The sequence below is a fragment of the Brassica napus genome, chromosome A8, assembly GCF_020379485.1.
Source record: "Brassica napus cultivar Da-Ae chromosome A8, Da-Ae, whole genome shotgun sequence".
Classification (NCBI taxonomy): domain Eukaryota; kingdom Viridiplantae; phylum Streptophyta; class Magnoliopsida; order Brassicales; family Brassicaceae; genus Brassica; species Brassica napus.
In genome coordinates this window covers 13,271,786-13,333,806 of record NC_063441.1, presented here as the reverse complement: position 1 = coordinate 13,333,806, position 62,021 = coordinate 13,271,786, and the positions used below count along the sequence as shown (strand labels likewise).

At 33.2% G+C, this 62,021-nt stretch overlaps 11 protein-coding genes and 1 non-coding gene across 15 annotated transcripts; 7 read left to right on the top strand and 5 right to left on the bottom strand.

Moving 5' to 3' along the window:
• The first annotated feature begins 1,975 nt into the window (after positions 1 to 1,975).
• On the top strand, positions 1,976 to 3,109 carry BNAA08G11070D (protein CASPARIAN STRIP INTEGRITY FACTOR 2). The gene is made up of 3 exons (XM_013799401.3): positions 1,976 to 2,262; positions 2,501 to 2,547; positions 2,706 to 3,109. Exons 1-3 carry the CDS (start codon positions 2,187 to 2,189, stop codon positions 2,823 to 2,825), a joined length of 243 nt encoding a protein of 80 aa, XP_013654855.2. The 5' UTR covers positions 1,976 to 2,186; the 3' UTR covers positions 2,826 to 3,109.
• Positions 3,110 to 4,883: 1,774 nt separating this feature from the next.
• On the top strand, positions 4,884 to 8,455 carry LOC106361022 (squalene synthase 1). 2 transcript variants are annotated; one of them, XM_013800719.3, is made up of 13 exons: positions 4,884 to 5,456; positions 5,874 to 5,916; positions 6,060 to 6,149; positions 6,243 to 6,318; positions 6,483 to 6,552; positions 6,692 to 6,841; positions 6,925 to 7,029; positions 7,139 to 7,285; positions 7,393 to 7,468; positions 7,608 to 7,696; positions 7,788 to 7,879; positions 8,026 to 8,068; positions 8,178 to 8,455. In XM_013800719.3, the coding sequence occupies exons 1-13, from the start codon at positions 5,262 to 5,264 to the stop codon at positions 8,232 to 8,234; spliced, it is 1,233 nt and encodes a 410-aa protein (XP_013656173.2). In that variant the 5' UTR covers positions 4,884 to 5,261; the 3' UTR covers positions 8,235 to 8,455. The 2 variants fall into 2 exon arrangements, with proteins under 2 accessions (XP_013656173.2, XP_022545699.2); XM_022689978.2 differs by lacking the exons at positions 4,884 to 5,456; positions 5,874 to 5,916 and having other exon boundaries at positions 6,054 to 6,153.
• Positions 8,456 to 8,578: 123 nt separating this feature from the next.
• On the bottom strand, positions 8,579 to 11,306 carry LOC106361023 (SH3 domain-containing protein 2). Its single transcript, XM_013800720.3, has 10 exons — positions 11,172 to 11,306; positions 10,791 to 10,913; positions 10,648 to 10,717; positions 10,405 to 10,556; positions 10,187 to 10,288; positions 9,858 to 10,058; positions 9,695 to 9,757; positions 9,412 to 9,567; positions 9,101 to 9,175; positions 8,579 to 9,015 (listed from the first exon to the last, which is right to left on the bottom strand). Exons 1-10 carry the CDS (start codon positions 11,223 to 11,225, stop codon positions 8,899 to 8,901), a joined length of 1,113 nt encoding a protein of 370 aa, XP_013656174.2. The 5' UTR covers positions 11,226 to 11,306; the 3' UTR covers positions 8,579 to 8,898.
• Positions 11,307 to 11,782: 476 nt separating this feature from the next.
• Positions 11,783 to 13,403, top strand: LOC106361021 (40S ribosomal protein S3a-2). The gene is made up of 7 exons (XM_013800718.3): positions 11,783 to 11,873; positions 11,954 to 12,001; positions 12,101 to 12,206; positions 12,401 to 12,538; positions 12,629 to 12,814; positions 12,896 to 13,096; positions 13,189 to 13,403. Exons 1-7 carry the CDS (start codon positions 11,863 to 11,865, stop codon positions 13,282 to 13,284), a joined length of 786 nt encoding a protein of 261 aa, XP_013656172.2. The 5' UTR covers positions 11,783 to 11,862; the 3' UTR covers positions 13,285 to 13,403.
• A 3,473-nt stretch (positions 13,404 to 16,876) lies between these two features.
• LOC106361020 (GATA transcription factor 3) lies at positions 16,877 to 18,336 on the top strand. 2 transcript variants are annotated; one of them, XM_013800717.3, is made up of 3 exons: positions 16,877 to 17,087; positions 17,294 to 17,565; positions 17,643 to 18,336. In XM_013800717.3, exons 2-3 carry the CDS (start codon positions 17,299 to 17,301, stop codon positions 18,162 to 18,164), a joined length of 789 nt encoding a protein of 262 aa, XP_013656171.2. In that variant the 5' UTR covers positions 16,877 to 17,087; positions 17,294 to 17,298; the 3' UTR covers positions 18,165 to 18,336. The 2 variants fall into 2 exon arrangements, with proteins under 2 accessions (XP_013656171.2, XP_013656170.2); XM_013800716.3 differs by having other exon boundaries at positions 16,894 to 17,087; positions 17,290 to 17,565.
• Positions 18,337 to 19,216: 880 nt separating this feature from the next.
• TRNAE-CUC lies at positions 19,217 to 19,289 on the top strand. The gene has a single exon. It is a non-coding gene; the product is annotated as a tRNA-Glu (tRNA).
• Positions 19,290 to 19,521: 232 nt separating this feature from the next.
• Positions 19,522 to 21,092, top strand: LOC106361019 (NADH dehydrogenase [ubiquinone] 1 beta subcomplex subunit 9). The gene is made up of 6 exons (XM_013800715.3): positions 19,522 to 19,751; positions 19,866 to 19,907; positions 20,361 to 20,442; positions 20,540 to 20,595; positions 20,681 to 20,750; positions 20,867 to 21,092. The coding sequence occupies exons 1-5, from the start codon at positions 19,620 to 19,622 to the stop codon at positions 20,720 to 20,722; spliced, it is 354 nt and encodes a 117-aa protein (XP_013656169.2). The 5' UTR covers positions 19,522 to 19,619; the 3' UTR covers positions 20,723 to 20,750; positions 20,867 to 21,092.
• Positions 21,093 to 22,477: 1,385 nt separating this feature from the next.
• On the bottom strand, positions 22,478 to 23,061 carry LOC111200077. Its single transcript, XM_022690749.2, has 2 exons — positions 22,812 to 23,061; positions 22,478 to 22,710 (listed from the first exon to the last, which is right to left on the bottom strand). Exons 1-2 carry the CDS (start codon positions 23,059 to 23,061, stop codon positions 22,478 to 22,480), a joined length of 483 nt encoding a protein of 160 aa, XP_022546470.2.
• Positions 23,062 to 23,791: 730 nt separating this feature from the next.
• Positions 23,792 to 26,222, top strand: LOC106358930 (putative F-box protein At1g30925). The gene has a single exon (XM_022690748.2). It carries the CDS (start codon positions 23,825 to 23,827, stop codon positions 24,716 to 24,718), a length of 894 nt encoding a protein of 297 aa, XP_022546469.2. The 5' UTR covers positions 23,792 to 23,824; the 3' UTR covers positions 24,719 to 26,222.
• A 238-nt stretch (positions 26,223 to 26,460) lies between these two features.
• LOC106371271 (arginine decarboxylase 2) lies at positions 26,461 to 29,111 on the bottom strand. The gene is made up of 2 exons (XM_048738838.1): positions 26,681 to 29,111; positions 26,461 to 26,560 (listed from the first exon to the last, which is right to left on the bottom strand). Exon 1 carries the CDS (start codon positions 28,759 to 28,761, stop codon positions 26,686 to 26,688), a length of 2,076 nt encoding a protein of 691 aa, XP_048594795.1. The 5' UTR covers positions 28,762 to 29,111; the 3' UTR covers positions 26,461 to 26,560; positions 26,681 to 26,685.
• A 10,286-nt stretch (positions 29,112 to 39,397) lies between these two features.
• LOC106361016 (V-type proton ATPase subunit c1) lies at positions 39,398 to 40,813 on the bottom strand. Of its 2 annotated transcripts, XM_013800712.3 has the most exons (4): positions 40,571 to 40,794; positions 39,872 to 40,157; positions 39,646 to 39,793; positions 39,398 to 39,559 (listed from the first exon to the last, which is right to left on the bottom strand). In XM_013800712.3, exons 1-3 carry the CDS (start codon positions 40,644 to 40,646, stop codon positions 39,661 to 39,663), a joined length of 495 nt encoding a protein of 164 aa, XP_013656166.2. In that variant the 5' UTR covers positions 40,647 to 40,794; the 3' UTR covers positions 39,398 to 39,559; positions 39,646 to 39,660. The 2 variants fall into 2 exon arrangements, with proteins under 2 accessions (XP_013656166.2, XP_013656165.2); XM_013800711.3 differs by having other exon boundaries at positions 39,398 to 39,793; positions 40,571 to 40,813.
• A 12,020-nt stretch (positions 40,814 to 52,833) lies between these two features.
• Positions 52,834 to 53,768, bottom strand: LOC106370226 (auxin-responsive protein SAUR50). Its single transcript, XM_013810276.3, has one exon. The coding sequence runs from the start codon at positions 53,640 to 53,642 to the stop codon at positions 53,319 to 53,321; it is 324 nt and encodes a 107-aa protein (XP_013665730.2). The 5' UTR covers positions 53,643 to 53,768; the 3' UTR covers positions 52,834 to 53,318.
• Positions 53,769 to 62,021: the final 8,253 nt, after the last annotated feature.

Here is a 62,021-nt window from a genome sequence, read left to right as displayed (position 1 = left end):
CGTGTATATATAGGAAATTATGAAATGTCGTAAATTCCTCGTAAAGTTACGAGGAACTCGTGAGGCCCGTGTTTTTATTTACGAGGAACTCGCGAGACCTGTGTTTCGTTTCCTCGTAACATCGTCGTTAATTTACGAGGAATTAGCAAGGCCCACTTTTATTTTTACGAGGAATGAACGAGGTCCGCGTTTTTTTATTACGAGGTCTTTACGACGATTTCTGCTTACGTGGAATTAACGAGTGCCACGTTCTTTATTTTTAAGAATCGTCGTAAGTTCCTCGTTAATTTACGAGGAAATAACTACGTTTATGTTTAAATCCCTAAAATCCGAAACCCCAAACCCCTTCTTCCTTATCTTCCTTATCTTCTACTTCATATATTCCAAACCCCAACCCCATCCTCCCTTTAACCTCAATCTCTTCTATCCATTCCAAACCCCAAATTCTGAAACCACAATTCCTTAACTAATAATCTCAATCTCTTCTTTCTAATTCAAACCCCATTACAAAAATTAAATTATATAAATAGATTTCCATGATTAAATCCATCAAATCACATGCATTAAATCTGAAAATCAATCATATTAAAACACAAATACATCAATCAGATACATCGACATTCTCGTCATTACTAGAAACATCATCATTTTCATTAAACTCGTCTTCAACAGCTTCGTCCGTGGCATCGTCGGTAATATCTTCGTACTCATGATTATGCGGATCAATGAGAAGAATGTCATCAATTTGTTGTTCAGGTAACTCAACTTCATCTATATGTTCTTCTTGCAATGGTGGTTCTTCTCCACTGATGATTTATCCACGAGGTGTAACTTTGACCACGGCAAACCAATTTATTCCCGTTTCGTTTCCTCGTTACATCGTCGTTAATTTACGAGGAATTAGCGAGGCCCGCTTTTATTTTTACGAGGATTGAACGAGGCTAGCGTTTTTTTATTATGAGGTCTTTACGACGATTTCTGCTTACGTGGAATTAACGAGTGCCGCGTTCTTTATTTTTAAGAATCGTCGTAAGTTCCTCGTTAATTTACGAGGAAATAACTATGTTTACGTTTAAATCCCTAAAATCCGAAACCCCAAACCCCAACCCCATCCTCCCTTAAACCTCAATCTCTTCTATCCATTCTAAACCCCAAATTCTAAAACCACAATTCCTTAACTAATAATCTCAATCTCTTCTTTCTAATTCAAACCCCATTACATAAAATTAAATTATATAAATAGATTTTCATGATTAAATCCATCAAATCACATGGATTAAATCTGAAAATCAGTCATATTAAAACAAAAATACATCAGTCAGATACATCGACATTTTCGTCATTACCAGAAACATCATCATTTTCATTACTCATGATTATGTGGAATTTAGTAAGGTAGCCGAAACAAAAAACGTGTTACAATTACAAAGTGGGTGGACTCGAAAATTCTTCGTTAAGTAAACGTAAACTATTTCCTCGTAAAGAAGATGCTACTTTTACGTCGAGCTTACGAGGAAACAGTTTTTCCTCGTAAAAACGAAGTTACCTTGCGTGGTTTTTACGAAGAAATCGTTTCCTCGTTATTTTACGACGAACTAACGTTGATTGTAAATTTCCTTGTAAGATTCTCGTAAAGTCAACGTAAATTTACGAGGACCAGTTTTCCTCGTTAATTTTCATCGTTAATCTTGTGTTTTCTTGTAGTGTATGAGTGTTGTTTTCTACAAATTAGACCACGAATCCACTCGTATTAAACATATAAATAAATAATCAAGCTACTAACTTCTTTAGACTTATTGTGACCAACAACAGGAAAGTGGTCTCCTTTCAACTTTTTCCCCAATCCCACCATTTTCATGAAATATAAAACCAAAAGCATTAAGAGACATTTGCATTAATTAAATGGTGGATAAATCAAATTTGTAGTGCTATTTTTTGTTTTTTTTTTAATAATTGGTGCAGCCTCATTATAAACACACAGAATAATCTCTAAAGGTATGTAAAGCCATTGTTTATTTAAAGCAGAGTTAACCTGTGGTGGTGTTATTTTCTTATAGATTATATATAGTGATAAACAAAACGCATGAGGTTCTTTTTTGATATTGTGCATCTAATTCAACAAGATATAGCTCAAGAGCACATAAAAACTTTCATTAACTTGCTTTTCGTAAGAAGAGGAGAAGACGATGGGTTTATTGCCACTGGTGAAGAAACTAGGTTTCGTCTTTCTTCTTGTTTCAGCGTTTGCTCTCTCTTTTGCAGGTTTGTTTCTTACCTCTCTCTCTATATATACAACCTTTATTTGCAGCTTTTCTCAGCAAGTTCATGTGCCTATTACGTGCTGAGTCTTTTAGAGAGTAAGATTATTATTACTTGTGCTGCACATGTGCGTTTCTAAACACTAGTGGTTAATTTTTAGACATAATACATGTTAGCATTATTTGGAGTAGTTAATCTTGAATATGAAGAACAAACGAATCTTTCCATTTTCGTTTTGTAGGCCGACCATCCATTCTAATTTATATCCAAGACGATACACATCAAGAGGTTAGTCGTTTTAACCAAAAAAGTTGCCAACTAAACGCCGACATTTATAGTTATTATTTTTAAAACCAAAATAGTCTGATTTTCAAGAACTAATTAGATGAATTCTAGAATAACAAGAATGATAAGTTGGTGAATAAATATGCTATATATGTGGACAGTTGGTGGAAAGAAGGATACATGAACATGAGAGGATTCTAAGGATGAATTCCAGAGACTATGGTCACTTCAGCCCTAAACATAAGCTCCACAGGCCTCCTTCCAAGCTTATTCCCAACTGATCACAGGACTCATATTAGGGTTCGATTATATATAAATTCCGACTTTATGAGATGTATGATATATATACCATGGCATTGCAATAAGTTTGAATGATGATCCAGTTATCATCATAGTTTCAAGATATGTTATATAGGTAAGCGATTATATATATAGTCTTTGCTCATAGGAGTGAGTAATTTATGGAAATGCATGGCACCTTCATCAGTTCAATATATGGATTTGTTACCATGCAATATTGCAATTTATAAGGCATTTATGGTATTCATTTACATCTAAAACAAATCAATATGTATTTGACTATTTTCAACTGTTTTTTGGAAGCTTCCATTAGAGTTCAGTTTCAGTCTCATGCATGATTGTAATGTCAAAACAATAATTAAGGAGTATCTTCACATAAATAGACGTCTTGATATAGCCATATACCTATCATCAACTTATTTTTAAAAAAAACTATATTTTATAAAATTAGAGATAAAGCTAATCTAAGCTGATTTTGTTTGACGAAATAATTTTAGATGCATATTGCAATGTATTTATTGATTTTTGGTCGAAAATCACTATTTTAATAGAAATTCAACAGATTCTAAAATGGACAAACTGTATATGTGCATCCCTTCCGAGCAAAAAAACAAAAGAAGTTGGATTCAGATATTGCTCGTGTCTATCTTTAAACGAACATTAATGCGCGTTGATTACAGGAAACCAGGATTAATGTTCATCTCTTGCAGATTTCAAAATTCAAATCCCATGTTGTGTTTGGTCCCAGTGACCTAAACCTCACTCTATATTTTCTTACACAAAAGAATGTTTTCATTATAAAAAGTTATTTCTAAATCTTTTTCTCTGACCGACTTTCCTCCACTAGAGAATTCAGACCGATCATAACATCACTCACACCTACTCTTTACTCCTCTCCATTGCTTTCTTCTTCTTCAAGCTACAAAATCATGCACCGGTTGTGTGAAGCGCTTATCCGGTTCCAGCGGCTCATAGGGTTTACATACTTAGAGGTTGATTGTTTGTGGTTTTTGAATTGGTTTTTGGTTTTAGTTTTTCTAAAAACTATTTTTTAGACAATCAAGTTTTTAGATAAATAGATTCCCTAGGGAAACTAGTTTTTTCAAATAACTGTTTTTTCTAAAGAAAAACCAAAATCCAAGTTTTTGTGGTTTTTTCAAAACCTCCCGACAGTTTTCAATTTTTTTCTTTTTAATTAATGTTTTGCTATATTTATTTATTAATATATGATAAACAAATAAAACAATAACTAATACAAGCAAATCAGATTTAGTAAAACATTTGTTTAATAATATATAATACAAAAATAATATCTACTAAGAACATTTCAAAAACTTTTCCATAAAATAAAATTAATTTATTAATTTATTTTTATGTAAAGGTTACCTGTTTTGTTAATAAATATATTGCTGTTACTTATTAAAAATTTCTGATATATTAAAAATCTAAAGTCATATATAAAAATCGAGAATAAACATTTTATTTTTCAAAATAAATATTTTTTTTTTCAGAATAAACATTTTGTTTTTCAGAATAAACATTTTGTTTTTCAGAATAAACATTTTAATTTTAATAAAAAATTATTTTATTAATTTTAAAATCAAAAACCAAAAACTAAAAACCAAAATCTAAAACAACCATTCATGTTTTTCGAAAAACTAAAATCTACTGCAAAATCAAAAACCAAAAACTAAAAACCAAAAACTAAAAACCAAAAACCAAAAACTAGAAACCAAAAACTAATAAAACAATCATCACCTTAAGTTCACTTCTGGGGATGACATTTCCATATTAAATATCCACCACGGGAAGGCTATTGTACGCCTCACTATTCATGTGAACAACATTATCATCATGTTCATGTGAAGTCCTAGAGTTTAAGACACACCACCACTAGCAAATCTTGACATCTCCAACATTTTAAACTTTTTTCTCAATGCCCTATGCTCGTTTCAAATTTTATGCCATTATCATTCATATGAAAACTCTTGAGCTCTATTTTCATATTCATCAACAGCATGACTGACCTATCTTGGTGATAACCCTAGATTGTTCCCTTTTATTTCAAAATTTCAAAACTGTTTGTTGTTAACCGGTGGAAGTTCCCATTTACAGAATAAGCAAAACCGGAGATAACCACCGCGTGGCGATTAATTGTTTAACTATGGAGGTTACGTTATTAAACCCAGTAATATTTCGCCACGTAATATTTCATTTGCCACGTCAGGGTATGGACCCAGTAAAATAAAAAAAAATTACAACTGTAAAACGATCTGGTCCCTTAGTTTAGGATCTTCTCTGAATCTCAGATGGGGTCTGGTAGCAGAGAAGACAAGTTTAGTTTTGTCTTTTGCATTGTTTGTCACCGTGGAGACGACGCCGAGCTCTGTTTCTGATTTGGAATCGAGAAAGCAGCAATGGGGAGCTTGGGGACGTTTCTGAGATATCCTGATGACGTATATCCTCTCTTGAAGATGAAGCGAGCGATCGAGAAAGCGGAGAAGCAGATCCCTCCCGAGCCACACTGGGGTTTCTGCTATTCAATGCTCCACAAGGTTTCTCGAAGCTTCTCTCTCGTTATTCAGCAGCTAGGTACCGACCTCCGTAACGCTGTACGTTCCTCCTTTTCTCTCTCAAAAACCATATTCGATACAAGTGTGTTATTGGCATTTTGTGAAGGAATCTAAATATCTGAACTTTACATTTATTGTAGGGTTATATAACAATTTATTATTTATGTAGAATCGGTGACATTAAATGTATCCTTGTGTGGGGATTATTATATGTTTCATGTTTGTGTTCCGCTTAGTTCTGCCGATTGTTGTAACTTGGTTTTGTCGGATTACAGCCTGTTGTTTCTTAAAATTTCGTTTATACTTTGGTTATTACCTCTTGTGCTATCATGAGTATTTCTTGGATCATGTAACGCATAAAAGGAGGTTTAGATTTTTTCTTAAATTGGTTCCACATTTGTTACTTCCTTCACATTGCTTGATCTTGCACTATCTCTTTTGTTGTTGTTGTTGTAGGTGTGTGTGTTCTACTTGGTTCTCCGAGCTCTGGATACTGTCGGTTAGTGTCTCTTTAACTATATCTTCCAACATTACTATTGATTTAATGGTGCTTCTCTAATATCTGCAAGACTGTCATTTGAGATACATCTTCCTTTGTCATGCTCCTACGGCTAATGTCATTTTTTTTTGTTGGTACTATAGAGGATGACACAAGCATACCAACTGATGAGAAGCTGCCCATCTTGATTGCCTTCCACCGTCACATCTACGATACTGACTGGCACTATTCATGCAAGTCTGAAGAGTCTTTTAATCTTTTTGAGCTTTCACATCCCTTTGGTATCTTACTGTGTGACTTACAGATTTTAATCAATCCAACTTTAGGTGGCACGAAGGAGTACAAGGTTCTGATGGACCAATTTCACCATGTTGCTGCAGCTTTTCTGGAACTTGAAAAAGGGTTAGTCCTATTATATGCTCATATGCACTTCTGTTGTGTTTTAGATTTTTTCTGCTCACGCCGTCTCACGTTTATTGACTGTGTTAATTTGTTGAAATTCTCTAATCCGCTTACTGGCAGTACTAATAATTGTTATGTTCAACTTATAACTTTGGTATGTGAAGGTATCAAGAGGCTATCGAGGAAATTACTAAAAGAATGGGTGCAGGGATGGCCAAGTTTATCTGCCAAGAGGTCTGTGATTAAAAAAAAATAACGTTTTTTTTTGGTCTCGGTTTCATTTAGAATCTTGAAATTTTCTAAACCCATTAGGCTGTTTGATGAAGAACTGAAATGATTTGTGTACTAATCTAGTAATCCCTGCAATATGCAGGTAGAAACTGTTGATGACTACGATGAGTACTGCCACTATGTTGCTGGACTTGTGGGTTTAGGTCTCTCTAAACTCTTCCTCGCTTCCGGATCAGAAGTTTTGTTGCCAGATTGGGAGCATATTTCCAATTCAATGGGCTTATTTCTTCAGGTACAACAACATTGTATTATGAACTGTAGAATGTTTGCTCCTCAAATCTTTGCAACCTTTGACAATTTACATGTATATCTCAGAAAACAAACATAATCAGAGATTATCTTGAGGACATTAATGAAATACCAAAGTCCCGCATGTTTTGGCCTCGCAAGATTTGGGGCAAATATGCTGACAAGCTAGAGGTGAATAACATACCATTCTCAATCTCTCATCTTAGTACTGATGTTATCCAAATTGACTCTTTGCTAACAATGCTGTTCCTTTGTTTGGTGAACTATAAATCCAATGTAGGACTTAAAATACGAGGAGAATTCAACAAAAGCAGTGCATTGCTTGAATGAAATGGTCACCAATGCATTGACGCATATTGAAGATTGCCTGAACTACATGGCTGCCTTGCGTGATCCTTCTATATTTCGGTTCTGTGCTATCCCTCAGGTCAGAGAAATTAATATAAGATAATTACACATTCTCCTTTTTAACTGCGCCTGCATAGATCTTGGAAGCTAATATTGATTTTTGCTTGGATGTGTTTCTTTGAGCAGATCATGGCGATTGGAACACTTGCATTGTGCTATAACAATGTACAAGTATTTAGAGGCGTGGTGAAACTGAGGCGAGGTAAGATGTTTATCTTGAGTTTGGTTTCCACTCCTTCTAACACCATCTTACCATTTAGATCCCAAGCTTTAAGTTTTTATCAACAACAATCTTGAGAACGTGTTACAAGCATTTTCTTATATAAGTTTCTATTGTTCAGGTCTAACTGCCAAAGTCATTGACCGCACAAAGACAATGGCTGATGTGTATGGTGCTTTCTATGATTTTTCTTGCATGCTAAAAACAAAGGTATGCCATCACATCCTCTTTTGTTATTTGATTGTTCACTCGGTTATGTTTTTTAGAAGATGATGATTGAACGTGTATTATATGTACATAGGTTGACAAGAACGATCCGAATGCCAGTATGACGCTAAACCGGCTTGAAGCAGTTCAGAAAGTCTGCAGAGACACTGGAGTCCTTCAGAAGAGGTACAAAATATTTGTCTTTTTTTCTTCTGCTTTTGCGTTTGAAATTCAAAAGATGTCTCACTAAGAAACTAGTCCAGAAGAGGATAGAATTATCTTAATTCTTTGGTTTTGGGTTTCTGATGAATCTTTGCCTTTCTTCCTCACAGAAAATCTTATATTAATGACAAAGGACAATCATACAATGTCTATGTAAGTCTTACATATTCCTCTTTTTCCATAGAAGTATATCTCTCTCTCTCTGTTTAAGTAGATACATTACTTATCATCATCCTCTTTTTCTCTATCCGGAAAATTGCAGATTGTAATGCTTGTGATTCTACTTGCCATAGTCTTTGCATATCTCAGAGCAAACTGAGTGACCACTGATGGACAGTGCGATTCCTAGGTTCATTCTTGTTGGTGCCTCTCTCTTTTCTTAGCACTAAGTTCCTATTCAAGATTATTTCCAGAACAAAGAGAGTTTTATACTTGGTTTGGTCTAAACCCATGTACTTTGAATAATCATACCTTACCTTTCTCCATGTCATGTATCTCCCTTGTTTATGTTCAGGTAAAAAGTATATATACTGCCAATGATTTTTTTGTTTTCCGGAATTCATAGTGTAAACTAAACTTTGGTTTTGAGTTGCACGTAGATAAATGTACAAACACCAGATTCCAACATGAACATTTGCGTAAGACTGAACAAACTCTGCCATGTACACGCACATTTGTAAGACCAAAGTCTTAATAAATGAATCAATATGTGAAAGTAATTCGACAAAAGTCTACAGTTAAAACTCAAAAAGGAAGTCTATTCACATAAGAAGATGATAGATACAGAAAGGATTCAAATACAATATTGATATGATACCCAAAGATTGAACAACCTCTTATTCAAGGAATCCGCATCAACGCTTAACCTCATGAACATGGACTTCTGTTTAGCCGGCGAATCTTTTCTCTCTCCAGTACTGAACACACACAAACCATAACCAACAAAGAGAACCACAATGTTACCTTCAATTTTTTTTTAAGTCTCAAAAGACTTCAGAGACTTTGCTAGCAAGAACTCGTTCCCGTCTTTCAATGTACTCATAAGGGAACCAGCCCGCTTTGCCTTTGCATTCACCTTCTGCCCATCCGCTGCCTGTTACCTGACAGTGACACCAACAGACAAATGTGTTATCACACAATTACATGTGAAAATAAAAGAGACATTGTTGGTTTATACTATCAAACCTTTCTAACAACAACGTATTCACCAGTTGATAAGCTTAGCTCGACATTTGTCACACCGTGATATGGGAACAAGACCTGAAAATGTTAATAATATGTTACAATATAAATCTAGATGTAGTTTCTCTTTCGCTTCTCCAATCAGAAACAGTTTATAACATTTGATTAATAAACTTCTAATCCTAATATTTATTTGAAACTTTTACTATCAGTAAGTATACAAAGTTTTAACTCGCAAAGGAAGGTATCGGACATTTGTGAGAGAAAAAAAACAAAAGCCGTAGATGACATTAAAGGCTGAGTAGCATACATACCTCTCCTAAGAAGTACCTCATGCTATCTGTTGGCGTGTCATGCATGTGAGACGATGCAAACACTCCATTCGCTTCCTCATATGATGGAGGCGGCGGCATATTGTCTGTACTTGAGGGAGTAGTGGGGGCTTCAATACGTTGCCTCTCAGATACCATCTGTACATTCAAAGAATGTTCAATTATTTTTCCCTTAGTTGACTCATATAATGATGAATCGACTGTTCAACAATAATACTATCACTGTGACAGGAAGTTGAAAACTGTAAGACTAATGCACACCAACCTCTCCTTCAAGCTGATCAAGTATTTGGAGGACTCTTTGATGGTAGCCACGTTCGGATTCAACCTTGAGATAAGAAAATGAACAATATAATTGTTTAAGAAGTACATATGGGTAAGTAAATCAAAATAGAGCTAAAACGGAGCTTATAAACTAATCATGGTACCATTGAAATAAGTCGTTCAAGAGTCAGTTTTTGTTGTTGATCTTCAACGGAAGATAAAGCAGAGGCGGCTTCGTTCCCCAATATACTCATATTTGACTTCAGGTCTTGAAGTTTTGCTTCAGCAGATTCAAGTTTCATGAATATGTCAGGATTGCCTTGAGACTCTCTCGCCTTTGCTTGGCGTCTGGCAACTTCTGTAGCCTGTTTAGATTTAAAACGGGCAGATGATGCTAGTGATAACAAATGTCAAGTTCTAGAAAGAGGAAAACAATCACATTTCTTCTATGGAAGATAGTCAAATTGCTTCATGGTATTATCTTTGGTAGTACCTGAGCTTCAGCTTCTTGGCGCATTCTGTCATAACGTTGAGCAAGATGTCTAGCATCTTCCAGTGGAGCTCCCAAGACCATTGCCCGTAATGGCTCAGCAACCTAACAGTTTCAAGGTTAAATATTACAGATTGACATGTGAATGTGATCGTAGTAGCTAATGATGGCAAGAAGTTCTTTGTGTACTAATGCTTAGCACTTTGATGAGAAAGACAAACCTGTGTACCAAGAGCCTTCAACATATTTCCACGCTCCTTCTCCATTTGCGCCCGAGCACGTCCGTAGTTCAGTGCAGCCCTTGTTAATACGTTACCATTCGTACATGTGTTCTCTGAACCATACTTCCTGCTATCCTCAGACAGTTTCGTCCCTAAGGAACAATGAAAGCCAGGTCTGTGAGAAAATTGACGTCTACAACAGACAGACATAAAAAAAAAAACACTAAAGGTACGAGAAATCACCAATTTCAACTTGTTTTGACCCGGTGACTATATAACCTTCCACGCCACGAACAATATCTCTTTGGTAATGCTGGAAATGCAGAATGTACATAAGTCCAAATCGATATAGTATACAAAACCTCAAAAAGTCAAAAGCTAAGAACCTTGGCAGCACGGGTGGAAATGTAAAGCTTTTCTAGTTTCTGATGGTGATGGAGTTCGGCATCATCCGATAAACCAGAGCCATGTCCTCCTCCTCCTCCTCCTCCAAATTGCTTGAAGACAGCCTTAACCATTTTCCACAACAAAACTTAAGTCAGCTAACTAGTTAAACCTCAAACACCCTATCTCATGGTCATTTGTAACAAGCAAACAAGACATGAGCAACCCTAATTGCCAAATCAGAATATTCAGATCCACCAAAGTACACAGTAAGTCGAAAGTCATGGATCTTAAAAAAGGTGTCCCCTTTTATTTATTGATTGATTCACCAGAAACCCAACAAATCAAACCAAAATCACAAACAAAGTAGGAAGCTTTTTCACCTGTCTTGCGACTTGTTCCCTGATCCTGCTGGCTTGTTTTCTTATTGCATCCATTTTCTCAACCTCTTCCTTTTTGTATAAGAGCGAGCTCCGCAAAGAAGAGATTCAAAATCGTCAATTGTCGTTTGAACAACACGATGAGATCAAAAGGTAGAAAAAGTTTCCAAAAGTTAGTGTATTTGGGCTCTTAAGGCCCATTGGGCTCTAAATAGCATATCCAGTATTTTATCAAGCAGCCGAAAAGGGTCGGATATTTATTTTGGATCCGAACGTATTCGATATTTTACTTATTTGGATTTGAAAACTCATTTTGGGCTTATTGGCCCATTGCGCTCTAAAGATCGGTGTCCAAAATGCTCAATTAAGGATTGGTTATCTAAATTTTATTTACTTTTGATTTTATTAAATCAGTTATTTTCTTTAGAAACCCCATTAAGGATCAGCAATAATCATGGTCTAATTCAAATTCTTCGGATTGGTTTTTCAGCTTTTGAGATATCTGTTCTGGTGCTATAAAATCTTCAAATTTTTCGCAGAAAGATTTTCTTTAAAATGTTAGTGAAATGGGCCGATAAGGCCCATTGGGCTTGATATTAAACCCTAGAGATATTATATAAATAAGAAGCCACAAATATCATTAGGTCTTCCTTCCTCACAGTTGTTGAAGCCGCTTCGTCACACTCTCTAAACCATGGCTGTCGGGTAAACTCTTTACATCTCTCATGGCGATAGCATACATTATTATCATCTTCTTATCTACGAGTATTCTGATTTTTGTACAGGAAGAACAAGAGGATCTCCAAGGGTCGTAAAGGAGGCAAGAAGAAGATGTAAGTAGCGTCATTTTACCAAGATTTGAGTTTCAGATTTCGATTATTCAATCTGTATACTGAGTACAAAGTCTTTGTTGTTTTTTTTTTTAAATTCAGAGTTGATCCTTTCTCCAAGAAGGATTGGTATGATATCAAGGCTCCCTCTAACTTCACTCACAGAAATGTCGGAAAGACACTTGTTTCCAGAACTCAGGGTACCAAGGTAATAATGTCTACCTCTGTTACTACACTTTCTTGAGAGAGATTAGGTTTCTTGTTCTAGGTTTTAGAGGTAGAGCTTTTGATTGGTTTCATTACAGGAACTGCTTTGTGTCGGAATATTCTATTGTTTTGTTTTGTTTTGTTTTGTCAAAATCTTAACTTTTACTTCTGGGTTGGCTCAAAATGTATGAACAGATTGCCTCTGAGGGGTTGAAACACAGGGTGTTTGAGGTTTCTCTTGCTGATCTTCAAAGCGACGAGGATCATTCTTACAGGAAGATCCGTCTCAGAGCTGAAGATGTTCAGGGCAGGAATGTGTTGACACAGTTCTGGGTAAAGTTTAAATCTTTTAAACTTTTATATGCCTAATCTTTCAGAACTTTGCTTTTAGAAATTAGTTAAGACAATGAACTGTTCTGTCAGGGTATGAACTTCACAACCGACAAGCTGAGGTCGTTGGTGAAGAAGTGGCAGACTTTGATTGAAGCCCATGTCGATGTGAAGACCACAGACAGCTACACCTTGAGGATGTTCTGCATTGGTTTCACCAAGAGGCGTGCTAACCAGGTGAAGCGTACTTGCTATGCTCAGTCCAGCCAAGTCCGCCAGGTAATAGCCACCACAACATAGCATGTGTGTGTCTTCTTTTAGATTGACATTGCGTTTTAATGTTTTGTTGGATCATTGTAGATTCGCAGAAAGATGAGTGAGATTATGGTGAAGGAGGCTTCATCATGTGACCTTAAGGAGCTTGTGGCCAAGTTCATCCCGGAGGCCATTGGAAAGGAGATTGAGAAGGCGACGCAGAACATCTACCCATTGCAGAATGTGTTCATCCGTAAAGTCAAGATCCTCAAGGCTCCTAAGTTTGACCTTGGAAAGCTCATGGAGGTGAGTTGAGAACCAAGTGTTGTCATCATCATCTTATCTTGGTTTGGAGCCATTAGTCGAATCTAACTTTGTTATGCTTTTTTTCTCGTTAGGTTCATGGTGACTACACAGCAGAGGATGTTGGTGTGAGGGTAGACAGGCCAGCGGATGAGACAGCTGAGGAACCAACTGAAATCATCGGAGCTTAGAAAACTAGTGTTAGGTCGCCATTGTTGTGGAGTTTTTGTTAAGAGAGCTTCTACTTCTTTTTGTACTTCTTTTTGATGGATTATTACTCTTGTTTATCGTAATTTTTATATTGTTTTCATTCCTGGATTTTCTTTAAATATTAAGAAGAAAGTTTATATTTAAATAATAGAAGTATAATTGATTTTACAATATACATTTGAAATTCATAATTTTCTATTGTATTACAATTAGGTAGTTTGTGATGCTAAACTTGTATTTTTTTTTGTTTCTTCCTCCTTGAATTAGTGAGACGGAGTCGAATCTCTTTCACGATTCTTATATCTTTCTTTACCTTTGTCTTTGATTTGAGGAATGATATTATGTCTCCTTTGCTAAGATATCTTTTTGACTATAGTTTCCGACGAATGATTACATTGTTTGTCGACATTCAGTTATTCAAATGAATTGTGTTTAGTTAAAACTCAAATGATTATGTTTTGTGACTTTTGTATTGGCTTTCTTTTCCGGTTTGGTCTTGTGTTTTGTCTGATAATTGTTTTCTCTCATTTTTGGGTGTAAAAAGGAAGACCCAAATGTTTTAGTTACAGGGCTGTTCGTTTGGTTGCCGCAGGTACCGGCGGCAGCGGCAGCGTCAACATTCTGCGTCAACTCTTGTTCGTTTCGTTGACGCAGGAACCGGCGGCAGCGGCAGCGTCCGAACGCTGCGTCCTGCGGCTGACGCCGATAAAACCTGCGGTCGCGATATGATATACGGCAGCGGCAGCGGCAGCGTCAGCGTCTGCGAAACGAACAACAACTGTTTACATTGACGCTGCCGCCGCCGCTGACGCTGCCGCTGCCGCTGCCGCCGAAACCTGCGGCAACCAAACGAACAGGGCTTACATCACTTGCATGGGCGACTGTTTCTTTTTTTCTATCTCTACTTTGCGATTTACTGTCGTTGTATTTATTAAAAACTTATAATTAAGTAGAATTTTATATTCAAAACAAAAAAAGAGTAGAATTTACGTAGGTCAGACAGACAGACTTAGGTAGATTGGGTACCGTGTAGCAAAATTTCTCCATGTTACTGATGTCGACCGGTATTGTGTGAACACAAGAATACAAGGATCATTAACTCAAGAAACAAGTTGCATTGCTTACATCATTTGAAGCTAGCTGTTCCATCTCCTTGACGTTAAAAAAAAAATAACAAATTGAAAAAGGAGCAAGAGTGATGAGAGCTAATGGTATCGAGCAGTAAGGGAAAATGCGACACGTTCTCCTGTTGCCCCCATCCCACTCTCGTCACTCCTCACCTTACTAGCCTACTCCCTTCTTTTATTAATCTTTTCACAGAAAAGGAGAATATATCTACACCAAAATACCAAATAAGGTTGGCCTGAAAAAATCACTACCAAACTAAGTGATCGTAGCGACTCCTTCAAAAATAAAACACAAGCCCTACTTTTTCCTCAAGATGGTTTCACCTTTCTACAGGGACCCAATCAATGTAATTTATGTAAATAGCTATTCCTAACGAAAATTGAATCGGAGTAGCGGAACGCCTACCAGATACTCATTTACCACTCTTGTTGGTACCCCCAAGATCAGTTATTTATCATAGCAAACTATGTGTATTGATTTTATCAAGGTTTGAAGTAGTATGTCAATCCATCCCCTATCATTCCACGATTTTCGAAACACTTTTTATTATAACTGGTTGGGCTATGGTATGGTTTATTGCCTAACCTCAGAAATGATTTTGGATATTAAATAACAACTTTTTGCACAATATCAAGTTTAAGTTTGCATTCCAAGATTTATAATCCAATTTCACAATAATTGGTAGCACATTTACATCTGGCAAAGGAAGTTTCCTGATCAGGTGAGAGCCGAGTAGTAGTTGTTGATTTTAATTTGAATCAAACTATAAAAGGAAACATGGCATAACTAAAAATTAAAATAATTTATTTTGATACTGATCTTTTTATTATTATTTTTTTAATTTTTTAGAGGATTTGGCCATATATAGTGGTTGCTTTGGTGAACTCCACTCCAACGGTGGTTTGCATGCATCGTATCCATTTCCATCACTACCAAAACCCACGCTTCTCTTTTTGTTTGGCAGTGATAGGTAAATTGCTTTTTAGGTTTCGTATTGTGAACTTTATTTATGCTGCTTTGTGTATAGATATTAAGTCTTTGAATCGAATTTGAATTTGTTTATTTTATTTGAATTTATATCTTTTTAAGTATGTAGCAATAAATCGAGGATGGGTTGGATAGTATATCGCCTTTAACCCTTTAGGGACTGCATGGGAGTGTTCTTCATAGTAACGTAAACTTAATTTGTCACTACAAATTGTAAAATACTATTTTTCTACGTCTTAGAGTAAAATGTAATTAGCATAATAACTTACTTGGAATGAATGCATGTAGATAACTTAAAAATGTAACCAAGGGCTATATACAGTAGATGGAGAGCCACCATGACCTTCCCATATTGATCTCGGGCACAAAAGACTGAGAGAGCACGGTAAACATAACCAGTATGTATCGCTAATAGCCTAATACTAGTAGGGAATAGCAAAATTCACCATTGTAAAAAATTGTTTAGCATTTTGTAAGAAGAAAATGGTCAACCCTTTTGGCAAGGCAAGCTAATTAGGCATCGACAAGAAGCATGATTAACCCCTTCACAACAATTAAAAAAAACAAAAAAAAATATTATAAAAATCAATCAAATTACATTGAATAATGTGAAATAGACCTAACTTATCAATTTGCGACCAAGGATAAGCACCAGACATACACGTAGCGAACTCTTTGATTAGGCCCAAAGAAAAAAAATGAAGGCACCAAAGAGAAAAATCTTGACGTATGGACTTTTTAAAAAGTACAATGCTTTTTGTTTGGCTTTACAAAAAAAATTGATAACTAAATTTAACAATTTGCCTGTGCGAGTGAGTTGTAGATGATAAAAGAAAAGTTAAGAAGCCACAAAAACCAAAGCACAAACGATCGTGAGGTCACACATAACAACATAGCATGATTTGAGCCTCGTGAGGTCCCACAAAGTCACAAGATTTCTTCTATACTCAACAGTCTAAATCCATACAAGAATAGAAAAAACAGTTTTCAAAGAAGAAAAAATAAACTAAATGCATTGGGAATAGCTAGATTAGCAAAACCAACGGACGACTTTTGGGCACTAACGTATTGCGATGATCAGTCCAGTCTGGTTCGTACTGATTCTGGAATTTATTTGTAGGTTTGGTACTAGTTTTGTCTACAACTATATATAAGATAATCTGCGAAATGATTCTGCAAGCTTTTTTGTTTCACTGCCTAAAACCACCGATTACCACTTACTGGACACGGTGATTCCAGTCACCCCATTTTTGAACATGGGATTGGAACCCTTTTTTCTAAATGTCAAGCTAAAGCTCGCGGACCAATTTGCCAAAACGACACATCATTTTACACCAACATGAGGAGGCAAATAAAGAAGGCGTAAAAGCATTGATTCTGAAACACTAATCTTAGGATCATTCGTGAAAGAAGATTTTGTAATATTCCACAAACTAGAAACTATTAAGAATACAAAATAAATTAGGGGAAAATAAAAAAAAAACTAATAGGAAAAAAGAGCTTTAACTTTTGGAAATGGAAGCACAAACACAAAAACACAAAGTCTATTTTACCTTTTAACCCATTCAAGAATCCTCCTTTAGTTTCAGACTTTCAGTGCCCTCTTACTTTGCCTATCTCCCTACTCCTCTGTTTCTTCGCCTTCTCTCACCCTTTCTTCTTCTATCAGGTATAGAATTAATATGAGCATATCCGTCAACATACCTCTCTACTTCTCTTATCTTTCTAGTTTCTCGCAAGCTTGCATGCGCAGACGTTTTAGCTACTTTTTCTTGTTTAATTATGTGTATGGTTGTGTTGTAATAGTGAGAACTAAAATATGTCAAGTGATAATTGAAACTTATAAGATTTTATATGTATGTGTATGAAAGAAAGAGTGAATGGAGCTGTGGACAGAAGCTAGAGCCCTAAAAGCAAGTCTAAGAGGAGAAGCTATAAAGCATCAAGTGATTGTGGCTGAGGATCTAAGCCGAACTTCTTCTGCTGAAGATTTCTCCGTTGAGTGTTTCCTTGATTTCTCAGAAGAAGGTCAAGAAAGAGACGAAGAACAACTTGTCTCCGTTTGTTCTTCACAAGAAGAACAAGAACAAGATTATTGTATCTTTAGTTCACAACCTTGCATCTTTGATCAACTTCCTTCTTTGCCGGTATATTTATTTTTCTTATAATTAAAAGAAACTTAGTTGATTTTTCTGATTTTTAAAATTTATTTTCTGATATTTAGGATGAAGATGTGGAAGAGCTTGAATGGGTATCTCGTGTTGTGGATGACTGTTCATCACCAGAAGTCTCACTTCTCTTCACACAAACCCTCAAAACCAAACCAAGCTTCTCATCTTCAGTTCCGGTTAAACCAAGAACCAAACGGTCTCGGAACAGCTTAACCGGTGACCGAGTGTGGCCACTAGTTTCAACCAATCAACATGCAACAGGAGAGCAGTGTAAGAAGAAGAAACAAGAAACGGCCGTTTTGTTTCAAAGAAGATGCAGCCATTGTGGCACAAACACCACACCTCAATGGAGAACCGGTCCGGCCGGTCCAAAAACCTTATGTAATGCATGTGGTGTGCGGTTTAAGTCCGGTAGGCTCTGCCCAGAGTACAGACCGGCGGATAGTCCGACGTTCTCAAATGAGATCCACTCAAACCTTCATAGGAAGGTTATGGAACTGAGAAAGAGTAAAGAGTTAGGTGAAGAACGAGGAGAAGCTACTACTAAATCAGACCAGGTCAAATTTGGCAGCTAAGTGGTAGAGAAGACTTAGGTAAAATGAAAACCTACTTGTTTTAGCATTATCTCTAGTTTTGTACTATAATTTAATAACTTGTTCCAAAATATGTTAAGCTGTTTTGGAATTAGTGTACTGAAAACGTTGTTTTCTATAAACAAGATTATATATTTTTAATGATGTTAGACCACCACCACTACTACTTCGAATGATTTTGGTCCATGTGAAGTGCTATAGACTTTTTGAAGTATTTGGCAAACTATAAAAGTTAACACTCTGCCAAAATAAATGCAACATTAATGTACTATTCTGAATATTCCACAACATTTTTTTTTTTTGTAATACAAGACAAATAATAGTTATATTTGCATATTTACTGTGTGGCCATAGGTTTTCTGCCTCATGTAAACAGTAACTTATTTCTCCTTTACAAAGAATCAAAGAATAGTTAAGTCTCATAACTTTACTACAAAGCAACACTAACACAAATCGCTTTTGTAAGCATACAATCTTAAAGTTTAGACTGTGGTGACAACATGATTAAACACAATAAAATAGCACATATCATTTACCGACTTAAATCTTCTAGCCACAAGTTCTTAATTATGTATATCATCAACTGCTACATAAAAAAGACTAACACTAGAAGGAATGTACATTTCCATGGACCCTTTGGTCAGTAGTTTCACAAATATATTTTTTATAAACTAGACTCAAGTGAATCTCAATATCAAACGTCAATGCCGTTCCATGTAAAAATGGAGAAGAAAACCACTGAATTCTACAAAATGGTGCTGCTTAGCTTCTTTCAAGTGAATTCTTCTTACAAAACATGGTCTTATGTTTGCAAACGTTGTTAATACTAAACAGGTATGCGTAAAAAATCTAAACTCCACACCAAAAAAATGAGATATTACAAGAATGAAGGAGAGAGAGTAAGCAAAATGAATTACAAAGTCAAAATCAAGCCGCTCATTAGCTCATAGTCACAATAGTGAGTTCAGAATAAAATTTGGTACTTTCTAAAGATTTATTGGACAAGTTCCTAAAGTTTATGACTGAGTCAACAATCCGTTGTAGTCTAGCTGGTCAGGATACTCGGCTCTCACCCGAGAGACCCGGGTTCGAGTCCCGGCAACGGAGTCAATTTTTTTGTCTCCTCCTTTTTCAGTTACTTTACATGTTTATGTTAGCTTCTAAAAGAACATGGTTTTGGTTTGGTTCAGTTCAATGTTCTTTTCAAATCCGTTTCTCAAGGACCGAGTTCTTCTGTTCTCTTTCTGATGGGCTTGTAATTATCATGGGCCTATTTCTTTTTGTAAATGAAGCTCGAATTACAGGCCCATGTGTAAACTCTCCTTTGGGTCCCTCTGCGCCAAAGAGAAGGTTTGTCACTAGTTGAAAATCAGAAATTAGAAGAAGAAAAACAGAGTGAGGAGGAGAGTCGAAAGGAAAGCAATCGGAAGCAGAAAGATGAGCGGAGTTTCAACGGCGGCGTATTTCGCGCGGAGAGCGGCGCAAAAGGAGAGGGTTCGAATCCTCTATCGCCGTGCCCTCAAGGATACTCTGAACTGGGCTGTTCATCGCCACATTTTCTACCGAGACGTATGTTTCTTCTCCTCAGATCTCCGAATCGGATTTGGATTTCGTCTTCCTCTATGTTTTTCGCCGATCTCGCGTATTGGGTTGTTGAATTCGTTGATGTTCGTTCATTTTCAGGCTTCTGATCTGCGGGAGAAGTTCAATGCCAACCAAGACGTGGTATTGTTTCTCTTCTTCATTTCATACTCTTGCCGTTTCGTTGTTGGTTTTGTTAATTGAATTGTTCAGTAATCCTCGGGAAATGTAAGTTTATTGTATGTTGTTTGATCTAATTTGGTAAAGAGAGAGACTTTAGAGTTTAGAGAAATGATTAACCGCTTATGTAAAGTGGGTTTGGACGTTAAATGTGATAAAGCTTGCTTTTTTCTTTGTTATTATGTTGAGTTGGTATCTCCAGTTCATTACTATGTAGAATAAACTCTGCTTTTGCAATGCATTTGCTTATATGATTAAATGTTTCTGTGTCATCCACTTTAATAAAGTGACTTTATAGTTAAACTCTTCTTCCAACTCCTGACTAGATTACAACGTTGGTGATTGCGAATTTACCTTCTGATTCTCACTGCCTTTGTTTCTCATTGTGTCTCCCTTGATTGTGGGTGTATGTTGTAGGAGGATGTTGACAGAATCGACAAACTGATTGCTCATGGTGAAGCCGAATACAACAAATGGCGACACCCTGATCCTTATATCGGTAAGCAACCATGATGGTAGATTTGATAGGTTTGTACAAGTTCCTCTCAGGTTAGAGAATTGGATTTCTAGCTTACTTTTTTAATTTTATTTTGTAGTTCCATGGGCTCCTGGTGGCTCAAAGTTCTGTAGAAACCCTACTCCGCCTGCTGGGGTAATCTTTCTTCTCAACACTTATTGCTTCCATGGTCTCACTTTCCTATTCTCAAAGTACTCATCTTCTTTTGTCACTGGTGCAGATTGAGATTGTGTACAACTATGGTCAAGAAGACAACCCATAAATCTAATTTTCATACCCCCATCAATAAAGTAAGTTGGATGGTTATCAGATGCTCTCATTCTTTTCGTTTCAGTCTCATAAATGTCCCCCTTCAATGGAACCACTACGCATGTTAAGTTTCAATGGTGTTTGTTATCTACTGCAGAATTGAAGCATCTTGTGGCTATGGTTCAGAATATAAACTCAAGGCTTTCAAGGTTGAAACTTTGAGGGACCATTTCTATTTTTTCGTTCACTATTGTTTCAACTTGTTAGTCAATGGATGTTCTGGCTTTCAAACCCTATGAGGAAAACAGGAAATTGTCTGTGTTTTTTTCTGTCTACTTTGACCACATATCTACCAGCGTTTTATAAATGTGTCCGTTTGCTAACAAAAACGCGATTCCTAACCCAAAAGAGTAAGTGAATTCGATGTGTTTTATTCATATCCTAAAAAAGAATAAGGTGATGATTGTTTCACTAGTTTTTGGTTTTAGTTTCTGGCTTTTAGATTTTAGTTTTTGATTTTAGTTTTTAGTTTTAGTTTTTAGATTTTGATTTTGATTTTCGTTTTTAGTTTTTAGTTTTTGGTTTTTAGTTTTAGTTTTTGGTTTTTGATTTGTGTATTTTAGGTTAAAATTTATTTTTCGAAATTACTGTTTTGTTTTTATAAAATGAGATGATTTATTTTAAGGCAATACAAAAAAAATACTAATAAAATTATTGAAATTTATATTAAAATGTAGAAAATATCAATAAAATTTTAAAATTATCATTAAAATATATCAAAATACTATGACTGAGAAAATCTAAAAAGATTCAACACAAAATGGTTTTCAGAGTTTTTATTTTTAGTTATTAGTTTTTAGATTTTTATTTTTATATTTATGTTTAATTTGATTTTGATTTTTTTTTGAATTATTTTTCAGTTTTATGAATTTTATAGCAATAAAATAAATCATAAATAAAATATGTAAAAGTTTATATTTTATTATTAAAATGTATTAAAATATTATGTCTGTTATTTGAAAAATATATTAAATTTTTTTTTAATTATTGAATTTTTGTAAAAAAGAAATATTTTCCTACTGATTAAAATTTTTAATATAAAAATAATACAATAAAATACGTAAGAAAAGAGTGTAGAGTTTAACAAACATATACATCTAAGTAGTGTTAATATATTGTATTTATATATTTACCAAAAAGTAGTAATCGTGCATATCTTCAAAAGCCAACAAAACAAGAATTTTGGTTTTTCGTTGAAAAGTTAGTTAAACATCTAAAATCTAGTTTTCCTATTTTCTAGGAAATCTACTTTGTTAAAATCTTGATTGGCAATAATATAAGTTTTAGTTTTCCTAAATTGTAGAGAATCACTTTTTTTAGAAATCTTGATTGGACAAAAATGTAGATTTTGAAAAACAAAAACCAAAAACCAATGTAGAAACTGCAAACAATCAACACCTAAATGTGAATTCATAGTTGTACTGTAAAATTATTTGAATTTTATACCCAAATGCCAGGCATAATAAAGCAGTTGCATCTGTTTATATATTCTTAGACGATTTATATATGGCAGTTGAATCCCTTATAATCTTAAGAACTATTGTTTCTTACTAAACATTTAAACACTAGAAAAAAAATCAAAAACACAAAAGCCGTCCTTTCAAAATATAATGATTTTTGTTTGTGTCAACTGTTACAGTGCCTTGAGTTGCATTTGTGCACAATTGATGAAAAAAAAAAGAAGAGAATTAGGGCCTATTTGGCTGGCTTATATAAGGCTCGTACACAAGCTATTCCACAGCCATGTGGTCTTTGCAGAAGAAACAAATGAGTCTGAAGCATTTGGAGGATGTGCTAGAAGAACATTTTTGTTTCGATCCCTTTGCCATTTGCTAAGATAAGAACAGAAAGAATCGTCACGGGATATGAAGATTAAATTAGATGTGTCTGAATTATATGCCCAATCCAATAATTCGCGGAAAATACGCGAACTAGAACTTCCTGTATCAGAACATAAAAAGACGTTAGATAAAGATGATACACACAAATCAAGATATGATCCAAATTTTAATGAAAACGAGATGATAATTAAGAAGATTAACTGGAGTTCACATGGACGTGATTAAGAACAACTCCAGTGGAAGAGAGAGCTTTTTTGACCGAAGGAGGAATGTGATTCATGTTTCCATACGCAGAGATAGAGATTGGACCAAGGTAGTTCAACTTACTCAAAGCCAAGCTTATCTTCTGAGAGATCTCTTCAGCTTTGCAGCCATTGGGAATCGGACAGTTCTCAATGTCCCAACAAACCCACGTTGCAGCCTCCTCAGCTTTAGCCTCCGCCATCTCCATAACTAACTAGTGAATAGATTAAACACAAAAATAAAAAATCAAAGAATAAATTAGAAAATCAAAAATCTTTAGGGAAAATAACCAATTAATAAGCAAATGATCGCGAATTAAAACCCCTACAGATAACATGGACAAGAGATAAGACATAAGTCCTCAATGTTTCTTGTATAACCTAAACCCTAAGTTCTGAAATCCATCAAAACCGTCCAATGACAGTATTGAAAAACATGAGGAGAGATCAGTGACCAGAAGATAACTCACAGTTGCAGAGAGATCACAGGGACGAGAGAAGCTGACGTAAGTCCTCAATGTTTCCAAGGGTTTAACTTTTAAGGTTTTTTATTTCCATGTTTTAGGGTTTTTGTGAGTGAAATAATTGAAAGTATTCGCACCGCCACATGTTTTTCCATAAGTATAGTCGGTGGCCTGGCCCTTCTTTTAAAACGGGCCACCCAAACTAGAACCATATGATCGCGCGCTTGTGGAATCCTAAGTGGCCGAAACCCTAACCTAGGCTTAAACAGTTTAAGTTAAAACTTATTTAAAATTATATACGCATCTCTCTCTCAGCCAGATGCGCAGAATTCAAACGATCATGAAGGGAAGAAAACATTAGGATTCCATCCCGACTGATCTCATTCCAGAGATACTCTCAAGATTGCCTGGAAAGTCAATAGCAAGGTTTCGTTGCGTGTCAAAGCTATGGCTATCCATACTTACCCGTCCACGTCTTTTATTCGCACTCGAACGAGCCAACGAGGAGATGCTCTTCTTCTCATCGCCTCATCCTCAGAATCCATATGACAAGTCTTCTCCTGCTGATTTTCTCATCAAGTTCGTATGCCCAGAACTTCGTGCGTTTACTTCTGGTTTGATCTATTTATGCGCTAATAAGCGTGTGATATACAATTTAAGCACAGGAGAGTATGTGAATTTACCTGACCTGAAGAGATACAGAAAGTCCAATAGCTTTTTAGGGTATGATCCACTTAACAAGCAATTCAAAGTATTGTACATGGCTTATCTAAGTGGTCCTGATGATCATAGAATTCTGACGTTAGGACCAAGTAAAGAGAAGAAGTGGAGGAAGATCAAATGTCGGTTAACACATCAGCCTTTGCATGATCAGGTACGCATCAATGGGATATGCATCAGTGGGGTTTTGTATTACATAGGTAAAGCCTATGGTTACACAGCTGAGGAGAGGCATTACATGATAATTTGCTTTGATGTTAGGTCTGAGAAGTTCAAGTTTGTTGAAGCAGAATGCTTTGGTGATCCAAAAGCTACTAAACTGATTAACTATAAGGGTAAATTAGGTGGGATAGACTTGACATATAATGACTCTGATGCCATTGAGTTGTGTATGTGGATTCTAGAGGATGTTGAGAGAAAAGAATGGTCGAAATATGTCTACACTTTGCCTGTGAACAATATCCGCAATGTTTTCGTTGTTGGGGTGATTACTACAGGTGAGATTGTTCTTTCAGAGAAGTTTACATCTACACCGTTTTGTGTTTTCTACTTCAGTCCCGAAAGAAACACTCTCCAAAGAGTTGAAATCCGAGGGGTTGGAGAATACCATGAAGCTTTTGAGACTGAATGCACAGTTCGAGCCTTTGTAGACTATGTAGTTGGTTCTAAGTTTATAGCATAAGAGTCTAGCTAGTTATGGCTATGAATGTGTCTTCTCAATCATAGGTTCCGTGTGAGTTTTATCACTTTGTTGGCTTTTCATTTTTTTGTTTACCGGTTTATACCACCTTATTTGAGAACTATTGATGTTTTTTTAATAAAAAAGTTTAAACGTTTGGGATTGGGATTGGCTTTTGCTTTAACCGTTCGTTAGAAAATACACTCATGCACACACATTTTAATAATAAATCACTAGATTCAAAACATTAAGAAATGATTGTTAAGAGACAAGTAATGTGTATTTTGTGTCACACACACTCTCTCTCTCTTCTTTTGAAAGATGGGGAGAGAAAGAGGGAGATTAACAATGAACACAATGCATGCTTACGACGAGCTGCAAGTCATCAAGAAACTCACTTCAGCAGGAAAGAGGAGAGCTTACGGTATTAACACTCTCAACTGTTTATCCCAGTCTCTTCACCAATGGATCTTTCCAAAGTATATCTGAATCATCAATCATCATCATTGGTTTTATTTAGAGAAATTATAAGAACAGAGATAGATCATGAGATGCTGAAATGGAAACCATATAAAATTACTTGAGATAACTAAGCAACTTGTGTTTTATAACATAAGAAGTTTCATACTCAACAATCGGTTTAGCTGCAATACATTTGGGTTTTGTCTATGTAACATGATATTTTGTTATAATCCAATATTTTGCAGTGTGCAGTTGTGAGAAGTATAATAATGTGCTATGTTATTGTTATCTTCTCTATAAGATATGGTGATAAATGAATGCATCTCAATGTATGATCTCATTCACATTATCAGACTGATGTAACACTTTACATTTCTTGTAGCGTGATGTATGTTACATTAATATTCTTCTCTAAATCTAGCTCAATCTTCATGTGCGTGATTGATCTTTCTATCTCACGTTCATCGTCCGGCTTGCTTGTTCTTTTTATAGCTAGTTGATATTGTGTTGAATAAATCATGTAAAATTTATTTAATAGGGGACAACAATCATTTTTTCTTTCTTATTCTTCCGTCTCACTCTCTCTTTAGAAAAAAAATATATAATTCCAGTTTTTGTATTTTGAAGTATGATTCCAATTTATATATCAACCATGATATGTTTTCTAATATATATGAACAAGAACAAATCAAAAAAGTGACACGACACGTTCATGTACAAATTGATAACATGAACCATATAGGATACTACGCCATCTTCGTAAAGGTTTTTTTTTTGAACCACTTAAATTTGATTCCTTCTTATCTTATATTATTGGATTGTTATATGCTTTTTTTTGCATGATCGCTAACAACCTGACAGCTAGAACGAAGACAACACACTATCTTGAATATGCATTTTTGTCCAAAGTTTCCTCCACGTAAAAAGGAAAATATGTCCAAGCCGTGTTCTAAAATATAAAGAAAAATACAATACAAACGTGAGCCACATAATATTCAACCGCTTCCCAAAGCCTAATCAATAAAGAAGTAAGTCAATAACAACAAATACATGTCAGTGTCTAGCATATCTAACATGTGACTGTTGTCTTGCTCTCTTTGCCAACAACCATATCGTCCACGACGGCGTTCCAGTCTTCAAGATGCGGCCTGACCTAAGGCCTAAGATAATGAAGGGCTACTTGTAGCATTGCATACAATTCATCGGTTTGAAAGAGACACGTAAAAATCTAGTGGTAGACAAGAAGACCAAGTTGTTCATCGTTTGAACTTGAAAAAAAAAAGTTCTTATAATGGTCTTTTATTTTTATAAAAAAATGAAATAACATACAAAGATCCGAATTTCACAAGAGTGATTTTATCATTCCGATCCTCAAATTAAAACCTGAAACAAAGATGGATCTCACCATATGATTATTATTTTAAAAGTTATTAAAAGAAACTAAGAAATCGTACAATGACGATTTATGATAACATGCAACAACAAACCAGACGGACGGACTACCTTTGTCACGCGGAAAGGTAGTCGAAGCCGTCTTCGTCGCTGTAATAAAAGCCAAGGTTACTAATCGCAGCTGAAAGAGAGTTACTCATAGATGCCGGCTCAGTCGCGAGATACGGCATGTTGTTGAAGGAACGATCAAGACAAGCCACAACGTTGTTCAATTCCTCATCATCTTCATCTTCGCCACCACCTTTGGTATGCATCAGCTTCTCTGCTCTGTGCTTTAGACTCTGAAACATTATCTCAGGCTCATGCTGCACTGCTCGGAGAACATCCGCAGATGACTGACCAGGCATGGCTCGGGTCACTGCAAAGCTATGCGGTCCATCGCTCTGAGACACCCTGACAACGCTTGGCCCGCCAAACAAATTGTGCACTCCACCTAGCGCCTCCTCGTAAGCCCCTCCAAGGAACATACCCAAAAAGTACCTTCCTCCTCCACCGTCAAGCTCGTGCAACGGCAAGCTGGACTCTCCGCCTATGAACTTATCAATCTTCCCATCGCTGTCACACGTCAAATCCGACAAGACCCCGCGAGCCCCTGGCCTTTGGTCGAGCTTATGGATAGGAACTATAGGAAACAGCTGATCAATCCCCCAGAGGTCAGGGATCGAAGTGAAAACCGAAAGGTTGATGTTGTAAGTCTGAACCGGATCAGACGCGCCTATAGCCTTCAACACCCACTCGCATAACCCATCAACAGAAGCTAACTGCTCGATGCTCAAAACACCTTCCTTGAAACCGTCAACACATCTCTGCTTCAGCTTGTCCACGTAAAGGAGGCAGCTTTCTTGGTCCCCACGCATCACAGCAGCGTATAGATCCTCGTAATCAGCTCTAGCCTCGTCACATTCAAGCAGAAACTGAATATCATCGTGGTTCACCTGATGAGCCTCCTGAGCCATTGGTTTAGCCGCGGAAACAGCCTCGAAGATCAAGACTGAATGATGAGAGACTATCGCTCTTCCGCTCTCGCTGCATATCACCGGATGCTTCACGGATCTCCTGTCGCATACAGACCGAACAGAAGCCACAACAGCTTCAGCATACTCCTCCAGAGTATAACCAACGGAGAGATCAGAGTCTCCAGACTTAGACCCGTCGTAATCAATCCCCAAACCGCCACCAACATCAATAACCTTCATACCCGCACCGAGACGCACGAGCTCGCAGTAAAGCTGAGCAGCTTCCCCAACACCGTCAGAGAGCAAAGCCGTCGACGGAATCTGAGAGCCAATGTGGAAATGCAGAAGCTGGAGACAATCAAGCATACAACTTTCCCTAAGCTTCCTCACAACACGAACAATCTGACTACTAGTCAAACCAAACTTGCCCTTCTCACCAGACGTTGACCCGAAATGACCAGAGTGTTTGGTCCTCAGCTTAGCTCGTAACCCAATCACAGGCCTCACGTTCATCTTCCGACTCAGATCAATAACCAAATCAAGCTCTTCCTCTTGCTCAAGCACAATCACAGTGTTCAACGCAAGCTTCCTCCCGAGCAAAGCCAAAGATATATACTCAACGTCTTTAAAACCGTTACACACAAGAAAGGCCTCGCGGTTACCTTTAACCAAACAGCTCATAGCGAGGAGAATCTCCGGTTTAGACCCAGCTTCCAAACCGAACCGGAAACCAGATCCGAATTTCACAATATCCTCCACCACGAACCGGTCCTGATTGCACTTAACCGGATACACGCCCTGGTAATGAGAACCGTACCCCTGGCTCTGAACCGCGAAATCGAACGCGGACTGGAGACACTCGAGCCGGTTTTTTAAAACGTCGGGGAACCGGACGATAACCGGGAGCTGCAATCCCAAACCGCCTAACGGCTTAGGATCCGTTACCTTCTTAACAACTTTCAAGAGATCGATGTCTTGGTGAGGCAGAGTGTTGGATCCGTGAGGACGGATGGAGATGTTGCCGGAGGTGTTGGCGGTGAAGTAGGGAGCTCCCCATCCGTCGATCCGGTAAAGAGCGGCGGAGAGGGAGGAGTTCCAACGGCAAGAGGCGTCGGAAAGAAGGGACGGCGGCGGAGGGGGGAAGGCGGTGGTATCGACGCAAGCTAGAGCAGGCATCACGACGGAGGAGAAAAAAAAACTATTGAATCTGGGAATTTGTAAAGGTAGGGGCTTGAAAACCGCCGAGGCCGGAGCCTCGGCTATCCCCTCAGAAGAAGGGGGAAGATGGATCTGTCTCCGCCGTGAAACCCACCTCTTGCGCCCCGACCCGATGCCAGAATCTCCACGGTGAATGCTTCAGGTGAAAACTGGTGAAAATTAAAAGAAAGAAAAAAAGGGAAATCAAGAACGAGTTTTATTCCCTTATCATGCAGAGATCCGGGTTCTGTGGAGGAGGAAGAGAATGTGAGGCTTCTCGGGAGAATGCGTAAGAAAATAGAGATTGATGAAAGGGGAGGCGTGAGGTGGGAAAACGGCTTATTCATGCCTGAACTAGGGATTGCTGAGAAAATACATACCTCAACTTTTACTGCAAGTCAAAACATACCTACACTAATCAAAAATTTAAAATTCATGCCTGAATTATGGATCGATAAAAAAATACATACCCCAACTCTTATTGCATGCCAAAACATACCTTAACTAATCAAAAATTTGAAATTTATGCCTAGTCTTTAGAAGTCAACGCCAATTTCAATCTATACTATTATTTGCGAAGTAAATTTTCGTAACGGAGCTCTCACGTTAAAAATTAGAGTAGCTAAAATCTATGTTACCCCTAATAAATTTTTATATATATTCTATTATATAATAAAATGAATTTTATTTGCGAAGTAATTTTTCGCAACAGAGCTCTCACGTTAAAAATTAGATTGGCTAAATTCTATGTTATCCTTAATGAATTTTTAAATAAAATGAATTTTATTTTAAAAATCTTATATATTTTTTTAAAATAATTATGATGATTCTTATATATTATGTTGTTATCTTAAAATAATATTTTACTATTATAAAAGTAAAAAAATTAAAAGAAGTGATTTTTTACAATATTATATTTAAAAAAAAGATAATTCTTATATATACAAATATATCTTAAAATCACTTCTTAGAAAATATCCTTATACAAATATATTGCTCCATTAATATTTACTTAGATATTATTTTTATCTTAAATTTGAACTTTCAAAATAGTAAAATATTATTTCAAGATAACAACACAATATATAAGAATTATCCTATATTTTTAAGAAAATATAATATTGCAAAAATCATGTCTCTTAATTTTTTTTACTTTTACAATAGTAAACTATTATTTTAAGATAACAACACAATATATAAGAATCATCATAATTTTTTTAAAATATATAAGATTTTTAATATAATTTTTTTTATTATATAATAGAATATATATAAAAATTCATTAAGGATAACATAAACTTTAGCCACTCTGTTTTTTAACGTGAGAGCTCCGTTGCTATAAAATTATTTCAAAAATAATAGTATAGATTGAAATTAGCGTTGACTTCTAAAGACTAGGCATAAATTTCAAATTTTTGATTAGTTAAGGTATGTTTTGGCAAGCAATAAGAGTTGGGGTATGTATTTTTTTATCAACCCATAGTTCAGGCATGAATTTTAAATTTTTGATTAGTGTAGGTATGTTTCGACTTGCAGTAAAAGTTGAGGTATGTATTCTCTCAGCAACCCCTAGTTCGGGCATGAATAAGCCGTTTTCCCGGCGTGAGGTTGATGAAGGGAGCTTGCTCTTGTTTATATAGGTGGAGGAGGAGGAGGTTACGAAGGAAGGAGGCAAGTGGGCCGTAGGGCCCATTATGATATCAGCTTTAAAAACTTTTCATGTTTTTCAACGCCTTTTTATTACTTTTACACCGCATAAAAGAAAGAAAAAAACGAAGAATAATCTTATTCTTGATTAGTTTCCTATGCCATAGATTCGGTTTAGCAATTTGTCATCAAAATATATTCCAGGTCTAAAAATACCATAATTTGGGGAATTTTTCAAAATAAATGAAAAGGAAATTATCATTTTATAAGAATATGTATCTTACTCATTTATGTTAGAGTTATTCTTTTTTCAACATGTGGACTGAAATTCATACGTGTGTTAAATTGAAAAAGAAAGTAAATGGTTTCCTGTTCTATTGGTCTATATTTTTTTGACATTACCTGGCAACGTTTAGTTTTCTAAATATATTTCCTCTACACTTGGCATCACATGTTTCCTTTTCCAAATTCTGCATTTTGAGATATAAATATAAAATTCTTGATAAAATCTATAAATATAAATTATTTTGTGAAAATCCTTAATTCTGATAGTTTGATTAAGAGTTTATTAATGTTTTTATATTATACGGTTTGTAGTAAAAATTTCGAAGAATGTAAGTTATGCATATTATAGAGAAAATAGTTACAAAATATTACAGCATGTTATAAGAAATGTCAATGTTCTGAAGATCGCTAGGAGGTAACTACGTTTTATAGAAAGATTAGTGATTAGGCGAATTATCTGGGGCCTAGCCGAAACCTAATCGTTAGCAAATTATTGATTTATTTTATCTATATTATACATTTCTATGACATATTTTAGTTTTTAAGTTTAATTATGAAATTATTGTGATGAATAAAAATTAGATATATAAATAAAAAAAATTAGACAAATTTGTATATTTATAATAATATTATTGTTTAATTTAATATATTTAGAAAAAAATTAGATCAATTTTAATCGATTTAGAAAGTTTAAACCAATTTTAATCATATAAATAAGTATAAATCAGATTTTTTTTAAATCGATCGGATATAATCGAGTTACCGCTTAGGCGCCGTCTAGACCAACTTTTAGAACCTTGAAAAATACCGTCAGGCGTGGTGGATAAGACATATAAAATTGTCAATTTTAGAATCATCTAACATTTTATAGACTGTAATAGCTAGACATTAAAAAAATAATTCATTTGTTTCATAAAAAAATTATTCTAGATTTTTATTTTGTTTCAAAAAAGTGTTATTCTACATTTTTAATATAATTTTAATGTTATTTTTTATTTTTTTAAATAATCAATAAATATTTAATTAAATAGTTTTATTTTAATAATTGTATATTCTATTATTTTTAATCTGCGTAAAATGTATCTAAATGATATTTTTATGAAAAAAGGGTGCAAAAATTATGATAAAATATAGGTTTGGGGTTTTGTTATAGTACTTTTTATAGAAAAAGATTCTCTATTCGTCACAAACACTTGGGTAGCAGTCGCCGGCAGGTTATGAAACGTGTGCCGTTTTATTGGATAAGTGATATTTTTTTTACGAAACGGAAAGAATATAAAATTATGACAATACTTTCTCCGTTTCAATTTATAAGTAGTTTGCATAAAAACACAAGCATTTAAGAAAACATATTTATAGCTTTAGCATTTAATTAAAAGGAAAATGGAGCCAATGACAAATTTTTATTTTTTTATCAAATTTTATCATATTATATTGTGCATTGGACTTTAAAAGTAATTTATATTGCGAAACAAATAAAAACCTTATAGAACTATTTATATACCGAAACGGATGAAGTATAATAATTAATGGGTTTAGGGTACTCTTGGGGTTTTGTTATACTTCCTCTGTTTTTAAAATATCCATATTCTAGTTTTTTCACACATTTTAATAAAACACATTAAATTTGTATAATTTTTTGTGTTTATCTTTTTTCTATAATTTTAAGCTAATAAAAAATCAATTAGTGCAATTAGGTTTTTTGAAGTTTGCAATTAATTAATAAAACATATATTAAAAATAAAAAAATGAATTTTTTTGAAACAAAATTTTTCTTTAGAATATGTATCTTTAAGAAATGGAGGGAGTAATATTTTTTATAAGAACAAGATTCTCTTTTGGTCACGAACACTTGGCTAGCAGTCGCCGCGTGGCGGAGCAGGTTATGATACGTGTGCCGTTTTATTGGATGCTGCAACCCGTATTTTAATGGGCATAACTTCACGGACCATGCCTTTAAGAGAATATTACACCATAGGGCAGTTTTAAGTTTTTTATAACACTATAAGACACTTCTTGCTACTAGAGCAGTTTTTTCTAACCAAAACCCACTTTCTACCTATATACTAATTGAATAAGCTAACTAACTATAAAGTTAACCAATTAAGCATTTAAAAGGCACGTGGGTTCTAGCATCTTTCTCTCTCCCTTTTTGATTTTACTCTGACATTTTCTTTTTTAAATCTCATACGAGATGCTGTTTATTTTTTCAAGTAGCTTCACATTTATATCACTAATCGACAACCCAACAGCGGGGTTCGATTATGCGAAATGACAATGAACAATACTAAGATGCGTACAATTTGCAGGGAAAAAATCCAAGAAAAATAAGAGCAAATTGTTGTCGAAGACACGTACATTGATGAATTTGAGTTTTGGATTCAAGAACTGTGATACCCTAGATGATGAAAGCTAAAGAAAAATTGATTCTTTTGGTGTTTGTAGTTGACAGGTCAAAAACGAGTTACAGTCCAAAAGCTCCAATTCTCCTCCTCTTCTATGTCCTCAGCTCCTCCGTTCAAGATGCCAATGAGCTAAAAATTCCCAATTTCTGCAAAATTCGTAACCCTAAGGAACTTGGGAAGAAGATGACATAATTACGATTATGCCATTAATGAATTAATTATTTTTAAAAATCGCGTACACGTAGAGATGTGTACATATGTACATTCTAAGTGTACATGTTTATTAATTAAGTGTACATGTTGATGTTTGTGAAAACCATTAAAATCACCAATATATTATGTACACCACTTTCATCTTTTGTGTTTCCTGATATTTTTTGTTTTGATTTTACACATCTGAAATATAATGTGTATAATCATGTTGCATTTGTACATTCCAATTCCAAACCATAAATACAAAATTGCATTTTTTTTGGAGAAAATCAACATTTATTTTTGGTAAACGATGTATTGTGATTTTGCATAGTTTTATGTATTAAGATTGTCTGAAGTTGTACACCTTGATTTGGAACTAGTTATCTTGAATCATTTATCTACCACCCATGAGTTCTGCTTTGTCATATTATATAAATCTTTCAGTTACTGTCTTGTTTCATATTGTTACATGTTACCAACAAATAACCAATTGATTGCATTTAGATTGAGCTAAATGACATGTATTCTTAGTTCTTGAAATCCTCTAGAGTTTGGATTGACACCTTAAGTACTACAACTACTAAAGAATTAAACTTATCCCACATCATTAATATTACAACAACTCTCAAAAATATATTTTACGTTATGCAAATGTACATTTCTTTAATAATATGTACACGACATGTATGTACATGACGTGAATGTACAAAATCGACAAATGCATACGTGTACAATATACATCAATTATCTTTTAACGGATATTTACATGTACACATATGTTTGAGACACATGTTACATGTTCAATATGTTGTAAAATTGTGTACATTTGTTAGTGTACATATGTAAATTAAAGGTTAGTGGCGTACATGTGTCCAACAAATGTGGTAGTGTACACGACATGGGTGTACAAAATCACAATGTGCATTTAGACTTTGCTTTGAATTCTCATGTGACATTAATTTTGTGTACATATGAACATACATTGTTGAAACTTGTAAATCTATTTTACAAATTCGTAAATGTCTAATTGAATTTATTGTTGAGATACTTGTAATATTTCAAAATAGTGTACATATGGATTGTTGTACATGTGGATAGTGTAATTGTATGTACAGCATATCATGTACATATGAATCATTTTTTTCTACGTTTTTTAATTAGTGGTATTTTCGTAATTTTAACTTCATCTTCCCCAAAATCGTTCAGGGTTTTCTGCAATTTCTCTCTATAGCCGCCAGCCATTATTCTCACCTGAATCATCAGTTTTTTTTCATTTTTTTTGCTTATTATACCTTTAAAACTGTAGAAATATGGTTTAAGACACTATTTCAAGCTCAAAATTATTCTGTTCCTAAAACGTAAATTTTGCTTTTTTTTTATTATTGTCACACCGCGAGGCGGATGAGTTACAGAGCACGGCGTGAAAGAAGAAGCTTGGTCGTGCTGTTTCATGGCGAAAAAACAGAGGAACCACAATCGTGTTCTTCATCTTGTTTCCGGTGGCAGATATGAAGAGATCGTTTCATTTTGTTTTCCAGATTTTTTCGTTTCTCAGAATTTTTCATTTTGTTCTTCAACATCTTGTTTTTATTACGATCTATCAACTTCTTTATTTTATTACTTTTAGAATTATTTATCTATTAGAGAAAGAGAAGAAAAATGAGATTAAGAATAGTGGGACCCATTTAGTTGCAATAATAAATTTAGTTAGCTTTTAGTTGTAAAAAACTACCTTGGGAGCAATAACTGCTCTATCTTGTAATAAAAAACTTGAAACTGCCCTAGGATGAAAATAACTCTGCCTTTAACTTGGAAGCATGTCAATTAATTTCTGTCAGCGATCTATAAAATAAATCACCATATTAAGTTTTATTTCCTTTTACCAACAATAACAATAATATTTTGAACAAGACGCCGATTAAGTTAATTTATTTTTGATTATCCGGAAATTTTGGACCAAGGCCTTTAATCCCCCAGGTCTGAGACCCGGCCGGCATTGATAATATTTTAGCGTAAAACATTTTTTCCATAGTAGATCGAACCCATGAATACAACAGCACCAACTCATGCGTTTAAACCAACTGGAATGTCACATCCGTGGTGATTAAGTTAATTTTTCATCAAAACTTTTCTCATTGAATTTTATACAGACTTTTTTAATTCTCTAAAAAATACTTATCCGTTTTGAAATGTAAAATGTTTAAATAATTTTTGATGTTCTAATATAAGATGTTTTCGTATTTCTAACTAAATTTTAATTTTAGTTTTAAATCGTTAACATCATCATATTGTGATTGTTAGACTTTTTATGGCATTTCTGATTTTCATGTTTTGCAGTTAAATTTTGTTTCATACAAAAACTTGCATTTAAGTAAGTAATTGTAAAGATAATATGCAAATTAATTGGCTTATATTTTGAAAAAAGATATATTTATGTACAAAATCCATCTTTGTGAAGTAAGAAAAAAAAACCTTAAGATTTCAGAAACCGATGGAGAAACATTGTTCATCTGTGCAATGTTTTAAGGGAAGTAGTTGTTTTTGTTTCCAGGAAATTTATATTATCCAGCGATTACAGTCCCAGGGGTAAGATATAACGGACATTGATAATTTGATATATAGGAATGGGCGGATGATATGTTCTTCGGGTTCCTAATTAAATCTTCTCCATTCCTTATAATTATGTAATTATTTAATACCCTTCAACCTCATATTCCTCCAAAGTGTTTGTTCTTCTATTGTGTTTATATGATCAATTTTGTTTTATGCATATGTATGCATTTCTTATGTGACGGGGTTACGTTTAGGAAAATGAGATAATATAAGCCATTCAAGCCATAAAAACATAGAACTATACAATGACTAAATCCATATATGATGCTGTTAAGAAAAGAGAAATAAGGAAGTATCATATCATGTGGTTTCTCCTTTTCCAATTATTTCCGCAAAACTAAATACATGTTATATACAAATTTAAGTACGCACCAAATATTAACACTAGTACATCTTTTTTTTTTCTTAAACTAGTACATCTTTTAAGTAACGAATAACTTGAGAAAAAAACACAAAAGTTTCATGACTCATGAGCATATGCATCGCTCAAGCTGATAAAGCTGATAGAGTTTGGCAACTTACAATTAGAATATTCAACAGAATAAGGAAAGCAAAACGCGTTGACGGCGGTAAACGGCGTTTACTGAACGCGGACTACCCACGTACACCACTCTTAAAGCTATCGTAAAACAATGCTCTCTCATTTGATATTTTATACCATGCACTATTCTATTCCCCTTTTTCGTTCAAAAGAAACAAAATATATAAATATTCCTCAAATCAAAGATATTCGTAACGAGTCATGCAGTTTATACAATTTTTATCATAGTTAATCCTAATATCGCATCGGCCAACGTACTAAACATATCTATACTATTAAAGCAGGATCCTATTGTCATAATTACCTTAGGGGCATGTTTCTTTCACTAACATTGCATGTTTCATTAAGGGCAATTAAGTAATATTAATAACAAATCTATATTGGGTCATTATTTTTGGATCCAGCCCAAATCAAATCTCTCTTGGGCCATTTGGGCCTATTAAAAAATCAGATTCAATTCTCACTTTTTTTTTCTTTGGGCCATTGTATACAAATTCAAATAATTTTTTTCAACTATTCTTAATTATTATTTTTTTCTTTTCTTAATATAATTTAAGCATTCATAAAAATAATTGAATTTTTTTATTGAAAAGTATAAATCTTTATTAAAAGTATATAATTTTTTAATTAAAATATTAACCTCATAATAAAATTAATTTATCAGAGTTATACCAACTTAATTCATTAAAAAAATAAAGTTTAATTTTTTTAAACATAAATAGTCATTTAAAATGAAATACGATAAATAAAGATAAAATTTTTAAGTCTTTTATAAAATAAAACACAAATATATGAAAATGTGACATTTACTAAATATTTGTCAATTGAAAAAAAAACAAAAATAAACCCGCGCTTTGAAAGCGCGGGTCAAAATCTAGTAGCTCTTAATTACGTGACGTGTGATTTGGGAGATTAATTGTCATGTGGTTGTGAAGGTCAATTAAGGCTACAAATGACTTTGGCACTCTCGATAATCTATTCTAACGTGTGCCGTGCCAAACTCGGTTGATTGAACCTACTCTCTTTTTTTTTTCTATTCATTCTACTTTTCTTATCATATGCATTCAATCTGAACATCTTTTCGGAATATTATAACCATTAACTCATTAAGGTATTATACAACCTATTTCTCTGGTTAAAAATTAACCAAACTATTTAATTCCATGGCGTACACAAACATAGATCATTTCACGTGGATGTTGCTAATGTAAGCCCTGGTGTATATGATATATCTCAGTTGTTTTAAACATAATTTTTATGCGTTAGGAACAACCACACTTTTAAAAATTTTAAATATAATAATTTTTAATTGTATACGTTTACAACCATTTGTATATTTAAATTATACCATGTTAAGAATTGATATATATATATATATATACACATATATACACTCAAAAGCATATTCAATTGAGGTGGGCAATTAGTTTTTTTTTTTTTTTTTTTGGCAATTAGTTAACTTAAAAGTACTTTGGTATTTATTAGATATAAGTTATAACAGTCGTATGTGAAGAAAAAAGTTATAACAGTCGTCGTATGTTGTTGCCTAGTTGTTGTTCATTACTTTGTCTCATTTTTCATGCATCACTGATTCGCTGCATAATCACGTAAAGACCACGTATCCGGACTTTTATTTGACAATATAAAACAATATGCAATAATGCAATACAAAACCAAAACAAAATGCTAAAGTGGCCCTTACAAAACAATACAAAACTAGTCAGCTGTCGTAAGGTCTCCTGACCGCATCTTTGCTCGTAATTTTGTAGTTTTACAAGTCACATGCTTTTTGGCATCGGTCATGCCTATATTATAACAATAAAATAAGAAACTTTCACCTTTTTTTTTTGTATAATTGACGCTATATAACACTCTTACAAAGTGATGGACAAACCTGAATCAGCCCAGTGGTTTTATAAGTATTAGACTATTAGTATGAATATGGACTAATAATATAGAGGAAGCCATCACTTCTAAAGATAGTTTGTTGCTATTTTCTTCTAATGTCTTATTTATCTTTTGGTCGTTCCAACAACCGAAAACTATAGGAACTATTTGATGATGTAAAACGGCATATTCAAATTAAAATGTATAACGAACATTGCGGGTCATATCACATGGTCTAAGATAATCAAAATCTATAGATTATTTTTATTTCTGAATATATTATTGCATGTCCATAATGTATTCATATACTGATATACAACAAATATAGATTTTATATTTCCAAAAGGTAAATAGTCTAAGAGAGGTTCCAAAGGGCGAAGGCTTGGTTTGTGGCCCTGCATGAAATGGCTGCTGCCATCTCTTCAACCAAGTATTTAAACAACTAAGCACGTTTATGCATACGTACAAAATTTATCGTGAAGGTCAGAGTAAGACGAATTTATATCACGTGATAAATCTTGCAAATCGACGTCCTAGTCTCCTAAACTCACGAATAGAAGAAATCTAACGAAAAACAAATACTCTAATCGTAAACTAAAAGTAAGAATTTGTTTTAAACATGGTAAAGTAACTGTTGTACATGTCGTCGATTCAAGCTTTTGGGTCAGTAAGCGAAACAAGGTTAGGAGTGCTGCCAATACAGGATAGTGATTTAGTGATGACAAGGTTGTGAAAAATTTATAATTTTATTCACGTTAAAAATATTTGTAAAACGTTTGTATTACTATTCAATTAAAAAATCATAGAAAATTTTGTTTTTAAATAAAAATGGCCTGGCATTAAAAACGCAAACATTGTATTTCAAATAATCAAAACCCAAAGCATAGAGAAACAATTATGTGTAACATAGAACAAACAGGCGAATCAAAAATTCTTTTTCTTTATACTTTTGTCACGAAACTTTAAACATGAATGAAAATAATGACATAAAAACTTCACCAAGAAAACAAAACAACAACTTCACGAACACAACACCAGAGGAGAGAGCAAGATGGTTTCAGAAAGCAAACTTCTTTACAAATACATGTATTATAACTTACTTCCTCAGGACAATACAAGAATACAAAAATAAAAACATACCAAAGCTCCTCCGAGCTCTTTATTACAGAACCAAACAATAAATAAACCATAGGTGGTTTTGCTTCTGAAACAAAGTTCCAAGAATCCAGTAAATGTTCCAGTTTTCGATGATACATACTAAATAAAGCACACAGAAAGTAAAAGAAGTACCTTTGGGGTACTTTCTCATTCAGCTCTAGACTGGCCAGCTCTAGAGGAGAGGATGATTCCTACAATAAGCCCGTAAAGCGCAAGCGCTTCTGCGAAGATAAGGATAAGAATCATCCCGACAAAGAGCTTAGGCTGCTGAGCATTTGCCCTGAAAAAAAAGAATAGCAAACAGACAAGTCAAGCACCAAATGTTATATATTGTGAAGCTTTAGGAAAAGAGACAAACCTGACACCAGCATCTCCGACAATACCAATGGCCATTCCAGCGGAAAGACCAGCAAGACCACAAGCAAGACCGGAAGAGAGATGGGCGTATCCGTCGAAGAGGTAGTAAGACTTAGCCTTGGGGTTAATCCCGGTACTGATGATAACAGCAATAATCAATCCGTAAATACCCAACACACCAGCCATAACAACAGGGACGATAGATTTCATCACAAGCTCGGGTCTCATCACTCCCATGGAAGCCACACCAACACCACTCTTTGCCGTTCCATAAGCAGCTCCCATACCTATCCATACAACGAAAAATTCACATATTAAACAACATGTCCAAAATATAAACAATTCTTACAGGATCCCACGAGACTCATACTATGTGTAATATAATGCAGACTTCTCCCAACGGGATTCGAACCTATGACCTCTTAGATCAAATTTAACAGCCAAATAAGAATGACTTAACTACAATATAATGATGACTGAACCACATGATCCAAGGTCAAACGCAAACCGTATCTAATAAATCACATATTTATTTTGGCTCTGGACGCAGATCGAACCTAAGAGACTAGTTCTTTCAATCAAATCATGTGTATTTTCCTAGACATTTCTCAAACAACTACACGAATCTCAAAACATTTTTCGAAGAAACAAGGAAGGCGATCACGAACAAGGATGAGAGTAGAGAGAAAGAGGAAATTACAGGAGAAGACGAGTGCGGCTGCGGCGCCGAGGAAACCGAAGAAGGGAGCTGTTTCGTCGCCGCTGAACGTAGACATGTTCGAAGTTTTTATCTCGGATCTGAAATCGAGTCGATGATTGAACTCTGGCGAGAGGGAGAGACGTAGTAGATATATCGTTCTGATTTTATTTATTTATTTACGTACTTATTTTTGTTTTGTCTTTTTTTTTTCAGATGAGTGGAAGGGAACAACGTTGCTTGTCGGGATAACAATGTCATTGTAGGCCTGGGCCTGTTATAAGCCCATTATATTAATATGTCAACTTCTAATACCTTGTATTAACGCTAAAACGTTGTTTATATTGCGTTTCAATCTTTTTTTTTCGAACAGTGGCAAAGAAATGGCTTATCCAAATTTGGTGGTACAGAAATGACATTGATCCATGCTAATGGAATATTGCAAATACTGCATTGCTAGTCTATCCGCATGTTTGCTGATGCATGAAGAACATGCTGAACAACGAAACTGAGAAAAGATTTCTTACAGTGATGAAATTCGTTCATATGAATCGAGAAAGCCCGGTTAATCTGTTAACAAAGACATTTGTATTTACGAAATTTTAATAATGTTTCTAAGAAATGTGGTTTTAGAATCGGTTTGTTTCATCTCAGTTTGACTCAGTTTCGGATTTGTTAGATATATGAGATTTGAAATCAATTGCATTGTATATTGTTAATAATTTTATGATTAGTTTAATGAGAAGTATATAATATCACTACAAGAAACACGCTATATTCCGACGGACAAAAACGTCGTCGGACAAGTTTGACGATTTTCCGACGGCATTCCGACGAAAACAAAAAATACTACTTCGTCGGAATATACCGACGACTTTCCGACGAAAGAGTGTGCATCGGTATATACCGGCGCAATTCCGACGACATTCCGATTAAATATATAACCGTTACGTTCGTCGGAAATTCGTCGGTATATACCGACGACTTTCCGACGACATTGCGATCAATAATATAACCGTCGCTGTCGTCGGACGTTTGTTGGTATATACCAATAAATTTCTGACGAACTTTTTGACCGTTGCCGACAAATACATATGATCGTTTTATAGCCTTTGAGATAGGAAAATACCGACGGAATTCCGACGGATATGACCGTTAGGGTCGTTGGAATGTCGTCGGAATGTCGTCGGAATGTCGTCGGACTGCCGTAAGCAATTTCCTATAAATACAACCTCTCCTCATTCAACTCATTCACTCCTCATTCCCTCTTCACTCTCTCTAATCACAACAATTCCGAGAAAATCATGTCTTCAGGAGTTTATTATCGTTCGTGGATGGATAAACCTCATATGGATCCCAACACCAATTTACTTACGGAAGAATACGTTCAAGGGATTGGAGAATTCATGAAGCTTGTTGAACAGCGACCGAATGCAAAAACCGGTATGTTAAGATGTCTCTGCTCTACTTGCAATAATAATAGGATTATAAAAGAATTTGATGTTTGGACTCATTTGTATATGAGAGGATTTTCACGTAATTATAAAGTTTGGTATCTTCATGGGGAAACTGGTTATAAATATGGTAGTACTAGCGAACCTCAGCCTGTTAGCGAACCTCAGCTTGATATTAGGTTAGAAGAACCTAGAATGGATATAGATTATGGTGTAGGTTCTTAGTTTTTTATGAATTTTAAAACTTGATGAATGTTTTTTTTTCTATTTAAGTTTGTAAGAATTTAAATTCTATAATATTATTAGTTTTAAATTTCAGATTTTGTGTACTTATTTATTTTTAATATAAAAAAAATATTTATAAATAAAAAATTTATTCATATTTAAAAATGGTGTATTCTGACGAATCTAAGTTGTCAGAATATACCGACAAACCGGTTCGTCGAAATATACTGACGAATCATAGTCGTCGGAATATACCGACGAATACAAGTCGTCAGAATATTCTGACGACTATGATTCGTCAGTATATTTCGACGAACAGGTTTGTCGGTAAATTCTGACGACCTAATTCGTCGGAATATAGTGTTTCCGATGAATTATGTTCTCGGAATATGTTATCGGATTGTCGTCAGAAGTTCGTCATAATGTGGTTTCTTGGTATTCGTCAGAAAGTTGTTGGAACCTCTGACGAAATTCCGACGAATTTTTTTTTCCGACGAAATGATACCGACGACCACTTTCGTCAAAAATTCGTCAACTTGTATATATTCCGACGAACTTCTGATGATTTTGTCCGTCAGTATCCGCCTGTTTTCTTGTAGTGTATATATTTAGTGGACCGATATATATTTTTAAGGACTTTAAGAAGCATTCTAATGATGACACTTGTCATAGCTAAAATGTTGTAATACTTCTCTTTTAATATATACTAGATTTCCACCCGCACAACCGTGCGGGTATATATTTTCACATTTATATATATAGATATTTGTTTTACATAATTATTATATATTTTTAATGTTACTCACATATTTAAATGTTTGTATAATTATGCTACATATAATAATTTTATAGTTTTCATGCTGTAAATTAAAATCATCACATATATATGTTGCTTATTATATATTTGTCTTATTGAATTTGCGTTTGATTACTAAACTAAATTTTTTAATGCATGAAACAACATATATGAAAACAATTTTGTATTTAATTTATTATAATCATGATCCGTAATTTAAATCGCTAGATTTTTTAATAATTTTTTAATGTCTATTAATTTTATATAATAAATTATTGTATATTAAAAAGTTTAAAATAAGTTAAATTTTTATACATGTATTATATAGTTTACTAATATTAACCCGTTCTACCAACATATTATATTTTTTAGCATAAATATTTTATATTTATGAAAATAAAATATGTTAACTTATCAATTTAAAATAATTTTATCATATTTTGTTCAATATAATATTTTTATTTTAAAATGATAGATATTATTATAAAATTGATAAAATAGGATATAATTTTATTCTTTTAGTAAAATTTCATTACTAATTACAAAATTAGTTGAAAATATTTATATTCAATTTATGACAATTAAGATATCTTATTATAATCTTTTTCAAGAGATTTGTTAAAATTTCAATTTTTTTTTAGAAAAAAATTAAAAGATATAAAAGATATCTTATATATTAAAACAGAAGTGACAACCTTGATTCATGTGTGATTTTTTTAAAAAATGGACCTAATGAAGCTATTCATAGAAATTCATACTATATTTTAATTCAGACTAATAATAAATATATTCTTAAAATATTTTGAATCATAGTATCTTTTGATATCTTTTCATTTTAAATATAAATATATTTATTTTAAAATTCTAACAAATCTGTTTAAAAAGATTTTTACAAGATCTTCATTTTTGAAATTATATTTAAATATTTTCACTAATTTTGAAATTAGTTTAAAATATTATTATACATTAATATATTCAGTTATATAAAATGAAAAATAAAAAAAATCTATAATATTTTAGTTATTATATAATCATAATCAATCATATTAAATTAAAATTATTATATTGAGCTAAATATAATAAAATTGTATTAAATTTATATATTTATATATTTTATTTTCGTAATTATAAAATATTTATGTTCAAAAATAAAATCTAATATGTTGGTAAGATGAGTTAACATTATCAAACTATATAATACATGTATAAAAATTAACATGTATTTCTTTAAAGTTAATAATATAAAATCTTTGTAACGATTTTAATCATAATATATTTTTATTTTAAATATAATAAATATTTATATATTATATTTTAAAAATTCTAATAAATCTGTGTAATATTTAAACAATAACTTAATGTATTTTAAGTTATCGTTTAGAAATGAAAATAAATAAATTATATCATATTTTATCTACTTTTATAGTCATGATCATGTTAAAATATAATTATTATACTAAAATAAATATGATAAAATTATATTCAATTGATAAATTTATAAATTTTATTTTCATAAATATAAACTATTTATTTAAAATATAATATGATGATAGAACGACTTCAAATTAACAAACTATATAATACATGTCTAAAAATTAACATATCTTACACTTTTCTACAATAATAAATTATCTAAAATGAATAAGCATAAAAATATTGGTAAAAAGAAATCCAGTTTTGAAATACGGATCAGACTTTAGCATAAATTAAATACAAAATATTTTTTAAATATATTTTCTCATGAATATATTAATTTGCTTAATAACTAAATGCAAATACAATAAGATAAATATATAATAAGAAGTGGCAAATACATAAGGTTTAAACAATTAATTAATTATAACATGTAAATTATAAAATTATTGTATTTGAAATAGTTATATAAATATTTAAGTATATGATTAACATTAAAAATATATACTACTTATGTTCTAAAACAATAATTTATGTATAGAAAAGTGAAAATAAACACCCGTGCGGTTGCACGGGTCAAAATCTAGTTATGATTAAAGTAGTTAAAAATATTATGTATATTAGCATTAGTGATATACATTCAATATAAAATTTAAATGATGGTCCAAATAAAAATATGACTCATCAAAAAATCATGATTTTTATTTTATTAGAAAATAAATTTGAAAAAATTAAAATAAAAATAAATATTTATTTCTAACAAAATCTTTAAAAATTATTAGTAAATGTATTTGTGAAATTAATTAATTTCATTTTATTTAAAGTTTCGTTTATAAACCAAAACTATATTCAATTTTAATTTCTAATTATATTTTATGATAATTTAAATTAAAACTAACTAATTTTTGAAAGTAAATTTAAAAAAATTCTAAGAAGATTTTAAACAGATTTTGTTAGAACATTTTAAACAAATTCATTTTTATTTTAAATAAAAAGATAAAGATATTAAAAGATATAATAATGAACTTATGTAAAATATGATATTTTTTATGAATGGTCCAAAATAATAAAAAATCACACATGAAAAGAAGTCATGACTTTTGTTTTAATATATAAAATGAGCTATAACATATAAAATATTTGTTTCTCGATAAAAACATATTGGGACGATTGTTAGCCTCTTTTTATACAAATTACAACAGAACCTAATTTGTAAAATACCATTACAATTCGGAATTACCATTTTGATATTCATTATAGAAATTACCACTGTTTAAGTAGACAAATTTTATAAAAGTGCTTAATTTTAATAAATGGTACATAAACGCTTATCTTTTAATTAAGGAAATTATAAAAAAGTATTTAGGTCGTCGACTAGTAGTAAAAATGAACCAACACCGAGTATAAAATAAGGAAAACGTTGACAAATTGATATTGTGCTTTTAGTAGACAAGCATATCTTGGGGAATCAGCTGGATGTTGCGTGATTATCTTACTAAACTGTGAACTGTTTATTAGCTACTGTAATATTTACTGTGAACTGTTTATTAGCTAAAATAAAGCACTAAGTAATTTAATTATTTTACTGTGAACTGTTTATTAGCTAATATTTATAACCTCCAAAAATACATAGTCCTATGATATGGGAATATTGAGAGTCTTATTAAAGAACATGAATTCAAAGACCCGGAGTTATGATAAAACAATGTACGCATTACGCATACGAATATTATTTCGTTTGAAGGATTTAACTTGATAATTAGTTCTACGAGAGGATCTATATACTATACTAAAAGGAGGATATAAGCTCTTCTTAGAGTGTCTACGTAGGCACAAAAAATCATCCAATCAGAGAGTCCGAAGTTGCCACGTCATCTCATTTACTTTTTCGTAAAAAATGAAAAAACAATACAAATGAAAGGATCGAACCCGGATTAGTATGACATAAATATAGGACATATACCACTAAGCCATTGAAACTTTCTTGGACACATATACAAGAATCACTAAATATGTAATCACAAACTCTTATGTACATACAATAATATGGATTCAACTTTTAAGACTCTGATACTTTGTTTTGTTAAAAAAAATAAGTAAATGAGTAAACTAATATATTCTTTGAAAGCATGAGAACATTGACAAATATGAAAAATCATAGATTTTTGTTTTCGTGACAAAGTTAAGAATTTTGTAAAAGTAAGTTTAACATATAAATTTTCGTGATAAATATGAAAAAGCATATATTTTTGTACAATTTTGACAAAACAACTCAAAACATAGTTCTCTAATGTCTTAATAAAATATTATTTAAGGGTGCAATAATTAAATATATCAATTCAATAAATTTTGTAATTTATAGACAAAATAATAACACAACAAATTTTGAAACATTTGTTTAACCTATCGATTTCTTTTCATGAGAATCCAACTAAACAAGATAAAAAAATAATTAGATTTATTTAATTACCATTTTATTCAATTTTGATTAATTTCAAATTGTAATAATGTATCTTTTTGAAGTTACAAAAAAAATAATGTTATTTCTTCATTACACTAGCATTATATATAGATTCCATATACACAAATAAATATAATATAACAACATAAGCTTGCTTTTCCCGATTCATATGAAAACTTTTTAAGTTATCCACCAAAGCAAATTAATTAAATCAATCAAATTGTTAGAATACAACAAATTAATATATAATTTTATTTTAAATTAAATTATATAAAAATTGTTTTTTCATTAAAATCAAAATAATAAATAAGTAAAACTGATTTGGTGGTAATTTTTATGACATATATATATATATATTATGTGAAAGAAATATAAGCTTAATATGGAAAAAATCTTAAATACAAAAAACTCCAAAATTAACAAAAAAAACTAATAAAAATTAAACTATGATATCAATTGAAAGCTTCTTAGACAATATTAATAAAATAGTTAAGCGATAATTAGACAAATTTAATTTTTTTTGCCAGCAAAAAATTTATTATTAATTAGCATCAGTTATTTCAAAATGTATAGGAAATGATGGACTTAAATGATATATGAACTATGAATAGTAGTACTTTGTAAAGCTGGCTTAGATAACACATCTGCACATCATTTACAGTCCTTTTTTATGCCGACATTCAATTTCTTCAGAGCGGTTATTCCACAAAGAGATCGTATGAGATATTGTTTTGATATTCAGATTTGTTTATTGACTATTAAAAAGTTTGATAACTGTAAAAATGTTTCCTTCGAATATTATATGTCTATAGCTGAATCCCCAACATGAGACAACTTTGTTTAAAAAATAAATAATTTCATTTTTCTTATATTATATAAAAATTAAATACTCCCTCTGTTTTTTATTCTAAGTAGTTTAAGCAAAATTTGTTTGTTTCAAAATATAACTAGCTTTCATAATTTTAAGTAACTTTTACTTTTATTGGGTATAGTGTTACCAATCAAATAATATATAATTATTTATGATTGGTTTAACTACCCCTAATTTATATATCAAATGCTATTTTTGGAAAAATTAATGACTTTCTTAATACTTGTGCATTCATTTAAAACTACTTACAATAAAAAACAGAGGGAGTATTATTTAATGATAATAAAAATATAGTTATTCATCTATCACAAATATCTATGCAAATATGTGAATCAAGTACAACAATCAAACAACATAATAATTTCCACAAAGAAAATTTAAAAAATATATTTATGTTATGTAGTCTTATTTTATATTCTTTAAATAATGTAATACAATATTATACATTATTTTTTTAGAATTGAGAAATACATATATATCAGTTAGACAAATTAAGCGATAATTAGACAAATTTGATTTTTTTGCCTGCCAAAAGTTTATTATTAATTAGCATCAGTTATTTCAAGATGTTTAAGAAATGATGGACAAAAAAATAAGATGGACATAAATGATATATGAACTATGAATAGTACTTTGTAAAGCTGACTTAGATAACACATCTGCACATCCATTTACAGTCCTTTTTGATGCCGACATTCAATTTCTTCAGAGCGGTTATTCCACAAAGAGATCGTATGAGATATTGTTTTGATATTCAAATTGATAACTGTAAAAATGTCTCATTCGAATATGATATGTCTATAACCGAGTCCCCAACATGAGACAATTTTGTTTTAAAAGTAAATAATTTTATTTTTCTTATATTATATAATAAATATATATTATTTACTGATAATAAAAATATAGTTATTCATCTATCACAAATAACTATGCAAATATGTGAATCAAATACAACAATCAAATAACATAATGATTTCCACAAAGAAAATTTAAAAAATATATTTATGTTATGTAATCTTATTATATATTCTTTAAATAATGTAATATAATATTATACATTATTTTTCTAGAATTAAGAAATACATATAATAACTTATCCGCGCGTAGCGCGGTTAAAAAATCTAGTTACTATAATATTGATCCATTAAACATGATCTCGATTTTTTTAATTGTATTACCAAGAATTATTTTTGGGTTCACCTCCTATAGTGAACCTTGTTCACTAACCAATATGATTTTGTTATTTCATATTCGATATCTTTTAGAAAATGAAACAAAATATTATCAAATTATATTATTCTTTTAAATAAAAAAATAAAAAATAATAGTAGTTACAAAAAAAATACTTTTAACAATATATATTTTTAACGTCGTCAGTAAAATACTAAACCCTAAAACCTAAAACATAAACCCTAAATCCTTGCAGAAACTCTAAACTCTTGAATAAATCCTAAACTATAAATAAAAAAACACTAAAACATTAAACCTTAAACCTTAAATCGTAAACCCTAAATTCTTGAATGTTTTAGTGTTTAGTGTTTTTGATTTAGAATTTAGGATTTATCCAAGGGTTTAGGATTTATCCGAAGATTTAGGGTTTACCCAGATGATTAAGATTTAGGATTTAGTGTTTTGTTGATGACATTAAAAATATATTTTTAATTCTTCTTTTTATAACTATAACTATTTTTATTTATTTTTTATCTTTTTATTTTAAAAACTTAATATATTTTGACAATATTTTGTTTCTTTTTTTTAAAAGATATCAAATATGAAATAACAAAATCATATTGGTTGGTGAACCTAGAAATTCACCATAGGGGATAAATCCAAAAATAAATTATGGATAAAACCCGTAGATATGAATGTAGAATCTGTACTAAATCTAGGAAAATAAATGTAACCGATAATTACGGTCTTAATGTTTCAAACTTTTTCACCCAACCAAATCATCCAACCTAAATTGAAAACCAATAGTTCCAATAACGATTAATTGTTTATGATCAAGTTGAATCCGGACGGTTTTTTTTTTTTTTTTTTGATAACTCTGATATCTGGGCAGCCACATTCCAACTATCCCCCGAAAGGGGTCCAGCGCCCCAACGGAAGGAATGTTAAATCCGTTGTGGCCAAGACTCGAATCCGGGTGGCGGGCAGTACAGCTGTACCTCCTTTACCACTAAGCTACGAGCGCTTGGTTTGTAATCTACTATAAAGTCAGACACTATTTGCTGTAGATTGTTCGTTGAGGAGTATGTGTCGCCATACTCCTAAATTATGATGTTTTGCTTTTTGAAAAGTTGTCACGTACGAGAAATCATAGTGTTTATTAACTAACAAATGACATTTGTTGCTTTGTTAATTACAACTTGCAAATTTTGTATCCACATAAGTCATTTAGTTACAACATATACTGGTAATTGCGCATCAAAGTATCATAATATTTCGTCATAATATTGGATTATATTCCAAATGTGAATCTCTTATGCTTTTCGTTTAATTAATAAACAATTCAAAAGTTGTTTGATTATGTTGATATTATATACCCTAGTGGTCAAGTAATGTCACAGATTATACTCTATCCGTTTTTTAAAGAGTGACTTTAACATTTTTTTTAATATACAAAAATGTCTTTCTTTTAGAATTTAAATGCATGTTAAATTAATTTAACTAAACATTAATTATAAAATGCATTAATCTAATAAATAAATTTATTAGCTCAAATATTATTGATTAAACAGATGTAATTAATACGTTTAAAAGTGTCTAAATGACACTGAATAAGAGGGAGTATTAAAATAATGTTGCTTAGCGCTAAGGGTACCAATAATCTATAATAATACTCCTTCCATTCCATAATATAATAAAGTTTCAATAGTAAAATTTTAATATTGATTTTACATTTTCAAATAAGAAACTTAAATAAATTTTATTTAAAATCAACTAGCGCAATTATATATTTTTTAGTAAAATATGATATTGGCTATAAAATCTCAATAATACCGTATTAAATTTCATATTTCAGATATATATGTTACCTTTTAAAAAATATTTATATTTTAGAATTATTTAGTACCATTAATTCTTTAGTTTGTAAAATATAAATATGTTATATGTATCCCGCAGTTATACTGTTCACTATGCATGTCACTATTCATATTTTGTTTTAAACAATTTATTTTAGACGAACCGTAGTTATTCCGCATTATGTGTTTCTCATATACAAACCACAATTAAAACATACCGCAGTATCTAATATGCTTATTCCGCACCGTTCAATCCGATGTTACTATTTAAAGCCACAAAATACATAAGCAAATGCATAAAAATGTTTTAGCTAATGTTGTACAAACCATAGAGCTCGAAAATCTATACTCCCTCTGTATCACTTTAAGTGATTTTTAAGATTTTTGCACTTGGATTAAGAAAATATAAACTTTTATACAATTTCTCTTGGTTACATAAAAATATAATTAAATAAAATTAATTCAACCAATAAAAAAAATTCAGTATCACAAAGTTTGAATGATATTAAATTCTATCTAAAATAATGAAAACATCAATTATTTTGAAACAAATTTTTTTTCTCTAAACACAACTTAAAGTTAAAGTGATACGGAGGGAGTAATAAAATTATGAGTCAATTTTCGAAACTAACGAGTAACGACTATTCAAAGATACAGTAAACCGTAATAAATTTTGCATCAATTTTATAACAGTACGGCATTTATACGAGTGATTTAATATTGGGGCATGGTAGGTTTAACCTTTTCTCGATCAATTAAATAAATGTTTAATTACAGCTTTAAATAACTGTACGGATCAGGGAAAAGCCGTAGAAGAAGGAATCGTCAATTGCGCATGCAGTCCATATATATAGTAATGTTGGCTTTAAGAATGATTAAGGGGCACCATATTTGGAAACAGCTCAATATTATTTGTAAAGCATTTTTTATACAACTACTTCCATTACCTTGTATGAGTCAATTTATTTGCTTTATAGTAGTGCATGTTTATATAAACGTATGTTTGTAAATGGGTAGTTATTTAATTAACTCCTTTTTTCTGCCTTATGTTATATGTTGACACAAACCTACTATGTTATAATATAAATAATTAGATATTTTAAAGTGAATTCAACATTTCTAATATTTAGCATTTATCTACTTGGTAAAAAAAGTGAGCGCTTTGTTGGCTGAGGAATGAATCAACTTGCACAGTTGCACTAGCATATACACTATTGTGGAATTAAGTGGTGATCAATCAACACCAAACTTAGTTTAAGTTCTGGTGTTTTGGTATAAGAAATTTATCCAAAAAGATATAAGAAGCGACTAACAGATAGAAGAAGTTCTTCTAACCTTAGGAATTGAAAAAATATCCGTATTAAATGAAGTAAGTAAAATATAAATTTTGAGAGTCACATAGAAGTTATGCAACAAAACTAAAATTTAAACGCTATGACTCATATGCAAGTTTTCAAAGTTTTAACCAAAAAAAAGTTTTCCAAGTTCAAAATTGTCAACTACACGATTGGCACATTATTTTAGAACCCTAAAAAGATGTTGATTGGTCTAAAAAATTAGTGACAAACTTAACTTTTCTTCATATTTACTGTAGTTCGATTAATGATGAAATTTAATAGAATAACTAATACTAGTACTTAGCAGTAAAGATTGCTAATTTAGATTAAAATCTTTAGAAATCTTTTTTTCTTTTCATCATAATCTTTAGAAATCTAACAGAGAGAATAGTAGAGTGTTATCGGTAACATAAATATCGGTGGCCTAATTTCTGTGCCAATTAAGCACCGTTAACACATGAATGGTTCCGTACATGGTAAAGTACCCCACATTCTCTGACAAACCCATGTTCAAGCATGCACTTTCTAAAGCTTATGTATCATTCATATGATTTGACATATAATCTTCCTTATTTAGAACCCTGGTTATTTAGCTATCACATGAACTTCGGCCCTCAATTTTCTTTTTAATTAACGTTCGTAAGTCATAACAAACTTATGTTACAAAAAAATTCATAACAAACTTTAGTCCAAAGTTAAACACCATATTTTATGTTTAATGCTTAGAATGTACAACTTATCTGTAGTAAGACCTATCTATATTTTTCTATAGGAGGTAAATGACAACAACAAGTTTTTTTTTGGGCAAACAATGAAAACAACGATAAGTTGCACAAGAATCAACAAAAATAAGGAAATATTAAACAAATAGAGGAATACTTTCTGGCATTACTCAACTTCTCTCACAGAATCAAGATCTGCGAGGAAAACATTACAACTTTTTTACAGATCTAAACCCATAGAATATCAATATCTATCTCATACGGGCTTGTTTCTTGTTAGACGAGTAAATTAGTTAACTCGTGAAAAAACCCTAGATGGGCATAAAATAGAAGGAAAGAAAAACTTTTTAGAAAAGCGAAGAGATGCTATCTTTTGTAAAGAGAAGCTTCTACTTCTTCTTCAACCATCTCCTTCTGCTTCTTCGTCAAACGATTTAGCTTAAACCTCATCTAATCATGGAGGTTAGGCTTTGAAAAACGACTTCATCACAAGGAATGGTGAGACCCATGTCGTGGTCGAATCCAAACTCTTCCTCAGCTCGTCTTAAGAGAAACTGGAACTCAGGGTGAGTCAAGAAGGAGACTGGGACAATGTATCTGCTTCTGTTCTCTCCGACATAGACAGGAAAGTGTCCCTTTGGAACATCGAGCGGGAGGTAATCGTCGTCGTACCCTCTTCCGTTCTTCTTTCCTAAGCTCGAGCATCTCTTAAGAATCTGCTTCAGCATTGCTGTTTGAGTGAGTTTTAAAGATTTCTTCATTATTGCCATTTGGGGTTTGTGTTCTTCAGAGAGAAAAGCTTTTGGTTTTGTATGGAAGGAGAGAGAGAGAGAGAGAGTTATGTAGAAGGAGATGGGTGGTTATTGAGGAGTATATATTTATAAATAAAGATTTGGTTGTCTAAATGTCTGTACATATTTGTGCGGGTAGAGAGAGACGGACATGACGACATGTGCATATGTAGAAGGAGAAGGTGGGAGCCAAAATGGCAAAGGCCAGCTGAGGATTTATTTCATTGTTGGTCCTCTTTGTGACATTGTGGCCCCTTTTGATCTCTTCATGGCCAGTTTTAGCCAAAGCCTAATAACACTTATTATTTTCTAAATTTTAATTATTTATAAATTATTAACAAAATTTATTAAATTTTAATTTAAAATGTTTGCGGTCATAAAGCTAAAGACCGGCGCTACTTAATTCCTTTTTGGGGTTAAAATATTAAGTTCAAACACGTATGCGTGACTAATAAAAAAATCGCCATGAAAAAGAGTCATTTATATTTTTTTATATAAACTCAATACCATAAGCTATGCCTAAACGTGATAACCACCCTTCTATATTTATATATATATATATATAGGCTAAAAGCCTAAAACTGTATATTCCAGTAAAATGACCAGATATATTTTACTATAGCTAGTGTCTACCATTAGTAAATATCAAATATTTGCATCACTTTAATTAAATTAAATATTAATAACTAAGAAATAGAATTTTGACAAGTTTAGCAAAAAAAAAAAATTATTTTCGGAAGTTGGACAATATACCTTCGGAGATATGAATTGTGTCATGTTAGTTGCAGACTTGCAGTGGCCAATGGAACTCTAGCTCAATTGCATTTACATCTTCGAATGGCTAGGTGAATCTCACCACTATTAGTTTTATGAGTCGATTACCATTTAGGACACTTTTTTTATCTTTTTTAACACTTTAAGACACAATCCGCTGGAGGGACACTTTCCTTGAATCTGAGAGCTGTTTTGGACAGAAATGACCTTGCTCAGAAGAAACGGAAGATGCGCTTATGTTTGGGTAAGTATAAATTGTAACTTGTTTTTCTTATTTCTCTTAATGTTTCATTTACTTTTATTTCAAATTCTAAAATATATAAAACAAAAATAATTATCACATTAAATTATGTATAAAATTCTCTATCTTTTAACATCCATTTTCATATATATATACTAATATATATACAAAAAAGTATGGACATGGATATCATAGTGTGGATAATATAGTTATAAATTAATTGTGGACATGGACACAAAACCATATTTATTCATACACTATTTCAGTTTCTGATTAAATAAATATATAATAACCATATAAAAACATGTTTCTTTTTTCTTATTATTTTGATATCCATATATATATTTTTATATTTTAATGTCTAACTAAATTGCTAAATTATAATTTATTGGACATATGTTTTATGGATGTGGACACAATATTTTTTTTTTACAAAATTCTTTGTTTTGTTTTCTATTTTTTTATTTAAAGATGTATATGACCAAAAAAATTAGTATAACAAAGTGATGTATATTTGTTATTTAATGATATATACTTTTATTGTTTTATCTAATTTTCTATATATATTTTTTATATATAACTTATAAGAATGTATGGATATGGATTATAAAAGTGTGAACGTAAGATATGTGGACATGGATATAAATGTGTAAAAGAGAATATCTAGACATATTAGTATGACACACAAGTTGTATCCACATCAAAGTTTCTGAAAGAGATCATGTTAAATGATATCCATTATCGATTTTTTGTGAGCTAGTAGGTGTGGACATGGATTAGGATATATTTATATGGACATTGTAATCATGAAGAACATAATTGCATAAAACATGTCTGTGGTGTATACTTGAAAATTTTGATACTAATTAGAATACAAATCTGCACATTTAAAAATTGAGGGTGAAAACAAATACTTACATAAATATAAGGACCAAATATGTAAATTCATCATTCTTATTGCAGATCTAATCGAGCTTTCACCCATGGTGATACCAAGCTCAAACCACTGCAGCTTCACCTATATAATGGATGAGACTTCGGAAATGAGTTGAGCAAGGCGAGGAGTCAACTTGAGCAGCAGATCTCGTGGTGGCGGAGGATTTCGACGAGCTCGAACCCCCATGGCTTCACTGAGCCACCGAGCTTACCGATGCGATGTTGAGCTCGAAATCCATGTTGAGGCGTTTTCTCTTTCTTTTTTTTATCCGTGGATTCTGTCATGATTCGTAATAAAAAGATAGAAAAACAGACAAAAAATAGAGATAGACAAAGGAATAAGAAAAAGTTGAGAAGAAGGAGACAAGCCAAGAGGATTAAGAATTAATTGTTTCTTCGATTTGATGAAGGAGAGTGTATCGTGATTATTGGATTTGAGATGCGTTATGAAAATAAATAAAAAGAAAAATAGAGTTTAATAAAAGTGAATCTGAACTTGAATTTTGAAATTCTAAAATAAATAAATTTTTAAATGATTTAATAAAAAGACTTTTGGATTTAGTTATATTTCTAGTTATTGTTAGATAAGGTTGAGGGCATCTAAGACATTGCACATAGAAATTGTGTGCCTCAAGCAACAAGTGTCTAAATATGCAATTCCAAAGACATAATGTGTCCTAGAATGTAAAAAAATCTAGTTTTATCTTATTATGACACATCAAAATTTGATATATATGCCTATATGGATGGGTAGATAGGCATATATCTAATTTTCTTTGGGGAAAGCAAATGAGTCTGGAAGGTTGTTCTTGGGAACAAACATACTAAAGTTGGAAAATATTTTTACTAAAGAACGAGGACAGTATTTATTAGAATAACCATGTATATGTATGTAGCATAGTAAATTTAAATTTTCACATTTCGAAAAAGTATAACGTAGTCTACAGGATATCATTTGCAACACATGTATATTGTTGGCATTTATGATAATTTTTCACTCTATCAGGTTATAGCAGGATTAAGCTGTGTCTATAAACTCTGTTTTTGTTAGAAATAAGCTAAGAAGATTGTCTATAAAGATTGTAATCTTCAAAACTATTACTATTATATAGTTGTCTATAAACTCTGTTTTTGTTAGAAATAAGCTAAGAAGATTGTAATCTTCAAAACTATTACTATTATATAGTTGTTAAACAGTTAGAAACTGTTAAGAGTTGTCATAGTTAACTACCTTATTTAAGAGTCAGTTCTTAGTTTTTTTAGTTATAAGTTAAGAGACTATTTCTTGCATTCCGCTAAGAATCCCACGCTAAAAAACCTCAAATAATCATGCTCTAATAACTTTCGTCAGTCTCAACTTGGACCAATTCAAAATTTGATATAAATTGATAAAATAATAAGATAATAAATCCTTAAATTTTTTTATGTAAATATATGGTCCCACTAAAATTATAGATTAATAATAATAATAATTTATATACATATTTTATATAAGCAATAACCTATTATTATATTGTTTTGTTTTATATTTACAATGAAATTATCTTTATATTTTCTTAACACTTCATATATTTTGATGAGATTTAGTAATATTATATCTAAAACTACATTTAAGTTCTATGAAATTTATATTATATACAACAATAATATGATAAAATAAATATGAATGTCGAATTTCAAAAAATTATAATTAATGTCTATACACTAAAATCAATTTTTTTATCTTAGATTTAAATATATCTTAAAATAAGAAATTTAAATAATTTTTTTTTGTAAATTAATATTTTTATAAATTACTTTTTTTTTGATCAACTGGTTTTCATTTATTTAAAATAAAACTGTTTTTGGCCTCAGGCCCATAACATTAAAAAGAAGAGAGGCTGGACTTTGCATGTTGGTCCGCAGGCCCATTACATGATCTGGAAATGTAAACAAACGAGATAGTAGAGAAGGGAGAAGATGCAGAGAAGGCCAAGGAGTCGATGTCCGATAGGATTCCAAAGAGGTCCGTCGATCGTCGCCTCGATGAGATAGCTCGTGCGAGCTCTTGAGAATCTGTGCAGAGACATATGTTTGTGAAGTTGAGTATTGAAGCCTGGATCAGCGCTTCTCTGATCGCTAAAGCCTCCGCCATGCGCGGTGAGGAGACGTGTGCCTGAGCCGTGGAGCCCCGGTGAAGCTCATGTGCCTCTCGATCTGAGAAGATCCAAGCTAACCCTGCTGCTCTTTGGTCGGATCTCCACACTGCATCCGTATTGCAGAAAATGGTAGAGTCGTTCATAAAGGGTAATTGGGCTCGAACTGGTGGAGTTGGAGTTGCGATCGGTCTCAGCGTCTGTGCTCTTTTCCACTCCTTCTGTGCATTGATGGCTTTGATTGCAGTTTCTTGGGACGTGAGGGTCTTTTGCTCGAAGATCAGAAGATTCCTAGAGGTCCAAATCATCCAGACAAACCACGCAAAGGCATTGCTAATAACTCTCCAGGGTGGTAGTTATTCCAATTGACTGCGGCTTGGAGCATAGAGCGGAAGGTAGATTCATCAGTAGGGTTGACAGTGTCTTTCCAGGGTCCTAGAGTCCAGACTTTCTTCGCATAGGTGCAGTGGATGAGAATGTGGTCTATTGTTTCGATTTCTCCGCATCTAGAACAATTTGTGTTTGCTAACAGTCCTCGCTTTTGCAGATTTGCGCCAATGGGGAGTGCATTGTTTTCCGCCTTCCAAAGGAAAAACTTGAGTTTGGGTAGAAGCTCTGGTGTCCAAATGAGTTTCTTCCAATTGAAGGTGACTTCTGCCAATGAAGATGGGATTGTCAATTGTTGTTGTACTGCTTGAGTGGAGAAATACCCTGATTTAACTGTGTAGTTTCCTGACTATTGTAGAGGCCAAATATAGAAGTTTCGTGCTCCGAGGATACTTGGTCGTAGTGAGAGGATGTGCGATGCCATCTCTGGGAACAGGTTGTCTATGCGGGCCTTATTCCATTCCTTTGATTCTCTTGATAGGATGTCTGCCACTACTAGATTCATATCTTGAAGGAAGACCAGGCCGATTGGCTTCAAGTTAGTTTCGGGGTTGATCCATGAGTCTGCCCAAAGGTTAGTAGATTCTCCGTCTCCAATGGCTCTACCAAGGTGTTTTAGTAACAAGTTTCGTCTTGCTATGACTCCTCTCCATCCGTGGGAGATAGCCGCTTTAGCTGATACCTTGAGGAAGGGAGAGTTATGACAGTACTTCCCTAGTAGTACCTTGGCGAGCAAGCAGTCAGGTTTAGTCAGTATCCTCCAAGCAATTTTCGCGAGTAAGGCGTGGTTAAAGGCTCTGATATCGCGAAAACCTAGACCCCCCATGCTCTTTGGTTGGGTGAGTTTGTCCCAAGAAACCCAACAAATCTTCCTATCTCCTTCTTTTGTATCCCACCAGAACCTTACTAATACTGATTGTATTCTTTTGCACAGGCTGATGGGGAGTTCGAAGCATGACATAGCAAAGGAAGGGGTTGCTGAGAGCACAGACTGAAGCATTGTGGCCTTGCCCGCCATCGAGAGGAATTGTGTTGACCAACTGACTGCCTTTTGCTTCATCCTATCAACAATCGACGAGAAAAGGTCTTTCTTTTTCCTTCCAAAGTACTCGGGTAGGCCTAAGTACTTCCCTACTCCACCCTCTTTCTCGATTCCCAACTGATCTTTAACCCGTGTTCTAATCTCAGGAGGTGTTTTCGATGAAAAGGAGATGGAAGACTTTTGCGCATTAATCATTTGCCCTGATCCCTGTTCATATTCATGGAAGATCTCCATTAGGGTAGAGCAGCTTTGCGGGTCTGTCTTGGTGAAGATCATAGTGTCATCAGCAAACAACAGGTGATTTATCTTTGGACATTGTTGAGCCACTTTTAAACCTGGTAGTAATCCTTTTATTTGCGTCTTTGTGCAGAGCCCAGAGAGGACTTCCCCGCATAAGATGAAGATGTAAGGGGATAACGGATCCCCTTGTCTGATTCCACGTTGCGGGATGACCTTCCCCATCACTTCGTTATCGAGTAGGAAGGAGTAATGGACAGTGGTTACACATTGCATCATCCACGATACCCAGGTATCACAGAAACCCATTCTCTCTAGTACTGTTCGAATGAAAGACCATTCTAGCCTATTATAGGCTTTACTAATATATGTCTTAACCACCATTGAACAGTTTTTGGTTGCTCCAGAGCCCTTCAGATAGTGCAGCACCTCGTGAGTGATGAAGACGTTGTCTGAGATCACTCGTCCAGGTATGAATGCTGACTGTGTTTCTGAGATAACATCCTGTAGGACTGGCTTGAGTCGCAAGGCTAGGATTTTTGATATGATTTTATAATAAACATTACAGAGGGCTATGGGTCTGTAGTCTGAAACCAGCTTAGGACTTTGGATTTTCGGGATGAGTCTGATATGAGTCGAGTTTACTGAGTAGGGTAGAGCACCTGTTAGGAAAAAACTCCGAATCTCTTTTGTCATCGCATGTCTTACCACCTCCCAGATTGATTGGAAGAAGCTCGCTGAGAAGCCGTCAGGCCCCGGCGCCTTGTCCGGATGGATAGCAAAAGTTGCTTCTTTCACTTCTTGTGCTGATGGCAGGGCCGTGAGCGCTTCGTTTGTCTCTGGTGAAATACAGGGGGTGATAGCTTTGTGTACCACCTCTGTGGCTGGGGGATTCGAGGAGGTAAATATCTGAGAAAAATATTGCAAGATAACATTCACAATTTGCTCATTCTCATACACTGGTACATCCGTGATTGTTTCCAGGAACGTAATTCTATTTCTAGCTCTTCTACTCTTAGTTAATGCATGAAAGAAGCCGGTGTTTTTATCCTCCAAAATGAGCCACAACTGACTGCTTTGCTGCTTCCAAAATTCCTCCTCCTCTTTGTAGGCCGAGAGGAGGCTGTGGTTGAGAGCAAAGATGGCTTTCGTGCTGGATGTGCGCGCAGACATAGCTAAGTCCAACTTTTATAAATTACTAAAATTTCAAAGTTCTAATATTACTAATTTATAGAAGTTCTACTCTAAATACCAATACAATGTACATATTGTATTACTGACTATACGATTGTGAATACACATTCTATATATATGATGTATATTTTGGGCTAATTTCCTGAAGAGCAATACTAATATGAAAAGGAGTCTCCTACAAAAAAGTAAATTTTGCGTTAATTATATAGTTCTTAGTATTAGAAGATACTGTATCATCGAATGCTGAAAATGTGAATGGCAGAAGAAAACAATAAATACACATGTCTTCTCTCTCTCTCTTGAGAGGTGTCATCGAAGAGCGTAAATCACGGACTTTGGAATGAGTAATGTACTGAAGAGTACAAATAAAGTAGAAGAAGAGCATTTGGATTGTTGTCAAATGTAATTCGAAAGAGTGTACCTGTGACACTTTCAGACAAATTTCCTTTTCCTTTTCTATGCAGACACCCATGTGCCTCCTTTCATTGTAATATTTATTTCCTTTCCCATTTTCTTTTTGTTGATAAAATTATAAATTTCTGTGTTTCTGATCGTTTTTCTTTTCCAACGGTAGGTTGCAGTTTTTTTTTTTTTTTTTTTTTGGCTCAACATCAACTTTTCATTTACCAATTGGGGGATTACATGATTTTTAACCACAAGGATTTCAACCGCTTTTACATACAAAGTGATTCAGTACCATCAAAAGATCACTAGATTGGATCATAGACTACCGAATTTTATACTTTGATGTAATTAAACCCAGTGAGAACAAGCTCTGTCACAGACAAAGAGCTGTCTCTTCAACCCCTAACATTCTACCACACCAGTGAAAAACATAAGCCCGGATATTAGCTATTCCTAATCAAGATTAACCTAATAAACCAAGTGCCAGTCACCAAGAGATATGAGTTCAGTACTCGGACCAACACCTCAACACCGAAGCGATGCATTCTTGACCGGAGTAGCTTCACCAGCGACCATGCCTCACTTCATCGCCAGCCAACGGAAACAATCCGTGCTGGGGAAAATAAAAGTCGGGCCTTGGCGGAAGCATCGAAACTGGTACAGTCTTCAAGCTTCCAATGGTGTGGGCTCCGCTGTCGACAAGGTGGAGGAACCGCCGCCGACACTGGGAAGCTGAGCCTCACCGCGAACCAGCTACAGAACTCGCTTCATCAGCTGACCACTCTGACAAAACAAAGCTCTGCGTCACGCTGTTCCCGAGAACCGAGAAACATGACCATCTTCAGCTGCCGTCACGTCGATCCTCCGGCCTCTCACCGTCGCAGGAAGGTGAAAACGAGGCGGAAGATGCTCCCCACTGAGTCACGCGCCGCCGCCGAGGAAGAGAAGCCCAAGATCTGGAAAAAGGAAAACCCAGATCTGGTTCTCAATCCAGCCCTAAAAGCCGA

Coding starts and splice junctions, on each gene's coding strand:
- BNAA08G11070D (XM_013799401.3), top strand. CDS start 2,187: ATGGGTTTATTGCCACTGGTGAAGAAACTAGGTTTCGTCTTTCTTCTT. Junction 2,263..2,500: donor GTTTGCTCTCTCTTTTGCAG/GTTTGTTTCTTA, acceptor TTCGTTTTGTAG/GCCGACCATCCATTCTAATT. Junction 2,548..2,705: donor AAGACGATACACATCAAGAG/GTTAGTCGTTTT, acceptor ATATGTGGACAG/TTGGTGGAAAGAAGGATACA.
- LOC106361022 (XM_013800719.3), top strand. CDS start 5,262: ATGGGGAGCTTGGGGACGTTTCTGAGATATCCTGATGACGTATATCCT. Junction 6,150..6,242: donor TACTGACTGGCACTATTCAT/GCAAGTCTGAAG, acceptor ATCCAACTTTAG/GTGGCACGAAGGAGTACAAG. Junction 7,286..7,392: donor GGTTCTGTGCTATCCCTCAG/GTCAGAGAAATT, acceptor TTCTTTGAGCAG/ATCATGGCGATTGGAACACT.
- LOC106361023 (XM_013800720.3), bottom strand. CDS start 11,225: ATGGATGCAATAAGAAAACAAGCCAGCAGGATCAGGGAACAAGTCGCA. Junction 10,914..11,171: donor GGGAACAAGTCGCAAGACAG/GTGAAAAAGCTT, acceptor AAAATGGTTAAG/GCTGTCTTCAAGCAATTTGG. Junction 10,718..10,790: donor TTTCCACCCGTGCTGCCAAG/GTTCTTAGCTTT, acceptor CTGCATTTCCAG/CATTACCAAAGAGATATTGT.
- LOC106361021 (XM_013800718.3), top strand. Junction 12,815..12,895: donor AGTCCAGCCAAGTCCGCCAG/GTAATAGCCACC, acceptor GGATCATTGTAG/ATTCGCAGAAAGATGAGTGA. Junction 13,097..13,188: donor ACCTTGGAAAGCTCATGGAG/GTGAGTTGAGAA, acceptor TTTTCTCGTTAG/GTTCATGGTGACTACACAGC.
- LOC106361020 (XM_013800717.3), top strand. CDS start 17,299: ATGGAGCTGTGGACAGAAGCTAGAGCCCTAAAAGCAAGTCTAAGAGGA. Junction 17,566..17,642: donor ATCAACTTCCTTCTTTGCCG/GTATATTTATTT, acceptor TCTGATATTTAG/GATGAAGATGTGGAAGAGCT.
- LOC106361019 (XM_013800715.3), top strand. CDS start 19,620: ATGAGCGGAGTTTCAACGGCGGCGTATTTCGCGCGGAGAGCGGCGCAA. Junction 19,752..19,865: donor GCCACATTTTCTACCGAGAC/GTATGTTTCTTC, acceptor GTTCATTTTCAG/GCTTCTGATCTGCGGGAGAA. Junction 20,443..20,539: donor ACACCCTGATCCTTATATCG/GTAAGCAACCAT, acceptor TTTATTTTGTAG/TTCCATGGGCTCCTGGTGGC.
- LOC111200077 (XM_022690749.2), bottom strand. CDS start 23,061: ATGGAGATGGCGGAGGCTAAAGCTGAGGAGGCTGCAACGTGGGTTTGT. Junction 22,711..22,811: donor TCACGTCCATGTGAACTCCA/GTTAATCTTCTT, acceptor GTTCTGATACAG/GAAGTTCTAGTTCGCGTATT.
- LOC106358930 (XM_022690748.2), top strand. CDS start 23,825: ATGCTCTTCTTCTCATCGCCTCATCCTCAGAATCCATATGACAAGTCT.
- LOC106371271 (XM_048738838.1), bottom strand. CDS start 28,761: ATGCCTGCTCTAGCTTGCGTCGATACCACCGCCTTCCCCCCTCCGCCG.
- LOC106361016 (XM_013800711.3), bottom strand. CDS start 40,646: ATGTCTACGTTCAGCGGCGACGAAACAGCTCCCTTCTTCGGTTTCCTC. Junction 40,158..40,570: donor AGCCGCACTCGTCTTCTCCT/GTAATTTCCTCT, acceptor TTGTATGGATAG/GTATGGGAGCTGCTTATGGA. Junction 39,794..39,871: donor GTCGGAGATGCTGGTGTCAG/GTTTGTCTCTTT, acceptor CTTTTTTTTCAG/GGCAAATGCTCAGCAGCCTA.
- LOC106370226 (XM_013810276.3), bottom strand. CDS start 53,642: ATGGCAATAATGAAGAAATCTTTAAAACTCACTCAAACAGCAATGCTG.